This window comes from Rhinolophus sinicus, chromosome 17 (assembly GCF_057876585.1).
Source record: "Rhinolophus sinicus isolate RSI-liver-muscle chromosome 17, RSI-T2T, whole genome shotgun sequence".
Taxonomy (NCBI): domain Eukaryota; kingdom Metazoa; phylum Chordata; class Mammalia; order Chiroptera; family Rhinolophidae; genus Rhinolophus; species Rhinolophus sinicus.
This window is the reverse complement of record NC_142517.1, coordinates 58,847,437-58,919,525: the sequence shown is the minus strand read 5'-3', so window position 1 is coordinate 58,919,525 and position 72,089 is coordinate 58,847,437. Positions and strand designations below refer to the sequence as shown.

The 72,089-nt window shown below is 41.6% G+C and overlaps 2 protein-coding genes, 1 long non-coding RNA gene and 2 pseudogenes across 21 annotated transcripts in view; 1 reads left to right on the top strand and 4 right to left on the bottom strand.

Moving 5' to 3' along the window:
• Positions 1–20,532, bottom strand: part of TNK2 (tyrosine kinase non receptor 2) — a 39,564-nt gene extending 19,032 nt beyond the window's left edge. For 3 of the 17 annotated variants that reach the window (XM_019723637.3, XM_019723633.3, XM_088794422.1), the window contains exon 1: positions 3,057–3,440. In XM_019723637.3, coding sequence (XP_019579196.2) covers positions 3,057–3,134 — 78 coding nt within the window. In that variant the 5' untranslated portion in view covers positions 3,135–3,440. Of the gene's footprint in view, positions 1–3,056; positions 3,441–5,734; positions 5,895–6,793; positions 6,925–17,687; positions 17,779–19,217 lie in introns of those variants that run through there. The other 14 variants (XM_019723629.3, XM_019723639.3, XM_088794423.1 and 11 more) reach the window with 11 other exon arrangements.
• Positions 9,496–17,679, bottom strand: LOC141571108 (ubiquitin-ribosomal protein eS31 fusion protein pseudogene; annotated as a pseudogene).
• Positions 20,533–27,162: 6,630 nt separating the features above from the next.
• On the bottom strand, positions 27,163–27,340 carry LOC141568126 (U2 spliceosomal RNA; annotated as a pseudogene).
• Positions 27,341–38,740: 11,400 nt separating this feature from the next.
• TFRC (transferrin receptor) lies at positions 38,741–62,503 on the bottom strand. 3 transcript variants are annotated; one of them, XM_019723660.3, is made up of 19 exons: positions 62,356–62,503; positions 58,384–58,442; positions 57,619–57,829; positions 56,862–57,042; positions 55,477–55,623; positions 55,202–55,301; positions 53,498–53,611; positions 52,785–52,883; positions 51,834–51,973; positions 49,930–50,087; positions 49,069–49,188; positions 47,606–47,691; positions 47,323–47,386; positions 46,335–46,402; positions 45,378–45,436; positions 45,074–45,155; positions 43,344–43,565; positions 42,354–42,494; positions 38,741–41,743 (listed from the first exon to the last, which is right to left on the bottom strand). In XM_019723660.3, exons 2-19 carry the CDS (start codon positions 58,417–58,419, stop codon positions 41,501–41,503), a joined length of 2,271 nt encoding a protein of 756 aa, XP_019579219.2. In that variant the 5' UTR covers positions 58,420–58,442; positions 62,356–62,503; the 3' UTR covers positions 38,741–41,500. The 3 variants fall into 3 exon arrangements, with proteins under 3 accessions (XP_019579219.2, XP_074186239.1, XP_074186227.1); XM_074330138.2 differs by lacking the exon at positions 62,356–62,503 and adding an exon at positions 61,680–61,698; XM_074330126.2 differs by lacking the exon at positions 62,356–62,503 and adding an exon at positions 60,672–61,017.
• Positions 62,504–70,926: 8,423 nt separating this feature from the next.
• Positions 70,927–72,089, top strand: part of LOC141571096 (uncharacterized) — a 3,443-nt gene continuing 2,280 nt past the window's right edge. The window contains exon 1 of the long non-coding RNA XR_012495650.2: positions 70,927–71,709. This is a non-coding gene — a long non-coding RNA (uncharacterized LOC141571096). The remainder of the gene's footprint in view (positions 71,710–72,089) is intronic.

The following is a 72,089-nucleotide window of genomic DNA, read 5'->3' as shown; positions in this document are numbered from 1 at the left end:
GAATTAGGGCAGTTGGTTAACAGCCCAGGCTCTGGAGTCAGGGTCTTACTCCCAAAATCTGTGATCTGTGGCCAAGTGACCTGAGATCAACCTCTCTGTTCTCAGGTTCCCCATCGGCTCAAACTCTCTTGGGGTCACAAGCCGTTTGAGAATCTGATGAAAACTATCACCTGGTATCTCTAGGAGAACTACACGTTTTTAATCATAAAGTTTTAATAAAAAATACGAGGCGGGGGGGTAGTGTGTCCCTTGAGATGCATCCATGGGCTCCCCACACCTGAGGGACCCCACAGGAAGAGCTGGGACTAGATGGGCTCCAGCTAAGTTCCTCCCAACGCCTCACACTGCCAGAGCCTCTCCCTCCAAACCAAAGACCACTCCACAGGCGCCCACTCCAGTGCCCACAGGGGCACAGTGAGTAGCAGCTAAGAGGGAGGGCTTCCAGGTGCCAGCTCAGAGAGGCAGCACTGCTCAGCTCCTGTCCATGGTTGTCATAACAGGCTGTGGCCTCGTGTTGTCAAAGCTTTCAATTTTTTTCAAAAAACACCGGAAACCTGAATTTATATGTAAAATCCTGCCATTAAAATTTTTTTGAAAAGGTAATATACGCACATGGTAAAATATTCAAAAGGCACACAAGAGCCATACTCTCATCCCCTCCCGTGTTACACAGCACCTCGCCCCCCATCCCTAAAGCTAGATGCCATTAATGATTTTTACGTATCCTTCAGACTTTGTTTTTCCCACACACAAATATTCACTCATGACCCACACCATTCTGTTCCTCGATTTCACTTAAGATTGTATCTTTCTCCTGACTTTTTAACTATGTCACCTAATTCAAGTTTGAAACACACACACACACACACACACACACACACACACACACTGTACTGGCCAAACAAAACACATATACAGGTCACAATCAGCCCAAATGCCATCGGTGAGTGACCTGTGACCTACACTCTCCTCCGCCCACAGAGAGGCCAACAGCACCCTCACAACGAAGCAGGCTGACCCACTGGACACCCAGCCCATCCCTGTCGAAGTAAGACATCTCAGAGCCAAGGGCGTGCCCAGTTCAGCCCCGTACCTGTGTTCAATACCCACTGAGGAACCAGGCAAGAGGGAAAAGGCCAGCTGCCCATGACCCCTCCTCCCCACCTCTGGGGTACAGAGGTGGCCTTGTACACCAGCTGTCATCACAGGTCACCCAAAAGAGCAGGCACTCGTAGCCCAGGCCCAGCGTGAGCCTCCTGCCCCCACAGTTCCCAGAGGTGCTGCCAAGCCAGTGCCAGGAGTTCAGCCTTTCGCAGGCAGCGCAGGGTAGTATAGTGACAAATGGGAATAAGAGGCCCTCAGTTCACAACCTGGCTCTTCCACCAAGGCGGCTGGGCCAGAGAAGGTTTCCAAACTTTAAGCCATAACCCTTTATCCAGATGGTTCTCACGTAGACTATACAGCCCCCTAGGGGGGTGTTTTGGTTGTCTCAACGTTGGGGGGCCACTAGTGGTTGGGGGATAAGAACACGAATTATCCTCTACAGTCTACGTACTGTCCCAAATCCCATACAACTCAATTCATGCAGGTGAAAAATGTGTTTGTCATCATAGGAACTTAAAATTGAAATCCATTTTACATGAACAAGAAAGCATTTCTGCAGTATTAATACACACCGTGTTTTCTTTGAATGGAACTACTGTGTAAACTGAGGGGAAACTGGTCTTTGCTTTGCTCAGAACTTAGCAAAAGTTGTTCATTATTCAAAAATATGTCGATGAACGCAACCCATCCGTATTACTCCACAGCTCTCCTCTCAGTCAGCACTCGTGGGTGCTGCCCCCACAGTGGCCCCGAGGCTTCTGGGGGCCGGCCTCATATGTCACAGAGTCCCGATGTGTTAGAATATTAGAATACAGGGGATGGCATAAGTACTTCCCATTTATTTCTCCATTACATTACAGGTGGCATTATGTTGACCGACAAGACACACATACACAGTAAATAGGTTGTACTTCTATTAATTTTACTTAATAAAAATAACACTTCAACTACCTTTACGACGTGCTGGGCACAGTTCTAAGCACTGAGCTGTTTTAACTCACTTATCCTCCACAAAACCATCTGTTACAAACAAGGGGTATGTGGGCTTAAGACAGCAGGGCACCACTGCTTTCCAGAAGAAAACCTCAACGGTGCACTGCTGGGTGGGGCAGGGCCACCGTGACTACCCTACCCTGTCCCCTGTCCCCGGAGCAGTGATCCCACCCCGACTGGCTCAGCCCCCAGATGGGGCTTACCACCAGGGTAAGCAATGTGAAGGTTCCCCCCCTTCTTTCCCAGGCCCCAAGTTCAGGGCTCCAGGCTCCCCCTTCCTACCCTCCCCTGGGGCAGGAGGCAGCCACTCCTGAGAACAGCTCAAAGCCATGCCCTGGTTGTCAGGGCTGAGGAAGACCCTGAGGCCCCTCACCTGAAAAGCCTAGTCCAGCCTGTTCCTTTTCCCTGAAACACCAGCTAACCAATCTCTCCCCGCTGCTCCCCAACCAGAGGCAACAGGGCCGCTCTGCGTGGGGCGTGTGTGGGAAGACTGAGGAGAAGACTGGGGAGAAGCAGGCAGGTTCCCCCAAGTCCAGGATGACCCTGGGTAAGTCCCTGCGTCACCCCGCCCTCCCCCTCCAGCCCGTTTCTCTGGGAGCACAGAGCACGGCTGCAGCTTCCCCTGCTCAGTCACAAGTCCTGCGTGTGCCTGGGCCTGCACACCTGTCTGACACATGTCGCGCTCGTGGCTGCACTCCTGTGTCTGACACATGCAGCTCGTGGCTGCATGCACACTTCCTGCAGACGCTTCCCTACCAGGAGCCAACAAGAATGCAACAGCAGCACCAGCCCCAGGGAAGAGGCCCCTAGGCCCAGACCCCCCTCCCACTGTCACACCCTCACAGGAGGTGTCCCTCAGCCATTCCCATTCCTGCTCTCTGCCCCTCAGTGAAATACTGGCTCTGAGAGGCTGATCCAGTCCCCAGCCAGCCTGCCCCAGCCCCCAACCCCCCACTCACTGTGTAGAGTCTTCGCCGTAGTCTGGCCAGGAGAGGGAAGGACAGCTCGAGGCCAGGAAACCGACGAGCTGGTGGCATCTCCACGGAGCTGGACCCCCTGACTGGCTCACCGGGACTCTAGCCTGAGAAGTGGGGGAGCAGGGACCTCACCTCCTGAATTTCAGGTTCTGTCCAGAAGGGAAGTTGGCCAGAGGTCTGTCTGCCCCAGGAGTCCCCAAATCTCACACCAGGGGTGGGAAATGGGGCAGAAGAATAGGGTGCACCCTTTTCTCTGCTGCACAGCTGTTTCTACAGCTGGCCAGTCTGGCAGGGAGCAGGTTCGCTCCTCTCTCGGTGAGCTGCAGCCTGGGTCCTCTGTCCCGGTTCTCTGTCTTCTCTCCAGTGCAGTGGTCACAGCTCCAGCCCTACTCCCTGGCTCCCCCACCCAACTGCCCTCCCTCCTTCCCTCCTCCCTCCCTCTCCAGCTGAGCAGCTCTGACACTGGCTGAAAAAGGACCTTTCTGAATCACTGCCAAGAGGGCGGCGGGAATGGGGGGACTCTTCCTCCCAGCCACCCGTGCTGGCCCCCCTGCCTCCCCATACACAAGGCCCCCTGTCTCTGGCTTCCACCCCAGCCCCCATAGTTGCAGACAACTCTCGGGATTTTAGGGTGGGGGCTATGTGAATCAAACAGCAATATACAAAGAGTGGTTACGGCCCCCAGATGGCTTATCTGGGGCTTGGAGGTTAGTACACAGAGTGAGGTGGGGTCTAGGACCCCAGCATCATTCAGGACCTTGCAGGCAGACCCTTCAGAGACCCGCCCCCAGCTCCCAGGCCAGCCTTGGCTAGGCGGCTCCTGGCTCAGGCCCTAATGTGGCCCTGTTACCCTGGTGCCCGACGGAAATAGGAGGCCGGCAGCCTGCCAGAGTGGGGCAGTCCAGCCAAGAGAGTGAGAGGGGGTGGGGGGGATAAGGAATCTCCACCCCCTCCCCTGGGGTTGCCTTGTCTTCTGCCCACAATGCCCAGGGTGTCTCCTCCCCAGACCAGCCAGCCAAAAATCCCAAAGCCCCCTCAAAACAAATATGCCCCTAGACCCTGCTGGGAATGCCCTCACCCCAAAGCTGCAGGATTCCAGGCTGTAGGATGTCCCTTGTCCAGCACTCACACACACAGACAACAGCCCCAGTGAAAAACTGGAGACACTCCATCAAGCCCCCGTGGGCCCCCCACGTTCCTGGAGCTGACAAATGATCCCTCTGCCCCTCCTCAAGGGCACCAGCTGCACTTACACCCCCCTCACTACAGCCCCCAGACACACCTGACAGCTGCAGGAAGTTCTCTCAGGCTCCCTCAGCACCCCCCACCCCCCAGCCATGCCCAGGGAGCCCCTGTTTCTTGTACACTGTTCTCTTGTCCCTATCCAGCTGGCCACCAGCTCTGGGAGCCCCAGCTGGCTGGTGGGGCAGGCAGATGGGGTAAAAGAGTTTTGGGGAGTCAGCTCCTCGGGCTCTCTTTCCAGACTCTCTCTCAGTGCCTGACCTGCCTGACCTCCCTTACAAGGAGGTACCCAAAGGGTCAGCTATTTCTCGTGGGACCCCGGTGAGGGGAGGGAGGACACACTCCAGCAATCCATCCCTCTTCCCTGTCAGTCATCCACACCCAGTTTGTGTCATCCAGAGCCAGTCAGGTGCAGCCTCCCTTCGGTCCCAGGGAATCACCAGTCTGAAGCTGGGGTCACAGATAATGGACGTGATGAGGTCAGGCTGAGGTCACGCTGGAGCTAACTTCCCCCCTAAACTCTGGCAGACAATGCCCACATCTCAGACAGAAAAGACAGAGATAGCTCCCATCAGACACCACCCTGAAGACCCAGGGACCTGACCTCATGGGACAGTTTAAGCAGGAGTAATCCCTCTTCTGCAAGATGGGGGCTGCTGGATCAGAATGGCCCAATTAAAAATTCTAGCCACCTCCTGAAAGATATGCCCCAAATCCACCAGAACCCCCATGCCTGACTGTCCCTCCGATGCCGGGTAAGAACAAGCCTCCGCAGCTTGCTCAGGAATCCAGCTGTGGGAGGCGGTGAGGAAAAGGAAAGCATGGTCAGGGGTCGGTGCTCAGGCCAGCTCTTGGACCTCTTCTCCCAGCCCTGGAAAACAGCCGCCACCTTTCTGCCCTGCTATGTCCTGTCAGCTACTGCCCTCTGCCGGCCAAGAGAGAAAGTTCTTGATCTCCAAGGGGAAGGGAAGCGGCCCTGTCATAAATCCGGTGATCATATTTTCTAAAGAAAACATTTGGCTTGATATGCATATTTGAAAAGCCAGTAAAGTGGCAATGTCCAAGGCACAGGGACTCAGTGCCCATAAAAGACTAAACCCAAATCCTAGCAGTGCTTCCGGGGCTCTCATGGGGCACTAAAGAAAGCCCAAAGGGCAGTTTAGTTGGGACCCAGGGGACCCAGAAACACCAAGGCAAATGTCAGCATCAGTAATTCACCACCACTGACTCCCCCACCCTCTCAACCCCCCACCACACCCATTCTCCTTTACCCAGGATCCATCCTGGGGCCCAGGAGCATAGACACCCCTCACTCTTGAAAGGCTGCTGCAGAAAGCAGGGCTGGGCAGTTAGCTCACCAGCAAATGATGGGGGCTACGGCTCAGGTATCTCACTGTTCCCCTGGCGTCTCCCATTACCTGCTGTCCCTCCTCGCCCCCAGTCAGGCGCTGATATGCAGCTCTCTCCCCCATGGAACCCAAAATCCTCGCGTTAGGGCCCGGGAGGGGGGCAGAGGCCTCCCGCAGCCCCCGCCCCCACAGCGGCACCAGCAGCGTCACTGCCCTGCGTCCTGAGAGGCTGGGCCTCGGGCATCCTCTAGAGGAGGGCAGGGCTGTTAACGCCTCAGCCAGGGGAGGCTCCACTCCTTGCCCCCCCCCTCGCCTGTCCCCCCCACACCCCACAGCCTCCCTACCACCACCAGCTGCCCACAGCCCCAGCGGTGGCTGGCCCCTCCCCCAACCCTGCCCCCAGTCTCCACTAACGAGGCGTCACCTCTCCACCGAGCCACAGGCCGACCCCAGAAAGAGCGAAGTGCTGAGCCCCGCCTTCACTGATCACAGACCAGAGCTCCCCTCAGCCCCTCGGCCGCCTCCAGGACCCCAGAGCTCCACAGCCACCAGTTTGGTCCTGGGGATTCAAGGGTCCCCATATTCCATAAGGGGGGAGGGTGTCCATCCAAAAAGGTCACAGAAGAGAAGCGCTCCCGTCTTAATTAGACCTGAGACCCCTCCCTGTAGACATCGGGGCGGAAGCCTATCCCTGCTCCTGCCCAGCTTCCACTGGGTTCCAAGAATGAGCCCCGCCAGGCTCCCTGCTACTCCGCTGTGCGCTCACTGCACCGTGAACCTGCCCGGCCGTGTGAGCCACGCCTCCGACACCCACCCCAGCCGCAGGCCTCTACTCAGCCAGGCCTTGGTATCTGCCTCCCCCACCCCCAACACAGCACTGGCTACACGCGGGGAGCTCCGGGCAGGGCCGAGGACTGGGGCTGACATTTCTGCCTCAGAAGGGTGCCCACACTCCCCGCTGAAGGAGCTGCTCCAACACCAGCCCATGCAGAACTGTCACCACCACTCAGGTGAGGCCACTGCTGGCGGAGGAAGTCCCGCTGCAGGGTCCCTGCTCTCTCTCCAGCTCCGGAGGCCTAGAGGCCCCCTGCGCACTGGTGTCTGAAGCACCCACTGACTCCACAGTACCAGGTATTCAGCGCTGAGCTCCGTGCACCTTTACCCCTTCCGGAGTTGGGGCAAGGAGGAGGGAAATGCTGTCTGTCTGTCTGTCTCTCTCACTCTACCTCTAGACCGAAGAAAGAGTCCCCAGGAGGGTACTACGTGAGTTCCCATAGGCTCACACTCGCCTCACAAGCTTCTTTTCCACCCTGAAGCATGCTGGGATGGGGGGTGACCCTGCCAGGCAGCAGGTCTACTCTAGGCAGAAGCTCCCCTGCATCTTACTGCAGCTACCGCAGAACTAGTTTTGGGAGCAGCTGTTAGAACCCAAAGTCAGGAGGCTGTGGAGAAAGAGACTGAAAACGCCAGGTCCACTCCTTCCCATCGTCGTGTGAAGGGTCTGATCCAAACAGTTCCTCCTTCCTGCGTTCTCCCTTCCGCCTCCCTCCTAAGTCCCCTGCCTCCTAATGCCATCGTAGTGTAAGACAGCCACACGGTCCAAACTGCCTCTAGGATTTGGGGAATCCAGCGCACACACACACCTCCCTGCTCTGTAACGTGCCCCCTTATCTCTAAAGGAAGCCGGCAGCAGCCAGGTACCAGCCTGCCTCTGCTGCCAGCTCCCCTCCCACAGCCTCTCAAACAGCACTAGTGAAGTGACAAATCCACCCTGAGGAGCAGACGTGACATGTAATTTCCGGCCAAGAGGATTTTTCCAAAACAATCTACCGTATTCTCGGGAATACGTGCCAATCCCCCTTCCGAGCCAGCCCTCTCACCTCTGCCCTCCCTTTTCTCACAGCCCTAGAGGGAACACAACAATTGGGGGAAGGGAGGGTGCTAGAGCTCCTCTCCTGGCCAGAGGACTATCTTGCCTCCACATGTCAGCCCCACCGAGCCCAGTCGGCCTCAACTCACCTCTGTGAGCGTGGCCAAAGCTTCTGGACCAAGTCCAGACTGGCTCCCCTCAGTATCTCATCCCAGAGGGAGCTGCACCAGGCAACCCCACACCTTGGGGTCATCCAGGTCTGACAGAGCACTGGTCTGGTGAGCAGGCTAGTCAGGGGCCCAGGGAGAGAAGGGGATGATTCAGACACATACCATAACTGTCCACACCCTCTCCATCACCAGGACACGGGGGCCCCACTCCCTCCCAGGGGAGCTTGGCAGCTGAGGTCCTGAGGCCAGGCAAGGCTGAGGCATATTTGCCAGCAGTGCTGGGCCTACCGGCCCCGAGTCCAGCCCTAAAGGCTCTTCAGCCATCTCCTTAACTACTGTAACAGTACTTCCTAAGACTTCTGAACGTGCCCTTCCTTTCTCAGTGGGTGCCCCTGGAGGTCATCTCCTCTCAGGCCACGACTCCCATTACCTCCATGCGCTGTCTGTCTCCATTTCTAAGCCCCTGAAGCTCTAGACCCACTTTTCCAGACATTTACAGGACAGCCTCACCAGGAGGATGCACAAGGACCACACATTCTGCATATCCAAACTGAGCTCATCATCACGCACGGAAAGCTAGCCAATGGCTGCTCCTGTCCCCTGACTGAAAACATCCCAAGCCAACACCAGCCACCCAGGTTAAAAACCTCACCTCTGCCCCCTCCTACATCCATCATCCTACCTTCTCCACTGGCCAGGCCACAAAATCTTGTTGTTTCTGCCTCATTATTCCTCCCATCAATACCACTGGGATCAAAGCCTCAAGACAGGCCTGAGCTGAAATCCTGGCTCTGTCACTTTCTAGTTCGGCAATTTGGGGGCAAATGACTTAACCTCTAAGCCTCAATCTCCTCATCTGTAAAAGGGGATAAATATTACCTCCTTCATAGAGTGCAGACTGAGTAAGATAATAGCACACTCAGCACAGCACCTAGCACATAGTTGCCGATGGCTATTACTGTCATCTGAACACAGATCTGAAGTCCCTCCCCTGCGTCCAGCCTTCTGTGACTGCTCACTGCGCCAAACCCAAGGCCATTCAGGATCCACTCCTCGCCTATTTGTCCAACTCCGTCTCTCACCATTCCCTTCAAATGCCTCCATGTTCAAACCGTCCAATACTTGCCCTTCCCTTGACCCTCTCTTCTTTCATTTTAACATCTCTGTGCTGTTCTCTGTGTAATACTCCTTCTCTTTGTCCACATGAACTCCTACACACCCAAGGCCCAAATCAAATCATTTCCTTTGTAAATTCCCCTATCCTACCCCCAAATGGTTATTTCTGCCATGCTTCTCAAGTTACTGTATTAACATAATATTTGAAAACAATAGTGGTATAAACACATAATAGTACATGTGGAAAACAGCCAAAATAATTAAAAATTGTAAATTATTCATCATGCTCTGATCCTTCAAGGCTCACTGTTCCTGTAACACTGTTAATACACAATTCTACTGAGGGAGTCCTACGCACACAACTCTACTGTGGTCTGGACATTGTAAAATAACCATCTGTTTATATCTGTCACCTTGAAGGCAGAATCTGTCGTGGCATCTGATCAAGAGTTTGCTGAAAAGGATTTCCAGCCTTCACGATGGACCGAGGAAAGGACACTGAGTTCTCCAGGGAGCGGGTACCAGCTCACTCCCCGTGGACACCAGGAATTAGCCTGTTGCGCTGCCGGCCATGGCTTTACTCCTTGCACTACCCCCACCCTTCACCATTACTTCAAAGCCAGTAAAGCAAGTACCTTCATGAGAAGAGAGGCTGCAAATCTCATCATAGCCACTCCTGTCCCAGACCCACTAAGCTACCTTGCTCCCACAAAGCCATTTCAGCCCTAGGACAGCGCGCTCGGTCACTCGGGCAGCAGGAGCCATGAATCAGCCGTCACCACGAAGGCTGCCTTCTCCAACTCTGGAGGGAGGGCTGAGGTACAGGATACCACATGATTGACGGGAAGGAAGTCTGGTTCGTCAGGCATACCAGCCTTAAGGAGAGAAAGAGGGGGGCACAGGGGAGTGACAGAGTGGGAAGGCAGGGCACAGAAGCAGGAAAGACACACAGATATCGGGACCCTCCTATGCCTCATTTCCTTTGATTCCAAAGGAGACAGAGGTGTAACTTCAAACCTGAAAGGAAAGGATCTGACTAAACAGCATGACACAGAGTCCCACACTGAATTCCACCCCACCCCACTGTACCAGCTTGGGGGTGAGAGGATTCTGGAGCGATCTCATGCTCTACCAGCTAGCCACTGGCACGCCCACGCTGACACCCAGAGACAGGACACTGACGCCCTCACACATTCCTGGAGCACCCCTCTCCCCCGCGCACACACACACCAAGCGAGTGTGACAGAGAATAAATTCCTACAGCTGCCTGGGTCTTGTGCACAGGCGCACCACGCACGCTGCGCTGCGGTGCCAGGGCTGGGACGCAGGCTGCTGCAGGGCCCTTCCGCTCGCCACTCCTCTGGCCCAGGCAGCGTCACGCACCAAAGCTCAGGAAGGGAAAAGGATGTAGTCCCCGCAACCAGCCACTCCCAGGGCTGCCCAGCTAGTTACCCAGCCTGCTGGCTCGGGCCTCACCCCACCCCCACCCCCTCATCCACAGCCTAGAGCTGAAGGGGCCTATTGTTAGGCCCTGAAGGTGGGGTGGGGGAAAGAAGCCAGAGCTGTGAATTGTACAGCATTTACTCTGCAAGAAGGACTGCTCATCCCTTGGGGACCACAGCCACACCAGAACCCTGGAAGCTAGAAATGTCCAGTGTAGGGCAGGTTGCAGGGCCCAGGAGAGGAGTCTGAACCTGGAAGTAAGAGAAATGGCAGGCACTTTACGGTATTTCAGACACCTTACATTCTACAATATCCTGCCCACCCATTTTTGCGACAGAGAAACTGAGACCCTAAAAGAGGAAGAGACTTGCGTGGTCCACAGCATTAAGAACCTGTCATGAGGAATGGATCTCCAGGAGCTGGAGGCTGTCAACAGTCCAGAGTGGTGGCAATTCTCTTCTGGCCACGGAGGGGAGCCCTGCCAAAGTCAGGGCCTAGTAAAGGTCAGCTGCCCCAGCAGGAGACCCAGCAGACAGAGGACAGGCAGAGACAAGAAGCCAGTGTTCTCCACACCCGGCTGGCCCTTGGCTCCAGCACTCCCAGGATGTACAGCTGCTGCAGGGAGAGACCAGACCAAACCTTTCACCCATACCCCTCCTTAGTCGCTCACCATGGTCCTATGATGTGCTAGGGTTTGGGGGACATAAAGCAGGAGAAGTCATGGTGCAGGTTCTTTACTAAAAGCTTTGTCTTCATTGACCGATTAACCCCCGCCCCTTACTACCCTACACTAGCCCCGTTTTACAGATAAGGCAATTGTGGCTCTGGAGAAGTGAGCAGGGGCACCCAGAAAGGAAGAGATGAAGCCAGGATTCAGTCCATATACAACTGTGCACTGCATTGCTTGGCTCAAGGAAGCAGGACGATGGAGGGCAAAGCTGGAGTCTTATTTGTTAAATATGCCGATACTGAATGAATTCATGGATTTGGTGAGGAAGTTTAAAAGATGGGGCAGAGGTTCCAGGGAAAGACAGTAAATTGCAAACATGCACATAATTTTACTCCTTCCCAAAACCCCACCAATACTATAACTTAAAAAGAAAAATGTTTTGAATGGCAGAAGTCCCTAAGGATGGAAAGAACAGTAGAGACCATCACTACAAAACTTTGGAAGCTGGAAAACAGATAGACCAGTGACAACCGAGAGGATGTGGTCTCCGAAAACTAGAGCGTAAACCAACAAAGGCGAAGACACAGGATACAGGAAAGCAGGAGCTACAACCCAGAAGGGCTGTGAAGGAAATGCCCAGGCTGCTGACGGGAGATCCCAGGAGGACAGCTCAGCATCAGGGAAAGAAAGCAATCAGTCCATGCACGCTGCTTCGGGACACATGGCTCTGAGACTTTTTCCAAAAGGTGAATTTGATAGAATACCTGATTGAAATGACATCTTGAGAAATTTCAACAGCTACTGGAGAGTTTGACTAATTGAAAGGTACATAGAAAACTAAGCAAACAAGAAAAGCAACTCCAGAGAGAACAAAAAGTTATGTAGGAAAGGAAAACTGATCACAGTTTATTAGACCATAACAACGTAGACATGGAGAGTAGATTGATGGGAAAAAAATGAGATAAATCTAGAGTGGATGGACTGAAAAATGGGAAGGGTTAAAGGGTGGAAGGGTGGGAATGAGGGAATTAAAGTCAAATCCTCATCTGTGACCACGATGGAATAACAGATCAGATTGAACCTCCTAACTGAAATAACAACAAAAAGGACAACACATACAAAATGGTTTTCAAGACACCAGACATCATATCATGAAACAAAGGACAGTGATACCTGTGAGACAGAAAACAAAGGAGCTCAGCCCTACAGTTGGGTTTCCAAGCTACACTACAGAGAAGGAAACCAGTCAGATCCCAAAAGACTCCCTGAACTGAGGAGAAGGAACTGAGAGTCTGGGGAGACTCAGGTGGCCAGAGTCCACAGAACAGAGACTCAGAGAAGAGAGAGCACCACAGAGGTCTGTAAAGGGTCCCCTTGAATATTCAGCTGAGTACTGATCATCACATGAATGAAACTACCTAAGGTTGGGGGGAAAAAATAACCCCAACAGGATTACAAGTAACAGTGCCTGGTGCTCACAAGGCTGGAAAAAGTGCCTATTTCTAACAGCCAGACTGGAAAAGCTAGGCAATGGGTAGAACACACAAACGGGTCTTGCCTCAGCAGTGGGGAATCATTAACCCTAGACTGAGCACAGCTCTGGTCCCACCTAATGAATTTTAAAAACAAGACCCAAGAGGATCATACTGTTTCCAAGTAACTACATCCCAGAACAAAGCTTAAGAATATTTATAGGAATAGAAAAATGCACAGCAACCAACAAGGTAAAATTTACATTGTCTGGCATCCAATGAGAAATTACTAGACATGCAATGAAGCTTTATCTCCATAGTGAGGAGATAAAGCAATCAATCAAAACGAACCTAGAAGCGACACACATTAGACTTAGACAAAAACAAACAATTATAACTATATTTTTAAAGACTATAATTGAACTTCTAGTATAAAAACCATACTGTAGGAGATAGAAAAAATAAACTGAATGGAATTAAAGGTAGATTAGACACTGCTAAAGAAAAACTTGGTGAACTTGAAGACAGTATTAGAAATTATCCAAAATAAAACAGAGTAAAAAAGATTCTTTTTTAAACGAACAAAGCGTTGGTGAGCAGTGAAACAATTTCAAGTGGCCCAACACACACACACACACACACACACACACACACACACACACACGTGGAGTTCCTGAGGAAAAGAGAGAGGGGAACAAAAAAAAATATTTGAAGAAATAATGGCTGAAAAATTTCCAAATTTGTTGAAAACTTAAGCCCACAGACTCAAGAAGTTCAGTGAACTCCAAGCACATGAAGGAAACTACACCAACATACCTCATAATCAACTTGCTCAAAATTCGTGATAAAGAGAAAATCTTAAAGAGTAGCTGGGGAGGGCGAGGGAAGATGTTATATACAGACAAAGATAAAGATGACAGCAGATTGTTTTGCAGAAACAACAGAAATGAGAAGACAGTGTCACAACGTCATTAAAGTACTCACGGAGAAAACTAACGAGAATTCAATTCCAACGGAAATATCCTTTTTTATTGTTAGTTCATGTTTTTTATTAACCCATATTCAATTACTTGCCTTCCAGTTTGTTGAAGCAATAGGTCAGATGATATTTGCCACAAAAATGTCTGTCCAAATGGCTATCCATAAAAACTTCAGCACCACATTTATGTGAAGGGCACTCCCGACGAAGGCAACTGATTTTGCCATCCTCATCAACCTTGTAATATTAACCTCCTTTCTGTTTTGCTTATTCTTCCTGGGAGTAGTGTAAGACGTCTTCCTTTTCTTAGCACCGCCACAAAGTCTCAACACAAGATAAACAGTGGACTCCTCTGGAAAGCTGTAGACAAAGTACGTCCACCTTCCAGTTGCTTGCCAACAAAGATCAGTCTCATCAAGAGGAATTCCTTCCTTACCCTGGATCTTAGCCTTTACATTTTCTATTGTATCTAAGGGCTCAACCTCAAGAGTGATGATCTTCTCCATAAGGGTATGATGAAGCAGAAAGTGGAAACATCTTTTTAAAATAAAGGTGAAAGAAACTTTTTAAACATACAAAAGCTGAAAGAATTCACCATCAGCCGGTAGACCTACACTACAATAAATGTTAAAGAAGTCCTTCAGACAGAAGGAAAAACAAGACCATATAGAAATATCAGTCTATGCAAAGAAATTAGCAGCACTGGAAATGGCAACTACATGGCTAAATAGTTAAGATAGTTTTCTTATTATTTAAATTACTTTAAAAGGTAAATTGACTGTTTAAACAAAAATAATACCACTGTAGTGTGGGGTTTATAACACGTATACCATGTTTCCCTGAAAATAAGACCTAGCCGGACAGTCAGTTCTAATGTGTCTTTTGGAGCAAAAATTAACATAAGACCCGGTCTTATGTTATAGTAAAATAAGACCGGGTTTTATATTAATTTTTGCTCCAAAAGACGCATTAGAGCTGACTGTCCGGCTATGTCTTGTTTTCTGGGAAACACGGTAATTTTTTATACTAACAGCATAAAAGGAGGAGAGAAATGAAAATATCCTATTTTAAGGCTCTTATACTAATATCACTTGAAAATAGACTACAAGTTAAAGATGTATATTATGAATCCTGTAGACAATACAAAAAAGAAAACTATCCTCATAAACACGGATACAAAAATTCTTCACAAATTCTTTAACAAACAGAATCCAACAATATATATAAAGAATAGTATATCATGACCAAGTACCGTTTGTCTTAGGAATGTAAGGTTGTTTTAACATTTGAAAATCAATCAATGTAATTCAACATATTAAAAAAACTTTCAAAAAAGGAAATCCTACGATCATTTTGATAAACACAGAAAAAGCATTTGACAAAATCTAACATCCATTCCTATCAAAAATCTCAGTGAAGTAAGAATAGAAAGGAGCTTCTTCAACCTGATCAAGATCATATATGAAAAACCTCCGGCTAGTAGTATCACGCGTAAGTAAGGGTGAAAGACTGAATGCTTTCTCCTGAAGATCAGGAACAAGGAACCTAATGTTCTGTTCAACATCTAGAGGATACAGACAGTGCAATCAGGCAAGAAAAAGAAATAACAGGCATAAAGATCAGAAAAGAAGTAAAACTATCTTTACTAGCTGATGACATGACAGTTTATGTATAAAACCCAACGGAAGCTACAAAAAAGCTACTAGAATAAGTCAGTTTAGCAAGGCGGCAAGATTCAAGGTCAATATATAAAAACCATATTTTGTATTTATATATATAAACAAACAATCGGAAACTGAAATTTGAAAAAATAATACCATCTTATAGCAGCATTACCGACAATAGCCAAAAGGCAGGAGCAACCATCTACGGATAAATAATCAAAATGTGAAATATTCATACAATGGATTATTATTCAACCTTAAAAAAGAAAATTCTTACACAACATGGGTGAAAACTGAATACATTATGGTAAGTGAAAAAAGCCAGTTACAAAAGGACAAATACTGTATGATTCTACTCCTATGAGGTATTTAGAGTAATCAAATTCATAGAGACAGAAAGTAGAATGTGGTTGCCAGGGGCTGGGGTGGAGGGAGAAATGGAGTTATTGTTTCATAAGTATAGCGTTTCAGTTTTGCAAGATGAAAAAAGTTCTGAAAATGGATAGTGATGATTGTTGCACAACAATATGAATGTACCTACCACTACTGAACTGTACACTTAAAAATGGTTAAAATGGTAAATTTTATGTTATGTATATTTTATGACAATTAAGATGAAAAAAAATTTAAAATAAATAACTGAATTATCATTAAAAATACCATTTACAACAAGTACTAAAAATATGCAATACTTAAGGATCTATCTGACAAAAGATGTGAAAAATCTATACACTGTAAACTACACAACATTGGTAAAATTCTTTAAAATCTAAATAAATAAGAGATTTATATTGTTCATGGGTCAGAAGGTTTAATACTGTGAAGATATCAATTCTCCCCAAATTGATCTATAGATTCAATGCAATCTCAATCAAAATCCCAGGTTTTTTGTAGAAATTAACAAATTGCTTCTAAAATGCATACAGAAATGCAAAGAACCTAAAATAACTAAAGCAATTTTGAAACGGAAGAACAAATCAAATCTTACTCTGATTTCAAGACTTAACTATAAATCTACAATGATCAAGATAGTGTTGTACTATCTTGTAAAGATAAAGACAAATAGATCAATGGAACAAAACAGTCCAGAATTAGGTCTACATATATACAGACAACTGATTTTCGACAAAGGTGCAAAGGCAATTCCAGATAGAAGTCTTTTCAACAAATGGTGCTGGAACAACTGGATCTCCACATGCAAAAATACTGAACTGCAATTCATACCTTACACCATACACAAGAATTAACCCAAAATGGAGAACCCATAACTATAAAACTTCTAGAACAAACATAGGAGAAAACCACTGTACTTTGGGTTAGGCAAAGATGTCTTAGACATGACACCAAAAGCACAATCTATAAAAAAATAAGTTGGTAAATTGGAGTTCATTAAAATTGAAAACTTCTGCTCTTCAAAAGACACTCTTCAGAGAATTAAAATGCAAGCCAGAGCATGGAAGAAAATATCTGCAAATCATATATCCAACAAAAAGCTTATATCCAGAATATATAAAGAACTTTCAAAATTGTGAGAAAAAAACAAACCCATACAATTAAAAAATGGGTAAACAATTTGAATACACACGATTAAAGATATACAGATGATGAATAAGGACATGAAAAGATGCTCAACAACATTAGTCATTAGGGAAATGCAAATTAAAAGCACAATGCGATGCCACTACATACCTATTAGAATGTCTAAAATTAAAGAGACCAATCACACCAAGAGCTGACAAAGAAGTGAACAAACGAACTTTCATACACAGCTGGTGTATGTAAAATGGAACTACTTTGGAAAACAGCCTGGCAGTTTCTTAAAAGTTAAATGTACACCTACCATACATCCACTCTAGTCCTAAGGATTTACCCAAGAGAAATAAAAAGCCTTTGTTCATACCAAGACTTACACAAATATTCGTAGTTTTATTTGTAATAACCAAAAACTGAACATAACCCATCAACAGGTAAATGGATAAACAGACTATGATCTACAGATAATGGAATACTACTCAGAAATACAAAGGAATGAGCTATTGATATTCACAACATGGATCTCAAAATAATTATGATGAGTGAAAAAACCCAGGCAAAAAAAGAGCACATGCTGTATAATTCCATATACATAAAATTCTAGGTTATGTGAACTAATGAATAGTGACAGAAAGCAAACCAATCTATTATCTGTGGAACGGGGATGGCAACGGAGGGGTGGGAGTGAGGGATTACAAAGGGGCCCAAAAAACTTTTGAGGGTTTGGGAATAATGAATATGTTCATTATCTTGATTGTGGTGGTGGTTTCATGGATATATACATATGTTAAAACACTAAGTTATATTTTAAATATGTTCCATTTACCTTATGTCATTAGACCTCAATAAAACTATTATTAAAAACAAAAACAAAAAAAGCACTTCATCTTCCAGAATAAAGCACAAGGTAGGGGATAATCATGGGTTTAAGGGCCAGAGCAAAACATCTGGGAGTACAGGTCCCTCCTCCCCTACATCTGCCAGCCAGGGCTGCTGGGGAAGTGGGTACCAGGCTGGCAAAGAAGGGTCTGAGCCCTCTGCACTCGGGACACAGCAGGGAAAGGCACGGCCCACAGCACAGACAAGCCCAGACATGTTTGCTTGCCTCAAGACGTTACACAGCAGGTAAGCAGTCTAAATCCAGACCTGTCAGAGTCCTTCTCATCTTCATCCACCACAAGTTCAAAAAAGTCCACCTGAAATAGGGTGATGATATGTGCTGTGTGTGTATTTAAACAGGCAATTCAATTCTCTCTGCACGGAAGCCAGAGCGCCAGACCCAGTCTGGTCATCCCAGAAGAGCCAGGCGCCCTGGACACAGCACCTGAACTCCGGGTGCATGAGTGTTTGGGGTGGCAGTGAGACAGGCAAGCGTGGGATGAAGCTGACAAACGGGTTTGGGTTTGAGTCTGAGTGAGGGAGGAGCAGGCTAACCGGCTCCTCTAGCACCATCCCAGCAGCTGCCTGGCTGCCTGCCTAGAACGTCACCACCACTCGCTCTGTCTCTACAGGAGAGGACTATCTCCACCCAGTCTGCTTCACACAGGGGTTTGGGGACCATGTGACTCAGAGCCACACCTTGGGCTGGGGTAGAGATGGGGCCCATGTAAGGTCCTGAGGCAGGCAGCAATTCTGAACACCTTCCCCCTAGCCCCCAAGGGACAGTACCAGATAAGAGGGGAACAGCCCTAGTCGGAGGAGGCCCAGAAGCTGGCCAATCAAGCCCCTCGGGGCCAGGAATGTGTAGGCCTGGCACCCAGGCCACGAGGGAGTCAACAGGAAGCCAAATCTAGCCCGCACCCCTGTAAATACCACCTCTAGGCTGGGCGAGGAGCTGGCCCCAGCTGGTACAGAACCCATGATGCCACAGCTGCCCATCTGTCCACCTCGAGTGGGTGGGGCTGAGGTCTGGAACACAGAGGATGCCCAGAGTCCAGCGGTGCAAATACCTCCTTCTCTCCCATCCCTTTCAGGCCGGGGTCCTGAGAGCCCATAAGGAGACAGACTCACTCCCCAGTAGCGCTCCACCCTTCTGCCCACTAGTTATCCTTGGCTCTGGGCCCTCAGTATTAATCAACTGTGACAAGAAGGTGTGGCGGGAGCAGGTCAGGCTCGTGCCCAAGGCACTGACTGCCATACTCACACCTCAGCTCACGTGGCCAACAGGGCTACAAGATAAGGCCCTGTTAGCGCAATGCTGCCCTCTTCCCTTTTTTAGAATGTGGTTTTGAGGACTTAAGGCAACAACCTATGCTGATAGCACCATCCCAGCTATGGCACCGAGGCACCCCTAATTCCACAGATAAACAGGTGGAGGGGTGACTACTTCCTCTGCAACCTCAGGCTGGGGCTACCCCTCTCCTCCTTCTGCCCAGGCCTGGCAGCCACCCAGGCAGTCTCACCTCCAGTCTAGACTCTAAGGAAATGCCCCATCACTCTAGCTGGCATATACAGCACTGGAGGGAGGGTTCCTGCCTGGCTGTTGTGAAAACTGCACTGCTTCCTCCCTCCCCAGACTTAAACACAGGGCAACGAACAAAGGCAGTTTAGAGACCACTCTCTCCTGAGGTAACTGCAGCCCCCCTGCTTCCAAACATACCAATTCCAGCTGAGAACAGAAATAGGGCTTCCTTACCTGCTGCCTTCTGTTGCCTCCCTGTAGACACAGCTTCGATGATGTCCAGGCTGAGGTGGCAGAACACGATCCAGCAGGACACTGCCTGCACTCGGGCAGTGGCTCCCAACGCTCTCAGGTTCACAGCGCTCTTCTGCTCCCCACTCCCCAAACTCCTACATTTTGCCCTCGGTTTGGCCCTAGGGCGTTACTGGCTCGACATCCAGCCTGTAGGTTACCACCTCCTCCTCCGCCGGCGCCTCCGGATCCTGTGCCCCTCAGGGGCCGCCTCTCCCTCCTGGGACCTCTTCCCGTCCAGGTATGTTTCTTGGACAGCCAGCACCACCTGTCCCTCCTGCACCCCGGGCAGCCAATTTGCTTCCTGCACCCCTAGGCGTCCCTCCCCCTCAGGCCCCTGGGGCCCCACAGGCCGCGCCCTCCCCACCACCTCGAGTCTCCCTCGGCGAGTAGGGACCTCTCCTAGAACCACCGCCTCCCGTCTGTGGTGCCCGCAGCTCTCCCAATAGTGCTCACCCTGCTCCCCGGAACTTTCGAGCCCCTCCCCGCGCTCCCAGGAGCGGTCCCCGAACTCGGACAGCTGCAGTGGCCTGCGTGAGCTCCCCTCCCCCCGCTCCTGCACCCCGGCGCGGGCCTCCCCCCGCTCCTGCACTGCGGGGATGCCGCCTCCCTTCTCCTGGTACTGCTTGTGGGGCCCCAGCCCCTCCTCCTGCACCACAGGCCAGCTCGCGGAGCCCGTCCACAGCGGCGGGCGCCTCCAGTCCGCGCCGTCTGGCGGCCCCCACACCACCCCCAGGCTGGGCTCGTGGCCGCGGCCGCCCCGCTCCTGCACCCCCGGACCCACCCCGCCTTCCTCCTGCACGGCCGGACCCACGCCCCCCTGCTCCTCCACGCCGAGCTTCAGCCCGCGGAGGTGCTGCGGGCCCCAGCTGAGAACCCCGACCCGCTGCGGCTGCTGCTCTGGCAGCGCTGGGCTGAGCCCACCACGCTCCTCCTGCGCGCCCCGCCTGGGGTCCCCCGCCCGCACTGCCCAGCGCACTCGCTTGCCCCCCAGAGGCCGCGCGGTCCCGCCTCTCCAGATGGTGCTGCCCTCCGCGCTCGCTCACACCGTCCCCCGCCCGCTCCTTCCGCCCCGTCCCCCGGGGAAGGGGGCTGCGGGGTCGCGTCCCCTCCGCTCCGCTGTCAGCCCGACGTCCCCGTCACGCCTCCCCGCCCTCGCCTCCGGGCGTCGACGTCCGCCCACCGGGCGCCGCGCCCTGCGCCGGCCCCCGCAGGTGCTGCGGCCCCGCGCGCCGGCCCGCGAGCCAGGAGCGCCCGCCCTCCCGCCGGAGTTCCTGGAGCCCGCGTGCGCCTGCGCTGCCTCGAGGGGGCGGGGTCCGGCCCGCCCTCTTAAAGGGTCAGGTACCGCTTACTCCTCCCCCCGCCCCCTCTCTCCGGTCCCCCTATCTCTGGCAGTCTTCATTTCATCCTTCTCTCCACCCCAGGCCCAGCTTGCGCCTTCCTGTGATGCCAAAAAAGGAAGGAGAGGTGAAGTGGAAGGTAGAGAATTCACAATGTGAAGGTGCAGTCAACCACAGCCAATGGAGGAGCACTGAAATAGGAGTCTCGAATTCTAAGTAGCACTTCAGCTCCTGTTGATTTACCATGTGACAGTGTAAAAGGTCATTTCCATCTGACCTCAGTTGCTTCGTTTCTAAAATGAGGAGGTTGAATTGGAAAGTTTACAAGGTCACAATCCATGAGTGTTTGCAGAGAGGGCTTCTAGTCTTAATCCCTAAACCGCAGTCCAGTGGCATAGGAACCTGGGCCACACCCACCCTTTCCCTGAGGCCAGCTGAAGGCAGAGGGTACTGGAAGGATACTTGAAAGAGCTGGTCTGAGGCCTGTGACACGTCCTGCCAGGAGCACAGGCAGAAAGCATCCCAGGCAAGGGGTGGGGGTGGGGGAACCTTGCTTTGCCCTACACTGCTCCCTCTTAGGCCCTCATCTCCCCCAACCCTGAAGGAGAAAATTCAGAGCCCCTCTTCCTAGTGATAGGGCAGCCTGCAGACCCAGCTCCTAGCCCAATTGGAGGCAGTCTTGGCCTGTGAAGTTTAGAACCCAAAGGCTTAGGGCCAGTTGGCCCTGTTACTGACTGTATCTCATCTATTAAATGAGTGTAATAGTAAACAACTCCAGACAGAATTGTCCCAAAAATCAGACATCAGGGAACTGTGTTAAGGATGGCTCTGTCTGCACCCCCATTGTCTGAGATTGGGCCCAAGGGCCCTGGCCAGAGGACAGTAGGGCAATGAGAAGAGGATGTTTTCAGACACCAATGCGGGGGCTGGACTGGGTGGATTTGGATCGGGGCATCTTGCCCTGTGAGGTGGGCAGGGCAACTTTCTATTAAATCATTTGATAACAGTGTGTGTAACGGCAGCCCTTCCCCATGGAGCCAGCGCTGCTGAGCAGGAGATAAATGTACCCTACCAGGTCCAAGAGAGGGTTTAGGGCAGGCAGGACTCTAGGCTAAGGTCTTCCCTCTTGTTTCTCAGGGGAGAAAGTCAGGGGAAAGGAATCTGAGGGGCATCCTCTCCCCAACCTCCCTCAGTAATGACAATTGCTAAGGTTTTTGGAGACTTCCTATGGGTAAGGCCCTGCACATGGCATTTATTCTCATCCAACCCCCACCACAACCCAATGAAGTACACATTATCACCCCTATTTTACAGACGGCAGAACTGAGGCTCTACGTACATGGTTAAAGTACCTTGCTCAGGATCATACAGCTGGTGGTGAAGCCAGAATTCAAATTCAGTTTTCTGACTCCAAAGTCTGCTCTGAACCACTAAGGCACAACAAAGCAACGCCAAACCCAGGAGCCTTGCTTTCGGAGGCATTAGTTCTGAGTAGATTTGGGGGGGAATGGGGTGGCAGGGGGGAGGGTCAATCGATGCAAACAACTGATTTGAAGCAAGCTTCTCTGCTGGTAAATCAAGCTCCAAATCAAACAAAGCAAGGAATCAAAGCGCCTGTATCCTTAGTACTGATAGGTGATTCTTTTAGGGGGACCCAGCTCCCTATTTTCCTATTTCTCCTCCAGTTGCCCTCAAAAGCCAGATCCATGCCTCTTACATCCTTATAGTGCATGGTTATCTGGAGCTTTAGGCTCACAGAAAAGAGGCCTCCTGCTTCTTTCCCCCATCCACCTACCGTGTTTCCCCGAAAATAAGACCTAGCCAGAAAATAAGCCCTAGCATGATTTTTCAGGATGACATCCCCTGAGCATAAGCCCTGATGCGTCTTTTGGAGCAAACATTAATATAAGACCCGGTGTTATTTTCAGGGAAACACGGTAGTCCCAGCTCCTGGACTGTCCCCACAAACCACCTTGAGCACGGGCTGTACTGGGAGATGTCTTTGAGGCCATCTCCTTCTCTGCACTGTTTTGTGACTCCAGTACTAGTAGCCAGGGACACACAAGGAGACTGCTCTGCCCCCAGAGAGCTGACAGCGTAACAGAGGAAATGAGATACAGTCTAAAGCATAAGGCTCAGAAGATTCAGGAGGTAGCTGCAGGGATAACCCTAACCCTCTAACATGCCTGTGCCAATCTCTTCCTAGATCTGGAACTTGAGGAGAGTTGCCCACAGCAGAATGACTGCAGGGAGAAGGGCTTGTCAGGTCTATTTCTAAGTGGAGGTGGACCAAGCTGCCTGAGCGAGGCTTGTGGTGGTGCCCGTAAAGAATCTCCATTGTGAGATGGTTGCACTGTGGGGGAAGCAGGAGGGCAAGGAAGGCACCTGCGGGGTGGTGACAGATAGCCTAGCTTATACCTGCAAGCAGGTGTTCAGCCAAGAGTGGTGGATGCTGCCGAGTGATTGAGCTGAAGATATTTGGTTGTGTTCTGTTTTGTTTTCTAAAATAATGTTTATTAAACTACTGTCACAGCCTATTAGAGGAGGTGAACTGAATTTAGTGGGTTTTGACTGGCTTTTTTTTTTTTAATAAAAGAGGACAATAATAGAGTAGAAAATATCAGAATGTAATTTTTTTTAACCTTTTATTGTAGTATAACATACATCCGGAGAGGTGCAAAAGAAAATTGCCCTACTGTCCTCTGGCCAGGGCCCTTGGGTCCAATACCAGACAATGGGGGTGCAGAAAGAGCCATTCTTCCACAGTTCCCTGATGTCTGAATTTTAGGACAATTCTGTCTGGAGTTGTTTTGTTATTACACCCATTTTATAAATGAGATGCAGTCAGTAACAGGGCCAACTGACCCTCAGGCTCTAAGTCTTTGGGTTCTAAACTTCATAGCCCAAGGCTGCCTCCAATTGGGCTAGGATCGGGTCCGCAGGCTGCCCTATCACTGGGAGGAGGGGCTCTGAATTTTCTTAGCATGCCCTTCATACTCAGAATTTATTTTTAACTTTCTGACAACCCTCCCCCCCCAACCCCCCCCCCCCACACACACACACAGAATGTAAACTCCACAATCACAGGTATTTTTGTCTGGGAATAGACTGGCACCGGTACCTAGAACAATGCCTAGCACGCAGGAGGTGCCAACAATATTTACTGAATGAATGAGAGTGCAATCACAGGTAGTAAAGGTCTTATTTGGTGACATTTTTGTTTCATTATATATACACATATATATGTGCTCTACCTCTTGATAGGAAATCTATTTCTTTCTGTAGGTTACAGTCCAAAACTTTTGAAAGCCACTGCTCCAACTTGAGAAAGTTGTGGAGGCTGTGAGTCAGGCCAGGGCACTGAGCCTGAGTGAAGCAGAGTGATATACCTACTAGATCCCTGCTTCTCAAACTTCAGGGTGCAACAGAATAATCTCGGGATCTTGTTGAAATGCAGATTCTGATTCAGCAGCTTGGGAGTGGGGTACTGAGATTCTGCATTTCTATCTACACTTTGATAGAGCAAGGCCTTGGGCCCAGAGATTCTCAATAATGCTGCATATACTGTGTTTCCCCGAAAATAAGACCTAACCGGACCATCAGCTCTAATGCGTCTTTTGGAGCAAAAATTAATATAAGACCCAGACCGGGTATAATATAATATAATAATATAATATAATATAATATAATATAATACAATATAATATAGTATCTGGTCTTATATTAATTTTTGCTCCAAAAGACAGGTTAAAGCTGATTGTCCGGCTAGGTCTTATTTTCGGGGAAACACGGTAAGAATCATATGGGAGGTTTTTAAAAACACTGGTGCTCAGAACGATTAAATTGGAACTTCTGGGGAGTGGCTCAGCATCCATAGTTTGTAAAAGCTCTGCAGGGGATTCCAATGTGCAACCAGAAATGGTAGGTGCTTAGTTCCCTAGAGTCCCCGCAGTGCCTAGAAAATGCCTGAGCTGAGGCAGGAGTGAAGTGAGGTGTGGAATCAGGACTGGTATGTGAACAGACAATCTGATTCGATGAAGAGTTCTTAGCAAGGGACCATTTGCCTCGAGGTGAAGGGAGGGATATCCGAAAGAATTCTGAGGCATGGGGCTGTTTGCTAACCCAGGCCATGTGGTCCCAGGACCAAGAACAGACCGTGCCCTCTCCCTATGGAGCAAGTCAGAGTTCCCCGGAGGTGCTCAAGGGGCCGGGCTCACATGTACCCAAGCAATTCGATTTCAAAACCTTACTAGGGCATTGGAAGGAGGCGCCGCCAGCTGCTTCCGCTGCCCAGCTACAGAAAGGGCCAAATGAGCCAAGAGATACAAACCCTGGATCTACAGGGGCTATTCGGAAAGGAGAGCCATAGTCCTGGGTTCTACTGCCCCCTGGCGGACACCTAGAGTTGAAGTTAATAATCAATAAATGGACCAGTGGCTACAGGTACTTATCTATGTAAGTGCAGTCAGTGTTTGGCACAATCATATAAGACATGGCCCAATATGCATAATCAAGAAATTGCTATTAGGGAGACAAGACTAAACATATGAAGGACTGGCTCTTTTATTCTTGACCGACTCCTTTATGTCCATGAACCATGAAATCTGGCTTCCCCTGGAACTTAGTGTACTGACTTTAGAAATGAGGAGCAGTCAGGTCTTACACTTAAATGCTGAGGTATTTTTTCACGTCTATACCTTCTTGCTGTTTCTCTCTCCTTTGTTTAAATCTCCCCATTTGTAGTGTAGACACAGCACATCCTTAGCTGACTGTTTCTTCTTCCTTTTGCTCAGATGATGACCATCCCAGGAAAGCCCACAGTTTTCTAGGTATTTATTCTACAGATAAGCCTCTGCTTGTGCACAAAGATGACTAACAGATAGATAGATAGATAGATAGATAGATAGATAGATAGATAGATAGATAGATGATAGAAATGGATAGATGCTCAGTTAAATATAACATGCAGTAACAAAACGGAACTAGCTTAGATGTTCCTTAAAATGGGACTGCTAACACAAGGTTATGGCATATCTGAATAATGCATAATATACAGCATTTTTAAATGTACTTTAAAGCATAAAGTATATTTATTTGTATAGCTGTGACTCATTCGAGGTTTATAATTAATGTGAACAAAGCACGATACTGTAATGTATATGTGCATTTTTATTTTACTATTTTATTAAGGTATAACTGATGTACAATACGTTGCACAATTTAAATTTGTATAACTTGATGCGTTTGACTTAAGTATACATACTTGGTGAAACCATCCCCACAATCGCATTTCCAACATCCTCAAAAGTTTCTTTATGCCCCTTGGTACTCCCTCCCTGCCATTCCTCCCCACTTGCTCTAATCTCTCCCCCCCACACCCAGGCAACAAGTGATTTTCTTTCTGTCACTATAGGTTAGTTTGCCTTTTCTAGAATTTTATATAAATGGAATCCAGTTTCTTTTCAGAGCTAAGTAGATATCCATTGTATAACTATAATACATTTTAATAGCTATTTGGGTTGTTTCCATTTTGAGCTATTACAAGTAAAACTTCCATGAACCTTTGAGTACCAGCCTTTGTAGCTACATGTTCTCATTTCTCTTGGATGAGACCTAGAATGGCTGAGTCACATAGTGAGTGTATATTTTAACTTTTAAAGAAACTGCCAAGCTGTTTTCCAAAGTAGTAGTAATATTTTACATTCCCATTAGTAGAATATAAAAGTTCTAGTTGCTCAACACCATCACCAGCACATGGTATAGTCAGTCTTTTTAATTTTAGCCATTTTAATGAATGTGTAGATATCTCCCTGTTGGTTTTCATTTGCATTCCCCTGATGACTGGTGATGTTGAGCATCTTTTCACGTGCTCCTTCTTGTACACTTTATTTTGTGAAGACCTATTCAAATCTTTTGCCCACTCAAAAAATTTGGACTGTCTTATTATTGAGTTGTAAGAGTTCTTTATATCTTCTGGGTATAAGCCCTTTATCAAATATATAATATGATTTGCAAATACTTTCTTCCAGTATGTGGTTTGCCTTTTTATTTTTCAAATAGTTATCTTTTGAAAAGCAACATTTTTTAATTTAGATGAAGTCTAATTGATCAACCTTTCACTGTGTCAGGCTTTTTGAATTCTATCTCCATTGCCTACCCCAAAGATTTTCTCCTGTATGTGTTTTTCTAGAAATTTTATAATTTTAGATTTTTACATGTAAGTCTATGATCTATGAGTACGTTGAGTTGATTTTTGTTTATGCTGTGAGGTAAGAGTCAATGTTCATTTTTTCCTCCCTGTGGATATCCAGTTGATCAAGCACTGTTTGCTAGAAAGACTTGTCTGTCTCTTATTGAATTGCCTTGGCATTTTGTAAAAACTCAATCAACCATATATGGATGGGTTTTTATCTGAACTCAATTGTATTCTATATATCTACGCTTTTACCTGTACCAAACTGTCTTGATTCCTATAGGTGTATGGTAAGTCTTGAACTCAGGTAGGGTAATATCTCTGACTTTGTTCGTATTGTTCTTCTTATCCTCTTTCTCTGTGCATCATTCCTGGAAATACTACAATACCAAATCAAGGAGTGAAGCAGATGGAGCAAGCTCCTATTCTGTCTCCCTGTTCCAAAAACGCGTTTACTATATTATCCTCGGTAGAGGACATATTAGATAATAGCAGATACTATACTTGACCTTAGCCAAAGACCAAGAAGTGATTCTTCTTTTTAAAAGTTGCTTCACTGGGTCTTCTGCATCTCCATATAAATCTTATTATCAGCTTGTCAATTTCTGCAAAAAAAAAAAAAAAAGCCACTTAGAATTTTTTTTATTAGTTTCAGGTGTACAAAACAATGTAATAGTTAGATATTTATCATTTATATCCCTCACACAGTGATAACCCCCCTCCCCCATCTACTACCCCTCTGACATCGCACACAGCCATTACATTTCCACTGTCTCTATTCCTAAAGCTGTACTCCACTCTTGTAAATATATATATATATATATATATATATATATATATATATATATATATATATATATATATGTATATATATATATATATATATGTATATATGATTGTAGTTGACATTCATTATTGTTCAGCTTCAGCTTCAGGTGTACAGTGCAGTGATCAGGCATCTTCCCTGAAGTGGTCTCCCTAATGAGACGTGTCCATCAGATACCCCACAAAGTCTTTACAACATTATTGATTACATTCCCCAAATTGACTTTCATATCCCAGTGGCAATCTTGTGGTTACCGATTGTGCTTTCTAATCCCCTCGCCTTCCCCCTTATCACCACCCCCCCTCCCATGTAGCAACCCTGTTTTTCCTCTTTGTCTCTGAGACTGTTTCTGATCAGTTCATTCATTTATTATTTTCTTTAGATTCCACATATAAGTGAAAGCATATGGTATTTGTCTTTCTCTGTCTGACTTATTTCACTTAGCATAATGTTCTCTAGGTCCATCCATATTGTTGCAAATGGTAAGATTTCATTTTTTTTTAAGATTTATTTTTTTTATTGGGGAAGGGGAACAGGACTTTATTGGGGGACAGTGTGTACTTCCAGGATTTTTTCAAAGTCAAGTTGTTGTCCTTTCAATCTTAGTTGTGGAGGGCACAGCTCAATTCCAGGTCCAGTTGCCGTTGCTAGTTGCAGGGGGCACAGCCCACAATCCCTTGCGGGAGTCAAACCGGCACCTTGTGGTTGAGAGGACACGCTCCAACCAACTGAGCCATCCAGGAGCTCAGCGGCAGCTCAGCTCAAGGTGCCGTGTTCAATCTTAGTTGCAGGGGGCGGAGCCCACCATCCCTTGCGTGAGTCGAGGAATCCAACCAGCAGCCTTGTGGTTGAGAGCTCATTGGCCCATGTGGGAATCAAACCAGCAGCCTTCAGCATTAGGAGCATGGAGCTCCAACCGCCTGAGCCACCAGGCTGGCCCTCATTCTTCTTTATGGCTGTGTAATATTCCATTGTATAAATGTGCCACAGTTTCTTAATCCAGTTGTCTACCAATGGGCATTTCAGTTGTTTCCATGTGTTGGCTATTGTGTATAGTGCTGCCATAAACATCGGGATGCATAAATTTTTTCAAATTAGAGTTTTGGATTTCTCTGGATAGATACCTAGGAGTGGAATTGCTGGGTCATAAGGTAGTTAGTTCCATTTCAGTTTTTTAAGATACCTCCATACTGTTTTCCATAGTGGCTGCACCAATCTGCAATCCTACTAACAGTACATGAGGGTTCCCTTTTCTCCACATCCTCTCCAGCACTTGTTGTTTGTTGATTTATTGATGATAGCCATTTTGACTGGGGTGAAGTGGTATCTCATTGTGGTTATTTGCATTTCTCTAATGATTAGTGAGGTTGAGCACTTTTTGATATGGTCTGTTTGCCATCTGTATGTCCTCTTTAGAAAAATCTCTCTTCATGTCCTCTGCCCATTTTTTAATTGGGTTGTTTTTTTGGAGTTGAGTGAGTTTTTTTATAAATTTTGGATATTAACCCCTTATCGGATATATCATTGGCAGATATGTTCTTGTGACGGGCCAGCCGCCACGAGTCGATCAGTACCTGAATGGGGGAGTGGGAATGAAATAAAAGACACACACAAATGCTAATGCGGCCGGTCTTCAGTCATGCTGAAGCCCTGAGTTTATTATCTCTAACCAATATATACAGTTTGAGTACGTGCAGTTAAACGAAGAAGATATGCATTATCTCAGTGAAAGTAAATCTTTCCAGCCTCAACCTTACTTTGACATAGAAGATACAAGGTCACTGAAACTCACAAAAGTAAATATTTCAAGGAGACAGAACCTACCAATTGTCCAGAAAGCCCTTAGTTTTCTGTGTCTGGGAACTGGCCGTTTTCACCACATTCCTCAGCAGCCGTTAGGCGCCTCTCAGATAAGGCAGAGACAATGTTATGGGGGCAGAAACCGAGCCAGTCTGCAAGGTTCAGGGTTGCAAGAAACCATGGCTCCCCACATGTTCTCCCACTCAGTAGGATCCCTTTTTGTTTTATTGATGGTTTCCTTTGCTGTGAAAAAGCTTTTTAGTTTAATGTAACCCCGCATGATTATTTTTTCTCTTACTTCCCTTGCCCGAGGGGATATATCAGTAAAACTCTTATTCCAGGTACTGTCTATAAACTTTCTTCCTATATTTTCTTCTAGGAGTTTTATGGTTTCAGATCTTACATTTAAGTCTTTAATCCATTTTGAATTGATTCTTGTATATGGTGTAAGGAGGTGGTCCAGCTTCATTTTTTTGCATGTGTCTGTCCAGGTTTCCCAGCACCATTTATTGAATAGACTGTCTTTACCCCACTGTAAATTCTTGCTTCCATTGTCGTAGATTTAATGACCATATAGGCCTGGATTTATTTCTGGGCTCACTATTCTGTTCCATTGATCTATGTATCTATTTTTATGCCAGTACCATGCTGTTTTGATTACTGTAGCCTTGTAGTATGATTTGATGTCAGGTATCGTTATACCTCCCACTGTGTTATTTCTGAAGATTGCGGAGGCAATCTGGGTCTTTTATCGTTCCATATAAATTTTAGGACTATATGTTCTATTTCTGTGAAAAATATCCTTGGTAGCTTGATAGGAATTGCGTTGAATCTGTATATTGCCTTGTATAGGCAGTATGGACATTTTAACAATATTAATTCTTCCTATCTATGAACATGGTATGTGTTTCCATCTATTTGTATCTTCTTTAATTTCTCTCCTCAGTGTTTTATAATTTTCTGAGTACAAATCTTTCACTTCTTTGATTAAATTTATTCCTAGGTATTTTATAGTCTTTGAAGCAATTGTAAATGGGATTTTCTTAATTTCTCCTTCTGATATTTTATTATTGGTATATACAAATGCAACGCCCCTTAGAATTTTTATTGGGGTTGTGTTGACTCTATAGATCAATTTGGGGACAATTGACATCTTGACAATATTGAGTCTTCCAATCCATAAACATGGTATATTTCTGCATTAATTTAAATCTTTAATATCTCTCAGCAACATTTTGTAGTTTTAAGCATTGAAATTGTGGGTATCTTTTGTTAGATTTCTTTCCTAAGTATTCTGTTTTTTGGTGCTACTATAAATTGATTTTTTTTTTTACAATTGTTTGCTGCTAGTACATAAGAATGCAATTGATTTTAGTATATTGACCTTGTATCCTGTGACTTTGATAAATTCACTTATTAGTTCTAGAAGTTGTTTTGTAGACTATCTGGGATTTTCTATCTAAACAACCATATACTCTGCAAATAAGGGCAATTTTCTTTCTTTCTATTCTATATGCCTTTTCTTTTTTTTTTTTTTCTTTTTTTTTTGCCTTGTTGCACTGGCTAGGGTATCCAGTACAATGTTAAATAGAAGCAGTAAAAATGGACATCATTTCCTTATCCATAATCTTATAGGTGAGCAATTCAGTCTTTCACCATACAATATGAATATTTGCTGTAAGTTTTTCATAAATTCCCTTTTATTAGTGTGAGGAAGTTCCCTACTATTTCTAGTTTTCTGAGAATTTATGAATCATGAAATGGTGGGAATCTTTCCAGAAGCTTTTTTGCATCTGTGGTGTAATTATATGGGTTTTCTCCTTTATTCTGTTAATATTATGAATTCCCTGATTATTTTTAATAATTTTATTGATATATACTGTATATACTATAAAATTCACTCTTTAAAAGTGTACAATTCAATGATTTATAACATAGTCACATAGTTCTGCAACCATCACCCATACATAATTGTAGAACACTTTCATCACTGCAAGTAGAAACCCCATACCCATTAACAGTCACTTGGTATTCCCTCTTCACCTAGCCTCTGGCAATCACTAATCTATTTTCTGTCTCTATAGATTTACCTATCCTGAACATCTCATATAAATGGATTCATATCTTATGTGGTTTTTTTTGTGAATGACTTCTTTCACTTAGCATAGGGTTTTCAAGGTACCATGTATTAAAATTTAATTTTTTATGGCTAAAGAATAGTCTATTATATGTATATACCATATGTAGTTTATCCATTCATCTGTTGATGGATACTCAGGTTGTCTCCGCATTTGGACTCTTGTGAATAATGCTATAATTGGTATACCAGGAGTAGAATTATTGGATTATATCGTAATTCTATGTTTAACCTTCTGAAGAACCACCAAACTGTTTTCCACAGCTGTTGTGCCATCTTACATTTCTATTAGCAATGCATGAGGGTTTCAATTTCTCCACATCCTTGGCAACACTTCTTATTTTCCTTTAAAAAAAATAATAACCTTAATTTATGAAGTATAAAGTGTGTGAAGTGGTATCTCATGGTGGTTTTGATGCATTTCTTTAACGACTAAAGATGTTGAGCATCTTCTCATGTGATTATTGACCATTTGTATATCTCCTTTGGAAAAATGTCCATTCAAATCTTTTGCCCATTTTTAAATTGGGTTGTTTTTTGTTCTTTGTATATTCTACATATTATCAAATATATGATTTACAATTTTTTCTTCTATTGGTTGTCTTTTCACTCTCTTAATAATGTGCTATGATGCTTTTATTTTAAATGAAGTCCAATTTACTTTTTTTTCTTTTTACTTTGTTTTCTGTGCTTTTGGTGTCATATCCAAGAAATCATTGCCAAATCCAAAGTTATGAAGGTTTCCCCTGTTTTATTCTAGGAGTTTTATGGTTTGGGCTTTTAAGTTTAGGTATTTGATCTATTTTTTGGTTAATTTTTGTGTATTGTTGGACTATCTGCTGGATCTATTAGGTTATGGTGTTGTTAAAATTCTCTATTTACTTATTTATCTTTTGTCTGGTTGTTCTATCCATTATTGCGAGTGGAGTATTGAAGTCTGCAACTATTATTTTAGAAGTATCTATTTCTACTTTTAATTCTATCACTGTTGTCATATATTTTGGGGTCCTATTAAGTACATATATGTTTATAATTATTATATCTTCTTGCTGTATCAAATCTTTTATCAATATATAATGTCCTTCATCTTTGTAAACTATTTTGATTTAAAGTCTATTTTGTCTGATAATATAGCCACCCAGCTCTCTTTTGCTTACTATTTGCATGGACTATCTTTTTACTTTCAACCTCTCTCTGTCCTTATATCTAAAGTGAGTCTCTTGTAGACAGCATATATTAATAGATGGATCCTTTTTTTTTTTTTTTACATTTTTAGAGATCATCATAACAGATTTTAATATTTGCATAATGCCTTAAATATTTTCATAGAATTACATGCAATACAACAATGAGGCAGATATGATTATGGAGTTTTCTGGTCAGAAAATTAAGGTCCCATGAGGCTAAGCCCTTACAGAAGCTTACACAACCTGGGAGGTACCCTTTTTTTTTAATCCAATATGCCAATCTCTGCCTTTTGATGGGAGAGTTTAGTCCATTTACATTTAATGTGATTACTGGATTAATAAGATTTTATTCTGCCATACATGTTTGTTTTCTGTATGTCTTATTTTTTTTGTTCCTCAATTCCTCTATTCTTTGAGATCATTTATGATTTAATCTTTTGTCATATATTAACTCCCTTATTTTCTTTTCTGTATATTTAAAAATTATTTTCATAGTGGTTACCTTGGGGATTAAAATTAACATCTTAAACTTATAAAGACCTACTCTGAATAATACCAACTTAACTTCAATAGTATACACTCTGCTCCTGTACCTCCCTGTCCTTTCCTCTTTATATTCCATTTTCCCTGAAAATAAGACCTAGCCTGGCAATCAGCTCTAATGCGTCTTTTGGAGCAAATATTAATGTAAGATCTGGTCTTATTTTACTATAAGACCCGGTCTTATGTAAGACAGGGTCTTACATTAATTTTTGCTCAAAAAGACCCATTAGAGCTGATTGTCCAGCTAGGTCTTATTTTTGGGGAAACACGGTTGCTATTGTCACAGATTACATCTTTATACGTTGTATGTCCATTAACATAGGTTTATAATTATTGTCTTATGTATTTGTCTATTAAATAACATAGGAAAAAGAAAAACTACAAACCATACCAAAAGTACAATAATACTGGTTTTTATATTTACCTTTACCAATATGTAGTTACCTTTACCAATATTCTTCATTTTTTTCCTGTCTTTGAGTTATTGTCTAGTATCCTTTCATTTCAGCCTGAATGACTCTCTTTAGCCATTCTTGTAGAGCAGGTCTGCTAGTAATGAATTCCCTAAATTTTTGTTTGCTTGGAAATGTCTTAATTTCTCCTTCAATCTTGAAGGAAAGTTTTGCCAGATACAGAATTATTGGTTGAATTTTTTCTTTCAGGATTTAAAATATGTTGTCCCATTACCTTCTGACCTCCATGGTTTCCAAAGAGAAATTAGCTGTTAATGTTATTGAGGCTTTCTTATATGAGTCACTTCTTTTTTGATGCTTTCAAAATTCTCCATTTTTCTCTTTCAGTTTTGACAATTTGACTGTATGTGTCTTGGTGTAGATCTCTTTTGAGTTTATTGAACTTCTTGAATATGTATATTCATGTCTTTACTCAGATTTGGGAAACTTTAACCATCATTTCTTCAAATATTTTTTCTGCACCTTTATGGCTCTTTTCCCCTGGGACTCCTTTTTCTGAGACTCCTATAATCCCTATTTTTTATGGTCTCACAAGACTCTAAAGCTCTGTTCATTTCTCTTCATTCTTTTTTCTTTGTGTTCCTCAGACTGGATAATTTCAAGTCTTATCTTTAAGTTCATTGATCTTTTATGTGCTCAAATTTGATAGTGAATACCTGTACTGATGTTTTCATTTCACTTATTTTACTTTACAGCTCCAGAATTTGTTTGGTTCCTTTTTATAATTTATCTCTCTTTACTGACATTTGTTCTAGTTTTCCTGATTTCCTTTAGTTCTTTGTCCAGTTTCCTTTAGCCCATTAAACATATTTAAGACAATTGATTTAACTTCTTTAATAATTCCAAAGTCTTGGTTTCCATCAAATTATTTTTTTCCCTGTGGTTGGGCTATACTTTCCTGTTTCTGTTTCCTGTAATTTCTATATTGAGGACTAGACATATTGAGCGTTATGTTGTGGTAACTCCAGAACTCTAATTCTCCCACTCTTCAGGGATTGCTAAATCTTGCTTGTTGGGAGCTGGAGCCATATTTGTAACTTTCAAACTATTTTTGTAAAATGTATATTCTTTGTTGTGTGTTATCACTGAAGTTTCTGTTCTTTTATCTCTGTAAGTCAGCCAGTGATCTGACAAAGATTTCCTTAAATGTCTGGCTCGCAAAGGGAAATGGTGTCTCTCTAAATGTCATGTAAACCACTTCAGACCATGGGGGTTCAAACAATGGCCAGACTCTGTGCTGGTCCCTTACCAATCAATAGTAGTAATCATCAACACACAAACCTGATTATTTGGAACACAAGGTCCTTATTGCCCACTCTGGCTCCAGGAAGCTATACCAGCCAGGAGTGTGGGCCACTGTCTCTCCTCTCAGCTGCCTACTGTGGGGCTGGGAAGTAGGGGATGGTAGCCACCATTCGAAAGGCTAAAATTCACTCGAATTTACTGAAACTTACCAGCCTCTTCAAGCTCTACCTTGGTCATTCCAAGTGTTCAACTAGCAATACCTACAGAGGTGTGAAATTGATGGACACATTTATTTTTTAATATTAACGCTGCATTCCTGGAATAAACCCTACTTGGTTTAGTATTATCCTTTTATATATTATTGGATTCAATTTACTAGTATTTTGTTAAAGATTTTTGCATCTATATTCATGATATTGATCTGTAATTTTTTGTAATGTCTGTCAGGTTTTGATATGTTATAATGGCCTTAACAGTTTCCTCCTTCTCTATTTTCTGAAAAGGTTTGTGTAAGATCGGTGCTATTCTTTCCTTGAATGATTGATAGTGAAACTGACTCATTTTCTTTTTGGGAAATTTTGATAAATTCTATTCTTTGAATTCAGATTTCTTGATTTTTGTGTTAATTTTGGTTGAGTTCGTCAATAAATTTACTTCACATAAGTGGTCAAATTTGTTGGCATAAAGTTGTTTGTGGTACACCTTTATTATCCTTTAATGTCTGTAGGGTCTGTGGTGATAACTTCTTTTTTATTCCTGATTATTAGTGATTGTTTTCTGTCATTTTAAATAATTTTTTCCATTCCAAAGAATCAGATTTTGGCTTTAATTTTATCTATTGTCTGATTTCCATTTCATTGACTTTTGCTCTTTATATTTCTTTTATTTCATTTGGGCATACTTTGCTTTTCTTTCTCTAACTTGTTAAGGTGGAAACTGTAAGTTTCCCTCTAAGCCATGACTGTCCTGTAGATCTCTGCAGTGATGGCAATATTCTATTTTCTGCTGTCCAATACAATAGCTATGAACCACATGGCGACTGAGCATTTGAAACGTGGTGTGTCTGAGGAACTTTTTAATTAATTTAAATTTAACCATGTGGCTTGTGGCTACTGTATTGAGCAGTACATCTCTAAGTACTGCTTTACCTGCATCCACAAATTTTATTAATTTTCATTAAATTTAAAATATTTTCTAGTTTCCCTTGTGATTTCTTCTTTGACCCATAAATTTTTTACAAATGTGCTATTTAATTTCTGATGTTTGGGGGTTTTCTGGTTATCTTGTTACTGATTTCTAGCTTAATTCCTATGGTCAGAGAACTCACTGTGCATAACTTTAATACTTTTAAACTTATTGAGACTTGTTTTACACCCCAGCATATGGTCTATCTCAATGAATATACCTTGCATACCTGAAAAAACTTACTATTCAATACACACGCTTCTGCACTTGACCATTAGTATGTAAGTATTTTCAAAAAAGGCATTAACAACTAGTCAAAACAGCCCATTTGGGATAGAATAAGCATTAGGCAGTTTATAGGACAGATGTAGCAAATTGCAAAGGCTTTAACTCAAAAGCCTAAGATAAACCCATTGAAAGTCACAAGGAAGATATTAGTGTCTAAGGTGTTAACTTCCAAATAAAGGTATATCTTCCAGATAACCAGATTATCTTCAAATATTTGTTTAGGGCTGTCTCCTGGCCCATTACCTTCCACATAGGCACTTCCTTCTGTAGAATACAGCAAATTATTGTCTTGTTCCTCTTCAAGGCTACGCATGTGACTACTAAGTCTGACAGGAGAAAGCGTGGACATAGGTGAAGCAATTAAAAGGCTTCCCAATTGTAGTGGCTGCACTTCCTACAATTATACTGAATACTGGCTGGCATTTGAACCGACAAAATTAAATTGTATAATGGCTTTTTGGCAATTGCATAGTAGAAAGCCTGTAGAAGAAAACCTTTACCAATTATGCCTTTTGCTATAGAGCAGCAGTGTCCACTATCCACTAACCATAAGTATCTATGAAGCATTTGAAATGTGGGTAGCCCGAATTGGGATGCGCTATAAGCACAATAGATTTTGAAGACTTAGTATGAAAAAAAGTAATGTAAAATAACACAGCAATAATTTTTAATGTGTACATATTGAAATGATAAATGGGATTTATTGAATCAAAATATTTTAAAATTAACTTCACCTGTTTCTTTTGAGTTTCTTCATGTGCTACAAAGACATTTAAAATTACGTTGGTAGCTCACATATTTTTTGGGGGGATAGTCCTGCTAGAGTATTTTTTAACAAAAACCAATGACCAATTGGAATATCCACATGCAAAATAAATAAATCTAGACACAGACCATATACCATTTACAAAAATTAACTCAAAATGGTCCATAGACCTAAATGTAAAATGCATACCTATATAACTCTTAGAAGATAACATAGGAGAAAATCTAGGTCAGGGTCTGACAATAACTTTTTAGATACAACACCAAAGGCACAATTCATGAAATAAATAATTGATAAGTTGGACTAAGTTGGACTGCATTAAAATTAAAAGCTTATGCTCTGCAACGGATAATGCCAAGAAAATGAGTAGACAAGCCACAAATTGAGGGGAAAATATTTGTAAGACGCATTACCTGATAAAGGAGTTATCAAAAATACACAAAGAACTCTTGAAACTCAACAATAAGAAAACGAACAACCCAATTAAAATGGGGCAGATCTGAACAGACACCTCACCAAAGATACACTTAGTAAATGAGCCTAGAAAAAGATGCTCAATGTCACATCATCAGTGAGATGTATATTGAGATACCACTACAAAGCTACTAGAATGGCCAAAACCCAGAACACTGACTCCACCCAGTGCTGGCAAGGATGTGGAGTAACAATGACTCATTTATTGCTGGTGGGAATAAAAAATGGCACAACCACTTTAAAAGAGTCTGCCATTTTCTTACAAAACTAAACATACTCTTACCATATGATCCAGCAACTGCACCTTTGTATTTACCCAAATAAACTGAAAACATGCCTACATAAAAACCTGTGTGTGTATGTGTGTAAGCTTATAGCAACTTTATTCATATAACTGCCAAAATTTGGAAGCAACAAAGAAGTCCTTCAGTAGGTGAAGGGCAAATAAACTGCTACATCCAGATAATGGAATATTATTCAGCACTAAAAAGAAATGAGCTATCAAGCCATGAAAAGACATGGAGGAACCTTAAATGCATATTGCTGTGAAAGAAGCCAATCTGAAAAGGCCACATACTGTATGATTCCAACTACATGACGTTTTGGAAAAGCAAAACTATGAAGACAGTAATAAGAGTGGTTATCAGGGGTTAAGGAGGAGGACGGGATGAAGAGGCAGAGCACATAGGATTCTCAGGGCAGTAAAATAATTGTGTAATGTACTACAGTGGTGGACACATCATTATACGTTTGTCCGAAGCCATAGAACGTACACCACCAAGAGTGAACTTTATTGTAAATGATGGTCTTGGGGCAATAAGGATGTGTTAACGTAGGCTCACTGGCTGTAACAAATGTACCCTCTGGTGGGGAATGTTGACAGTGGGGGAAGATACGGGGTAGGGTGTGTAGGCAGGGAGTATATGGGAACTCCTTGTACTTTCTGCTCAATTTTCCTGTGAACGTAAAACTGCTCTAAAAAAATAAAATCTATTAAAAAAATGACAACTCAGTGTTCAAGCAGTTTATTAAATCAGATAAGGAATCTCCACATTGTTGCACATACCAGCTTGTATACAATTATCAGGACATTATCACTTGTTTACAAAGATAGAGCTGAGCAGTAGGTTGGTAAGTCTAATAAGCCATCTTCAGCCAAGTAAAATTTCAAGAACATTCAAAGAGGTAACACAGTAACGGTCAGCACACACATTTTATCCTTTACCTTCAAAATGCAGAAAAAATCTGAAGACCAGCAGGTCATCACTAGTCAGATATACACTTTATTCAGGAATATTAAACCTCTTACCACTTATCGGCTTGTTTGATTGGAAATCACTTGGAAGAGATTTACTGTTGTAAAATGTGTACCTATTATTCATATTATACCTTGAAGTCACTGAGCTTTTATTAAAGTATGATATTCAAACCAGGAATCCCAGCAATGACCTTTTTACTTAACTACACTAAAATATCAGTTCAAGATAAAACACTTCTGTGAAGACTAAATAGACTGAGTAGTGAAAAAATTCAGTGAGGCTGTAACCTAGATCTATTTTAACTTGAGTACATGACATTAAGTTTAAGAACCTTAAGAGACTCTAAGAATTTTTTCTTAGGTGACAGTATTGAATAGCCCTATAACAGCTGATTATCAGGTTTATAGTGATGGTTGAATAGGAAACAGTCTTTACTCATGTAGCCTCAAACTTAATTTTTCACATCTACATTTAACTTTTGACCACCATATACTATCAGGTAGGTAGTCAGACATAATCAAAGATCCTTTTGGAAGCTTTGGCTCCCCATAAACTTCCTTCCCCCTCCCCCCACAACGCCTATACAGGTTTCCCCTGCTTTAAGCTAAAAGGTCAGTTCTGGATTCAAATTTGTATAAACTAAGTTTAGAAGAGATAACATGCATATAGGGGATAAAGTTAAATTCATTTGTCAACAGCAAACATTATAAATGTATGCCACTATCCCGCTAAACAGAAGACCCAGCGGAATCACAAATATAACAAAACACCCCATCAGGTTTAAAAACAACCCTGAATCTATCTTTACGTTTAAATCATGAGATTTAAAAACCTTTGAATCAGCAAGAAGAATCTTGAAGGAAGTAATTTTATTTTACCGTGGTTGCATTTACCCACCAAATGTTTAATGACCACAAAATGTTTCTGCAACTAAAACTAAACGACAGAGAATTACAGGGAGCTGGAAATCCATGTTAGATACTAACGATCTTCAAGCTTTGAAGATGTCATTGCATGAAGAAAATTATGGGAAACACTGTTCCCGATAATTATGTACACCCTTAGTGTAACATATGGAGATCACTGTCTCCGATATAGACACTGTGGTAGGCAAAAACTACCTTGTTCTTTATACATTATGGAAGACACTGCTCCCGATAATGTGAGTTAGGTTTGTGACAAAGGTACTGGAAATTTTGCAAAATTCGAATTCAAGTTACACCTTGGATAAAATGAGCTGTAAAATTTTGCACATGAGCACGATCACAGCCTTTAAGTGACAGTAATTTATAACTCGGTCACAATTCACTGCATTTAGGGAAACTACCATTTTTACCTACTTGGCTAAATAGAAGTCTAACTTGATTAGAAACCCCTAATAAAATTTAATTCTTCTATAATACTTAGCTTTAAAATTTTATTTAGCTTGAGGCTGTTGTCTAAAATCCTCAAGTATTGACCATAAATGCAAAACTTCCAGTATCTGTTGGGTTTTATTAGCAGATGCTGCTTTTATTATTTAAAAAAAAACAAAAACGACAGTATAACTGTCATAATTATGGAAGGCACTGCTTCCGATAATTATCTTCTATAAAAAAAACACCATTTATAGTGAACTCTGTCACTGATAAATAAACAATAAATATCTCAGTGCCAAAATGATAGAAAGCTTTTCCAAAAAATTAACACTTTGGCCAAAATTTGGCAGTGTGTTATTTAAAGTCTGACAAACTGAGTTTGAAATTAAACACCTAAAACTGGTTCTCTTTCAAAATACCTTGGAAAACAACAACAAAACACTAAACAAAGGCTTATGGGGGAGGGGGCAGAGGAAAAGAAAATGTACTAGGTCTTTGGCTTCTGGTCTCCTCTTTTCATAAATGATCTGAGGGTAACTCCTGCAATAAACAGTTGAGCCTTATTTTACCCAGCTAAAGGACCTCTATTTCAGACCCCATTGGCAAAACAAGTCGTATCACTTCTGAAAGTTAACTGTTTCATTCAGGGATGTGGAAACCAGCAAAATCCTTAAAGAAGGCATATATCTCACTTGGAGGATAAGCTCTTACAACTTGGTATCTCTTATCTAGCATCAAATGAGGATGGAGGATCACACACTTAGCTAACACTTTTAACTTTCAGCAGATATCACCTTGCTCCTCCCACTCAAAAGATTACCAGTTCCTGTCCTAAGGATTTACAGCAATAGTTCACATAACTGGTTCTGACATTTTCATAACTGTAACAGGAAAGAGGCAGTTACCATTATAAAGCACTTAAAATTCTAGAGAAAATGTTCTATGATGAACATTTTTAAGTGGTTAGTCACTTTACCTTGAAGTGCAGGTACCTATCCTGTATTAAAAGCTGCTGCTTAGACATCTAGCAGTACCAAGAGGATTGGGTAGAATTTTAACAATACTAGGTTTTGTAGTCCTACTGAAAATTGAGCACAACCAGCACGAGTCTAGAAACCATACTACCCTGATTAAGTTATGGGTATAGCACATTTAAAACTCATTGTCAATGTCCCAGATGTCACCAGAGAGGGCATTTGCAGCTCCCTGAATGGTCCAAGTTGCTAGAGCCAACTGGTTTTTCAACAGCGTTTGGTTAAAAGCACCGCTATTTTTCTGACGCAGCTTCAAGTGCTCTAGTAAGGCTGACAGAGTGTGAGAGCCAGAGCCCCAGAAGATATGTCGGAAAGGAGAATCTCTTGGAGAGACATAGGGCGAGAGGAAATGATATTCCACCTACAAAAACAAAACATAAAAGAGAGCTTACAGTGTTATGACTTCTGTTGTGAGGAAAGTACCTGATATAGTAAAACCACTGTCATTCTCCCACTTGAAATGTTAAAATTTTCCTGAATTCAAGAATGTTGAGAACCAGGCTACTAATCTTCTAATGTTAAACATTGTAAAGCAAACTGTCAATTCCTTTGTGAAAGTAAACTCTAATGGTATTGGGTTTCTGGGTTTGGTTTTGGTTGGAGCACATATGTGAAGGTTTACGACAAGTTTCTATTGTAATAGTCTTCTAATTCTTCCAAGCAGACTAGGATAAAAGCAGGTAAGGGCCAAATTAGACAATAGAAATACAGAAAAAATGACAGCTAAAAACTAATGATCTCTTCTTCAAAATGTTTTTAAAGCCTAAAATAATTAATACTAGGTCAAATGTCTCCTGTATTAACAGTTTAGATATATTGGTTTTAGATTGTGTAAGAGTTAAAATTTCTGAATTCAAAAGCAGCAAAGGATTCTAGGCTCCTAAAGTTATTACTCTTCTTTTTAGAAATGCAAGATTTCCCAACTAAAAACGAACATGTTTTAGTTCCTCCTTTTCTAAGGGTTTACTTACTTTCATGATACGGTCATTGATTTCTTTCATGACAAATCTGTTTGTTCTCTCAGCATTCTTACAATCTGTTGTTAGTTTGGAAGTAGCACGAAAAAAGTCTCCACGAGCAGAATACAACCATTGTAGATTCAGACCCATCTCCTGAGCAGAAAGACATTACATTCACTGTTAGATGTTATACTTGCAAGGATGTTATTCTATATACCTTTCTAATTTAGGGGTAGCAACTAAGATTCTGATAAAAGGGGGTGAACTCACAGATAAGCCCAAGATCCAGAAAAGGCTAGACTTAAGCTCCCTGTAATTATCATTCTTAGTCTCATAAGAAAACCATCTTTGTCAAAAAGTTTAACAACCTACTTAATCAAAGTATATAATCCTGTACATTATATTGTTCCCAGTTCAATTTCCCTATTGGGAGAACATAAGGCATTTTGATTCAACGAACTTCAGAATCTAGTTATTTCCATCTGTTAGGTCCCATTTTCTGATCAGATAGTTTCAAGTTTCAAGAAAGCCATAATAATTAAGATTTGGTTATTAATTGGAAACCACTTTTGATTTTATCAAACATTTGAATATTAGACACACAGGATCAACACTAAATAAGACTGTAACTCCTGGCTATGTTCTCTCTCCATCCATGTCATCTCCAAAAGGCATATACAGCCAGACTCATAGGCTCATAATCATGGTTCTTTAGTCTCTGGGTCTTACACCTCTTTATGGGTTTGCTTGGATTATGTGAACAATAGAAAGCATAGTTCTAGGTTCTGAAATACTTGCTGTCGTCTATCCCAGATCTATAACACATAGTCTCCCTACTTCCTGGATTTCAAATGAGTTAATGGATTCTAAGCAAAATTATACCTCAGTTCACTTTAAAATGTACGTTGGTGACCAATCACATCTTTCCCAGAAACAGCTAAATATCATTCTTCAAACTGCTTAAACTTCAGCAGTAAGAAGCTGATTTTAATGAGTGCTCACCTTTATGTCTGATCTAAATTGGTTCATATCCCTCACAAATGAAAGTATCTTGTCGTTATACATCTCATAGTTCAGGTTCAATTCAACACCATAGGTAAGTTTAATCATGAGCTGACCAGCCACTTCTGCTGCTGCACGTGCCATTTTGTTCAAGTCAGGAATATTCTGAACCAGTACCTCATAGGTATCCATGGTAGTACCTAAATAGGGATAATCTGTGTCCTGGAAAACAAAGCAAGGTTAATGTACGCAGATGGGTTACAAGAGTAGGAGCCTCATATTCCAGTTTCACCGCAAAGGTCATAGTAACTGCAGTTCTTCCCTTGCTTCTAATATATTTCTAACCCCAATTTTATCTGTTATCCACCACTTGAAGACACCACTTTTGCCATTATCTCTGAACCTAACCTACGACAAAAATGACCACTTTCTTCTATCCCTGTTCTATCACATCAGATACTCTGAACAGATTTCTAGCCAAATTCCTTGAGGTTACACCCTTGTTCTCTCTCTAGGAAGTTTGGTCCGTATCAATAAGGAAGGAGAGCATGCATGAAATGTACTTTCAATATAGTGTTACTCTTAGACAAAAGTTTACCTTCTTAATCACGCAGCACTTGATCCTTTCATACAACGTTACCTTTCTAACAAGAATGTCTGATGCTCACAAGACTTCTTCCACCTCCATTAGACAACTTTAGTAACTGTCTTCCGCTCAATCCATGGTGACAATCACATTGACAACTCCTTGGTCTGATCTCAATTTTTTACTTTCAGACTATACATTTCTGTATTATCTGTACCTCTGAACTAGCACTGCCAGGTTTTTGACATCTAGGAAGTCATTATGATTTTGAAAAACATAACTTGTGAAGGTCAACAGAAATCATCCATAAATTTCCTCCACCCTAAGATATGACACACAGTTCTTCCCAATGTACTAAGTAGACACAATAACCAGTTATTTCAATACAATTCATACCGCTCCTCTAGCAGGTCGAGGGAATTCTAGCTACGTTAATCTCCAAATCCAGACCTTTCCCCTCAGACCTTTCAGTCCCAGGCTAAAACACCCAGTGATAAGAAGTCTAATAAGGACCTGGCCTCTACTTGATCAACAATTTGATTCCAAAGTCAACAGCCACCATGCTGATCCCAATACTAACTCTCGGATCTAGTCACCCCTTGGAAGAGCCCGCTACAGAGCTGGTTTTCCTACTCCAGCACTTTAGCACAGAAGCCTTCATCATTCTGTTCACTGCCTTCTAATTGGCTGTTGTACCAAGCTAATCTTGTTTTCCTACAACTCGGTCAGTTCAAAGTTATCTCATAACAGTCATACATCAGTTCGGGGTTTCCGCACTTTTACCTATAATCCCTGCATAAGAAACTAACATCTCTGGGACAAACATCTAGAACCGTATTTCAACAGGTATCAAGAACAGCATTGTCCAGTAGAACTTTCTGTTTGATGAAAATACTCTGTACCTACACTGTCCAATAGGTAGCCTTGTTATTAAAATTGATACTTAATTGAAGTTTTAGGAAATTAAATGCTAATTAAGCTAATTGAGACAACAATTCTATGTTAAGACTGATTATAAGGTGGTGTGCAATAACTGCATGTGTATAACTTCTTAAAATATTTTAAGCACTCTAGGACCCTTGGTCTCAAAATTGACAAAAAAAGACTTTTAAGATACAGCACTTTTAGAGTTCTTCAGACTTACCCCACAAAAAGAGAAAGAAATTGCTGGGATTCCGGAATATGCAAGGAAAGGGAAAGCAGCATTATCCAAAGAAAGTTTCTCGCTGTAAGAAAAGCAAGAATGTGTTTTTTAGAAAGTTTTCTAAAGAACAAAACTGTGTTACCATGCAATGTTACCCCTACCCCCAAATAAAGTCTTAAATTGAATCTCTCTAAGTATAGGTAAGCTCACTACAAGGTTATGTTTAAATCTCTACCTAACACAGTAGGTGCTACTAGGTGATTCTGCTTTTCTATTACCTGTTCATTCACTTTTCTCAACTTACACTTTGTTGATCCAATTGCTGTCCCGATAAAGAGACCTCCCAGTAACTGGATGTTTCACCTGTAAAATAAGAAATTAATTTATCATTGAAACAAACTTCTGAAACATGTTTCTCTCTATAAACATTTATAAAAATATTTAATTTGTATTATACCCTCTTGAAAAAATAAATTAAAACAATCTCAAGTTTCTGAAGTTATCCTACTAGGCTTCTGCTGTTAATTCCTTTAATCAAGGTGAAAAAAAAAGTGTTTCCTACTTAACATTTTAAAGGTGGTTTAACCACAATTTTAAAAGCCATCGCCAGCCTTCATAATATGCCTATCTCATTTCTCGTTTCTTCCTTCTAATACGTTTTATACTACTGCCAGTCTAACCTGCAAACACAGTACAGCCTTGTTGGAGACCCTGTAGTAATCCCTAGTTTCCCACAGGATCAAGGTCAAGTTCTTTGACCCTGGTTTCCTTCCAATTTTAATTACTCCAATATATATAGCCTCTAATTCCATTTAGGCAAATCTTGTTCCTTGCCCATTCAAAACTACGGTCATTCATGCATTTGTCTTTATTCAATGAAAATTGCATCTGGCCTTCTTATTTAAGTCTTAGGTATAGGTTCAAGTCCACTTAGACCTTCCTTAGCATCCTGACTCTACAGACAACCCTCTGTGGGCTCCTACAGTACAGCTTAGGCTTCATGGAATTCTGATATATATTCCTAAATAGACTACATCTTTTTTGAGATCAGAGTCCTTAATATATCACCTGCCTCACTTCACATGGTTCAATAGCTGGGGGCGAATAAGCCAAGAGCATGACTTAAATAATGCTGCTATAAAATTTATTCCAATTTCCCATTATTGGTTACTTATAATGGTTTAAATATTAATGTTTTTCACCTTATGTAAATTAGACAAAAAATTAAGTTACACATTTTCATAATTAGGAAGACACTCACATCTTTCATCACTTTCTCAATAAGTGAATACAGCAGTGGGCTGCCAGAAACCTTGAAGTTGCTGGTACCTGCAAAGAGATTATTTTAATATTACCCCTTCTACTAGTCAAGCAGTTTTCACACTGCTACTTCTACAACTAAAAGTACTTGGCAAAGAGGAAGACAGATCAGTGGCATATACAACAAGTACCCTCTTAATGAAGTAGACAAAAATGGGATTTAGGAGTCAAAGTTCTTCAGTGACTGTTAACCTTAATTTGACTCAACTGAAGCTCTTACTCCTTGAGTTTCCATACTTTAATATTTGTTTTTTGGCACCTTTTAGCTCATCCATGCTAAGGCAGTCATCTGCTATAGTAAGCTTGCTATATTCAATACATTCTGCAGCAGAGGTTAAAACAGCAATAATGACAACTCTAATAAAGTTTTCGTTTAATTATAACTCCTTCCTTTTCTTCCCAATGGAGACGTTTCACTATTCTCAGTTTATCCATTGGCTACACCTGTACTTTTAATAACATTCAAACTCTTTCAGAAGTTTGCTTATCTGGTATTTTTATCTAACAAGATGTGAAATCAGTCTCTGGAAGTACCATTCTATATGGTACGGTTTAGTTCCTTCTGCTGTAAAATATAGTCCAGACTAGTGGTTCTTGTCCAACTTTAGCGCATCAGAATCACTGGGAATGCTTGTTAGAACAGTTTGCTGGACCTACGCTCCAACTTGACTCAAAAGGGCTGGGACAGGGCCTGCAATGTTGCATTTCTAACAGTTCCCAGAGATCCTGCTGCTGCTGAACTGGTGCTCTAGACAAGGCAATCTGCACCCATTCTATAACTTAATCCGCTATGAAGAGACAGCTAAGTCCATCTGATTTGAGTTATGGGCAACGTAAAAAATAACAAGTGCTGCTTTAGAATGCTTTCTTCTGCTGTTCTATAAGTAGTTTACTTGAATTCATAGACAGCTAATGAAAAGGACACTTACCAAGAACTGCTTTATCCAGATTAATGTAAGTGAAAGCCTTTAAATGCAAGGAGGAAAGGTATCCCTAGAATAGAAGGAAAAAGACTAATGTATTAATGTGTATTAACCTAATTATTGTATCACATTGAGTAGCTATTGTTAGGGGTTTCTTTTTAAATTTGGATTCTATCGAGACTAAATATAGAAAAGCAAAAATGATATAATCCAATCTAAAAGAGCGTGGTTTCTGGAGGATAAATTAGGCCAACAGAAGTTTGGTTACCATTCTGGGTATAGATAATACCTCTAGCCATTCAGTGGCACCAACAGCTCCAAAGTCTCCAGCACTCCAGCTGGCAAAGACAATGCTTCTGCTGGGTTTAAACCCATCTAAAATACAACAAAAAGTTAGTTTTATCTTGGGAAAGTTATAGTTAGACAACTGACAAGATAAAATCAGAAACTTCTAATCAAGACAGCAGATTCAAAAATATTTCTTTCCCTTTTGTTTTGAGGCCCCAGGTAAACACAAAAATAGGAATAAATTTTAAAAGTAATCTACATGATCACATAGTAAGGAAATAAACGTCAAATCACTATGTTGCACACCTGAAACTAATGTATTATTATATATCAACTATACTTAATAAAAATTAATTTAAAAAATGTTTTAAAGTAATCTAGAAAGAACAGGGGAGGACATCATTTGCAAAGAAAATTTCAAGTTCATAGCAAGGACCAGCTTACTGGAAGTCTCTTATTTTCATCTCCATTCTTTGGGTCCCTTAACTTCTGGACCAAGAGTTACATGAAATCACAGTGTATCTTGTTTGAGAACATATTTGCTTAGAAGTCACTTAAAACACTGGATTACTTTAAAAACAATTGTTACGAAATAGAATAAAAATTCACAAATTTAAGTTATAGGAAAGAATTTTCAGAAAAATTACATTAGTGACAGCTCCTTTGGAGGATATATGCGCCACTGCCCTCCATCCTTCCCCTTGCCAAAGCTACATATTTTTCTGCATTGATGTATTTTTATATAACATTAAGCACTGCAATTACCCTATGAACCAAAGATTCAAGAATATGATGCGGGTTTGCATGTGTGGGTGGGTTGGTGTAAAGGAGTGGCAAATATCATGAGAGAAAGGCTTGAAAGTAAGCCTTTACATATTTATAATATATAAATATATCAAATTATACATTATAAATTTATAACAAAACTGTAGAACATTATTAATACAGAGGTATGCCACTGCTTACTTTCAAAGAGATTCCTTAGGGACCATGTTAGATATGCCATATCATTCTGGGTATGTCAAACTAAGAATTGGGGCCCAATATAACACTTCCCAGTGTCTCAAAAGAAATTGATGATTCCCAGTGCAATAAAGACACTGCATGGAAAACTGTTTCGAAGTCAAAGGCGGGATATAACGTACAATATAGGGAATATAGTCAATAATACCGTAATAACTTTGTATGGTGACAGATGGTTACTAGACTTATCATGGTAATTACTTCATAAGGTATATAAATATCGAATCACCATGTTGTACATCTGAAACTAATATAATATTGTATGTTAACTATACTTTAATAAAAAAGTTAAAGGCAGATATAACAAAAGACAATCTGATTTATACTTAAGAACTCAGGGTTTAGCACGAGTGACATAGGCAAAAGTGAGCAAAGCACATTATAACATTTAGAACTACATGTAGCACATAGATATTTAAGTTCTCAAATTTTGCACTCTACCTTTCAAGACCATGTCGGAGAATATCTGGGCAAGTTCCAATAGCAGAGCTGTTCCCACACTGGACTTTGCAGCTCCAGGCCCCCAGGCATCTCTCTGGGCCCCTACTACAACATAGTGCTCTTAAAACAAATAAAAAAAAGAAAGAAAAAAGATACATTATTACAATCAGCTCTTAAACTGTTTTCTAATATCAAAATCTAGAATAAGCACATTAGTAAAAGGGTAAAAATATAGTATATGTATTAAGAATAAGAGAGCCTTACTTCAGATCTGACTTAGGACTTTGGGGATACAAACTTTTATATAACAATACGAATCTTTTTCTTTATTAGTATTGCTACCCCTTTTCTACATTACTCACTACGTTTTCTCATTGACTGTGGAGTCCAAGGGCTTTCCATACTAAATGATATGACTATTTGATTGCACTTAAACACACACATGACCTATTCCAGGGATCAGCAAACTACAGCCCACATGCCCATTCATTATGTATCGTCCATGGCTGATTTCATGCTACACCAGAGTTCAATAATCGCAACAGAGACTGCATGGCCTGCAAAATGTTTATTATCTGCCCCCTTAAGGAGAAATTTGCTTAGCGCTGGCTTACTCAATAATTAAAAGCAACTTACTAATCATAATGGTTAGTTTCCTAGGACCTTATTACCTCCCAATGAAACTGACACCTAAACAGTTTGCTAAACAGCAGAAAAGATTTAGCATTTCACAAAACCAAGGCAAGCCAGCCTTCCTGCACTCCCTTCTCTGGCCACATCATTCAGAGTGAAGAAAACAGAAATAGAGATAGACAGACAGATAAAAACTTTAAAAAAACAAGCAAACACAAGGGCCTTTACCTGGTTCTTCAAAGCCTTTAATAACACCAAAGACATTTAAAATTCTTATCTCTTTCAGCACATTTTTCACAGTGAGTTTCACCGTCGTATTCTGTAAGGTTACCATCCTACATGAATAATCTGTTTTCCAAGTACGAGGACAGTCTTTTTCCATATTTCTAGAAGTAAAGAACAGAGGCCAGCATTCCGAGTGGTTACTTTCCCCAGGTTTACAAAATCAGTCCTTAACTGTCCAGTAAAGTTCTATGTTAAGAGGACATAAGAGAACATACAAAATTTACTCCCTACAGACTAAACATTCGTGTCTTTCTCTGGTCTGTAGGCAGTCATCTGAAAACAATGAGTTACTTCCTTGCTTAACCAATGTTTTAAAAGTTCTCTACCTTCCTCTGCTGACGTGTACCTTTCTGCCAGAGACATAGCTATGGTTTATATTTGAACTAGATACTAGGAGGACTCAGAATGAAATTCTTATATAAAAGTCCATTAATATAATATATTCTCATAGCTCCTCTCTCCACTAACAAGGGTAGTATACAGGCTTATCTCAGTTATAAAAGAATAGTCTCAAGCTCTTAATAGTTAGGTATCTCCCCCTACATAGTTCCTCAAATGTTATCCAAACAATGACTGCTCTAAAGGGGCTTGCTTACATAAATACGGTTGATGCTTGTGCAACATGGGTTTGAGCTGCATGGGTCCACTTATAAACAGATCTTTTTCAATCAATATGTACATTACTGTAAGTGTATTTTCTCTTCCTTATGATTTGCGTAATATTTCTTTTCTCTAGTTTTGTTGTAAGAATATAGTATATAATATATATAATACATATACATATAACATACAAAGTATGTGTTAATCAACTGTTTATGTTATCGGTAAGGCTTCCGGTCAACAGTAGGTTCTTAGTAGTTAAATTTTGGGGGAGTCAAGTTATACACGGATTTCAACTGTGCAGGGGTGTCAGCATAGCATCCCTAACCCATGTTGTTTGAAGATCAATTGTATGTAAAAACATTATTACCCCCCATTACACAAGTATAAGATAGGGGGCTGGCTGCACAGATTAGGTGGTGTGAAGAATTACCTGATTCTAAGTTTGGTATGAGTCAGTAAGAATCACCTATTACAAATACCTCCTAGATTTAAACAGTATTATTAATAGTCACATAGTATTTTATAAAGTCCTTACATGTAGATGCTCCTTATTTGAGACCAATCACCCTATTAGGTAGAATATATTTTAGCTACCCAATTAAGTCAAAGAAACATGATCAGTTGCTCTATGTCACAGCAAATAAATGGTCACCCAAGTGTCTGAAACTAGATCTACATCCTATGCTAAGACCAGGTGGGAAATAGGTCCAGATGAAGATAAAAATTAATGACGTTTATTCCAATCAGACTGGGTTCTGTTTTTAAAGCGGGATATTAAACATTAGGGATATCCAGGAGGACTAATCATGGCTATATAGCATCTGGAATTGTAATGAAAACTGAGAATATTCAATCTATAGATAAAACTTGAATCGTTCTACAGCTAAAAAGAAAATCCAGAACTAATGGGTGTTACAGGAAATAAAATTTCAGTTCAACATGAATTCTAATAGATCTTCTCCAATAACTGAATGGATTGCCCAGGCAACAAAGTGCTTTACTACAGGAAGTATTCAAGCAGAAGCTATGCCAGGAATATTACTCAAGGACTCCTTGAGTTTATAAATCCAATGTCTATTATTAATATTACTTTATGGAGGAAAAATTTCATTAACAGCTATCCATCCCCTAAATGTTTCAAATGTGGAAATTATAGCCAATTAAAGTTAAATCAACTTAAACAGATTATTTCTCCCTAATCTTAAAACCTCACCCTGCAAAACAGTTTTCAGGTAAGAACTTACCGAAACAGCTCTTCTGCACCAGCTCTGGAAATTGTTTGGACAGGTATATTAGGCAATCCTGATGACTGGGATGGGGGAAACTGAGTGTGATTGAAAGAAGGGAACCCAGGTGTATAAGGGTCACCTGTTCCTAGATGAGCCTAGTAAAACAAAAGAGTAATTAGCCCTATCCGGTATTTATTCAATAAATTTCCCTGTAAGATTCAGATTCAGTACGAGGCTATAGCCCAAGCTTAGCACCTTCAAGTCTGAAAGTCTGAGTGGCTCTACTGTTATGTGACTCTCATTTTTAATATGGCATATGCCAAATTCTCAATATGTTCTAAGATCCCGGTGGATTCCTGAAACCGTGGATAGTACGAAACCCTATATATATTATGTTTTTTCCTATACATACATACACTTCACAGCTTCCTTTTTGGCATATCTGAATTGCCAGTATCCGCATTCTTGCATTTTGGGGCCATTATTAAGTAAAATATGGCTTACTGGAACACAAGCACTGTGATACCATGATAGTCAATCTGATAACTGAGATGGCTACTAAGTGGCTAATGGATGGGTAGTGTATACAAGGTTGATAGACTAAAGAATTAATCATGCCTAGACAGAGTGGGATGATATGAAATTTCATCACACATTAGTCAGAACTAATGAATTGTTTATTTCTAGAATTTTCCATTTAATAGTTTTAGGACCGCAGTTGACCATGGATAACTGAAAACAAAATTACAGATAAGGGGGGGACGACTATACTGATAAAGTACTTTTAGCCATAAGTAATATAACTAGGTCTCAAAGTCATATAATCCATCTTCTTGTTTACTGCTAAAACTCTCAGGAAAAAAGAGTACTTAAGGAGGGCACAGGTCTAGTTCTACTAATGTATATGAAATCTAGCAATAATTTGGAGAACCCGAAAACCCATTTACTCAAGAAATAAGAACTCACATGTCCAAAGACTGCAACATCTGCACTGACAATGGGAAATTTATTGTTGTCCATGTAGATCAAGACACCAATTGCATTTACACTTTCAGCATTTGCAACCTAAAGAAAAAGGCATAAAGCTCAGAAAATGAAGATCTAATAATATAAAATCAGAATAATACGTACTGGACTTTATGCTAAAGGACAAAGGGTCACCGAGGACTACACTGATACTCTCAAATGTTTCAAATAGCTTTCATATTTAGAAAAAATATAAGCCTTAAAACTCATTAAGGAGACTTTAAAAGAGAAATAATAAAAACCCATTCAAGACAACCACTGTCTTTTGATATGTTCCACACTAGTACCTTGTTTAGGTTTGACTTTTAATTTTCTTTTTCATAAGACATAGTTATAACTGGATTCTATATATACATAAAACTTGGTTACATAGACACAATTTAAATTGCTTTCATGTAAGTATTTGTGATTAGTTCATTTTCACTGAAAGACAATGGCTACAAAATACTCCAGTGGATATGCCACAGTTTTGAAGTATCCTATAACTTTAGATAATTGCAACTCATTTGATTTGTTAAGCACTTTAATACATTAAATTATATTATTAGATATGAGAGTTTAAGACTGCTGGTTTTCAGAATGAAAGAAAATTAACAATACCATTTTAACAGAAAAATGATAGGATACCAATGTATTTAATAACTCATACTCACCTTCTCAGCAAAAGTGATTTCCCCTGCTCTAACTATCACTAAAGATCCATTCACAAGAGAGCTTAAATCCTCAAAGTCTTTTTTAGTGCCAAAATTAGCATGGACCAGTGTACCCTAGAATAAAGACATTAGATTTAGTGAACATTATGATATTAGAACAGCCATAGAATCTAAGACAGAACGGTTTTACAGATCAAGCTCAAAAAAGGGGGATAAAAAGAGTCCAAGGCCTACAAAGGATATATTACAGTTCTAAAGTCCAAAGTGGTCAGGGTTATCAGGAGTAAAGTCAAGACTTCTGGCCTCCTGTATTCATGTCTTTCATTATCTCATGCTGTCTTTAATCTACATTGACCTATTTACATTAATTACTTTACATTTAATCTATTTTACATTGCTTCATATATCTTGGGGAAAGAGAAAGGGTAACAGGATGTTGAACAGAGGTATATACCAATATAAATATTGTAGGCTAGCCATGGCAGCACCAATGACATGTTCCCACACTTGAACCCCAGACAAGTGAGGACATAAAAGAATAGGTGTCAACTGAAAGTTCTGATAATTTGCCCACAAATTGTCTATTACAACAAAGTGACTTATATAAATTTTTAGATGTTTATATAAGCTGTCATCATAATGTTTCTAAATTCCATAGAGTTCAGTTGTACAATTATAAGCTGACATGAACAACCAAATATCTAAATATAGAATATTTGCTGGAGAACTAACACCCTCAATGTTCTTTAACAGAACAATCCACCCACCTCCAAACCCTTGGCTTGTAGGTAGCCAGGGAAAGTGATATAGCACAGGTAAACCAAGTAGACACAGAATAACCATAAAACTTCATCTGGCTCGGAAGTCATCCACTAGATAGCCCTGACATACAAATATGCAGTTTCTAACCTGAAAAACCTAGACGGAGCTATTCTATCTAGCTGTTTTTTTTAATTTCTGTAGTAGTTTGGCCACATTTGCCTAAATTTTATAAGCTCAAGAATTAAAGAACCAAGCTAAGACTAGACTCCAGCCAAGATGGTTAGTTCTATCATCTGTCCCCACATAAGCAGGGATCTGATATATGCATTGATTCAACAAATACTACCAAGTGTCAAACACTGTCCAAGGCTCTGGGACATAGCAGTAAATGAAACCGACCCCTAGCCCTTTGTGTAGCTTACATTCCAGTTGTGGAATCAAATGAATAATGTCAGATGCCATAAGCACTACAAAGAAAAATAAAGCAGGATAAGGGGAAGTGATTAGAGAAAGGACATTTTGATAAGATTATCAAAGAAGAATTCCCTAGGGGGGTAATGTTAGAGAAGAGACTTATACAAAGTGAGGAAAAAAAAAACATGTTGATATTTAGGGAAGAGTGGTCCAGGCAAAGGGAAAGGCAAGTTTTATAAAGGCCTTGAGGTGAGTGTATGCTTGAATTTGAGTGTTGGAAGAATGACAGGGAGGTTAGAGGGGCCAGAGCAGCGAGAGGAGAGCAGTAGGAGACTTAGGGCCTTGCCAACCAACACGAAGACGGGATTTTATTTTAACGTGGGCACAGGAGGGTTGGGAACAAGAATAGCTCACGATCAGTAACATTTTACAAGTAACTTTATACCGTAACACTTAAGAACAATAAAGACAGTGAGTTTTTGAGCTATTCAACTGAGAAAAAAGTCGTGCACTTTGTGCCCCACTTACATTAACTGTGGCGACCTTACTATAGGACACGTAACCCTCAGGATTCTCCACCAGGTATACCATGCCATTCGCACTCATTATGGTCACCGAGTTTTGAACACTGTTAGAAAAGATTAAGTTAAAATGAAGCTAAGACCACAACTGGACAAAAAAATTAAATGGCTTCAATACAGTTAGAATTTGACTAGCATTATTTACTTTGAAAGTCTTTGCTATTTTCATCATACCTAAAAATAACTATCTCTATAAAACAAGTTTACCATCTTTCAACATACCTGTTTTTGACCTGAATCTTAACAAAATGTTCATCATGCCAGACTTTGCTGAGTTTAAGTTTACGGAATTGATCTTCAAGGTAAAAAGCAAGGCTTTCATCTTTTTGAGATCCAGCCTCACGAGGGACATAATTTTCATTCAGCCGCCTGGAGGAAAAAAAAAGTCACTGTTAAATGAACTAAAGTTTAATTTAAAATAAATATTAAACTCAAATATCAAGCAAAATTTTTCTTTTTACTTGAGGTAGCACTGGTTAATAACATTACGTTAAGTTTCAAGTGTACACTATTATAATTGGGTAAGTATATGCACTACAGTGTCGTACATACAGAATAATTTTCAATAAGCAAATTGTTTTAAAAGTATAACTCAATACCACACATCAGATTTAAATAACTGTGACCCCAAACTTCAATTTATAACTTCAAACTCATTAAAACCTCTATAAAACACCCCATCCCAATACAATATATCTGCTTAGGGTAGTTTTCAGGGAAATGAGCAGTTTCCAGGAGATTCGCTATAAGCAAAATGAGAGAGCATTACTGTTAGTGAACTCAAGATTACAGCTTCAATTTTCACCTACTTTGAAGCATTGTGAATCCCCTGAAAGCAATTTTGATCTTCCATGGCTCTTTACAAATATACACAGCATATTAGTTTTTTGATCTTTTGAGGGGAAGGGTAGACTATACTCTCACTTTATCCATAACGCCTGGTGTACGGTATACACAGAAGTATTCACGAGATAGAGTAAAAAATGTCAAGATTTCTAATTTAAGACTAAAATAATTATTGTTCCATTGAAACTACAGGGAGCTAGCAAAAGGTAAAAGATGAATTTGCTCTTTACAGTTAGATTAAGTGTCTAAGGAAGATCTTAAAAATCTAAGTCTAGAAACCTTAAGGACACTTCTTAGGGCATGGATTAATGAGGGAGAACCAGAAGAAATCCAGGAATAATAGAGACATATCAAGTTGGGCAATCAAGTTAGTCCTGACCTAGAGGATTAAGAAGGCTACTGATGCCCTTGTGGAGTAGCAGAGCTCAGCATTACTTACAAGGAGTTAAGATGGAAAATCTGAGCAGAAGAAAATCTGACAGCAAGCAACAAGCTACAAAGAACCAGGTGACAGAAAGATCAAGGACCTATGAAATATTTTTAAGAAAAAGGAGAGTCCTCACAAAAGTTCTAAATTTCCCCCCTATCAACATCATTTGCATTCTTTACTGACTCCTTACCTTCTAACCAAACAAGGGAAATCTCCCCTACGTTTAAAAGCCTTTCTTCCAGACTGTCACCTTCGTTTTATTCCACTGCACCTAATAATCAGTATTTGTTTAGGTGGTGAGGTTGAACTTGTGAAGCAGCTTCAAGCTTACCTGATGGTACTGAGGAAGTCTACGTTATTCAGTTTCTCTGACAACATTGCTTTGAGGTCTGGCCAAGATAAGCGGGAAGGTATTTCAGGGAAGTACTCCTCCGTTTCGAAAGACTCTGTTTCCCCACATTCAACTTTTGGTTCTACACGTCTACAATAGCCCAGGTAGCCAATCATAAACCCTAAAGGGTAAAAAAGTTTCAGAACTGAATTCACAGAATTTCATTTATAATCTATTCCTACAGGAATTATTAACATTTTTCAGCTAAGTTTTGAAAATACTGGTTTTAATCCAACTTTAAGCCGTTTGAAAGTAAATAATGCATCTCAGTTTTATGTATTTCAAAATATTCAATGTAATAAATTATATAGTAACTTTATTGTAAGCAGTTACCTTTTCAAATTGGGAATCCCCTGAAAGAAAAACTGCTTATTTTGATCTTCTATGGTTCTTTATAAATATACACAGCATCTTTTCTTCCCAGAAGCCTTCCTTGAATCCTTAGGCCAAGCTTCTATGCTACAAATATCCTGCGCATATTTCTAGTATGACATCTGCATGTTACGCTGAAATGGTTTATGTCTCTCTTCTCCCACCAGACTACACTCAAAAACAGGTATAGAATCTTAATCACTAGATTCCCAGTGCCTAGCTCAATGGCACACAACAAAGTACAGTATAAATGTTTGCTGAGCTGAATTAACAAACTTTGTACAGTTGGTGACAAGGAACATTTAAGTTTTGAATGGCCACTTACCAATCAAGAAAAAGATGATTACAACAATAGCCGCATAGCAGAAATATCGATTAAACTTTTTTGGTTTTGCAACCTTGGCATGATTACCCCTCATGTTATTGTCCATGTTTTCTTCTTCGTCTACAGCTAGTTTCATCTCCACATGACTATTATCTCCATCTACTTGCCGAGCCAGACTAAACCGGGTATATGACAATGGTTCTCCACCAAACTGAGATTTTAACAAAAGAGAGACAGAAAAAGAAGGTAGTAGAAACACTTACAAAAACTTTGGTCAGGTACTATACTTATTATTGGGCCATTACCATGACTTTCTACGTATTCTTAAGGAAAAAGAGGTTCCCCTTTCAAATCAACATTCTTCCCTGTGCCCAGTTCTGTCAATGGCAGGTGAGGGCTAGATCACACACTGGCCTTCTTCACCTCATTCAGCCTTTTCTTTCAGGGTTTCAGTTATGTATGTTTACTCAGATACATTTTGATCTGTGCTTTCTTTGAATTCATCTTACCTTCTTGGCAGTCCCCCTCCACCACACCCCACATACCCTGAAACTTCTTACAAGCCTTTCCATAATGAACTCTACTCAAGACTACACATATTCTTCTTTTGTGGGATCAGTTCCAACTCGAGACCACCACTTCAAATGGAAATGCATACCTGATGACAGCTTTGGGTATTATTTCATGCTTACTTGGTGAAAGTCATGCTTGTAGATTTCATATGCTTGCAAACTGGTGACAGAAATATAACTTAAAATATCTCACCAAGTTGGAGAATGCTGATCTGGCTTGATCCATCATTCTGGGCTGCCACACAGAAGAGCCTAGTAAAAACATAAGAGAATTTTATGAGATAGATGCCACTGTATCAGATTAGTGAAGGCTTTTCATTATCCCACTAGATTATTGTATATCAAATTTACTTCTATTCTTAAATATATTATCGCCTTTCTAGAAAGGGTCTTTAACCAAGATATTTAGTTTACATGACAACTAAATGTAGTGTAATCCTTGATTAGATCCTGAACTGAGGCAAGGTGGGGTGGGTGTAAGGACAAGTTCAAGGACATTATTGGGAGAAATAAGAAATTTGAACATAGATTATATACTGGATAACAGTATTGTATCAATGTTAGATTTGGGGAATGTGATAATGGTATTGTGTTTTTGATGAATGCCCTTGTTCTTAGATTAATGGTTAAGAATTTAAGGATGAAGTATCATGATGTCTGTAGCTTACTTTCAAATAATTCAGCTTAAAATAATATATAAGAAATAAAGTGAATGTGGCAAACTGTTAACAATTGGTGAATCTAGGTAAAGGATTCATGGATATATACATTACTATTATTTCAATTTTTCTTGTAGGTTTGAAGTTTTTCAAAATCAAAACTGTGGGGAAAACTAGTTAGGATGTCATCCATAGTAAGCAGATTTAAGTAACTGAATTTAGTAGTCAAAGAAAAGGAACAAATACAAACAACAATAATGACACTGGAAGAAAAAACCCAAACCAAAGGAGAATTAAGTCAAGACTGGTCATGCCATATATATATATATATATATATATATATATATATATATATATATATATATATATATATCAGTAACAAAGCATCTCCAACAAAAAAGGAGAGAAAAATCTGATCCTTCTGATTAAACGAACAGTTCCTACAAATGACTTGCTAGAGCTCTGAGGCAAAAAGAATAACAGAGTACGCTATTTTACAGATGAAGAGGTGAATTATCTGAGATAGGTTAAGTGACTTGTTCAAGGCTGAAAACCTGATTATCTAAAAATGCAGTTCAATGAGTTACCGGATTATAGAAATTGTCTGCTCATCTCCAGAAATATTAAGAAATTAATCTTAACTTTTTTCAAAGCAAAACACACCTCTGTAACCAACAGAGAGTGCCATTCAAGTTAAAGCACAGGTATTAACTGAAATCTGGATTTTTCTAATTAATTTGGTCTGAATGTATCTAGATGCTTGAAAGTGATATTATGTTGAGCTGTATAACATAGACATTTCATATTATTTACTTTAAGGCTTTTCCTATACGAGTACACTTAACAGCACATTTAACACCCACGTGGCACAAAGCAAGCTGTGAGCGATATACAGTTTGTAAAACAACCCATTACATAAACTGAAATTAGAAAAGTCTATGAAAACCTATTAACAAAAAAAATTTTTTTTTAATTCCCAAGTTTTAAAGACCAGAGCCAATAACCAATAAATAGATCATATTCTTAGAAGCACAATCTCTTGCCCCATGTGGTACAAAACGCTTATCACTACCACGGCACCTGAACCATACAAACCCAATCACTAGAGCCAGAACTAGAAGGCCCCACCCTGAACCAGTTTTAATCACCCTTTTCTAGGAAAAAGCAGTTTACTAGTTTAATTCTCATCTCAATCAGCCATTCCTCAAGGTTTCTAGTTTTAAATTAATTTTAACACTAAAGTGGTAACATTTGAATAAATGATCTAAATAAAGATTTAAATAAATGATGAGATTAAATAACTGCAAGTCTACAGAAACAGATATGTATTAATACAATATGTAATCAGGATTTTGTATAATTAAAATCTAAGTACATTTTTTACTAAGAAAAATAGCTATGTTATTTCTATAATATTTCAACCCTCAGACACAAAGTTGACTATAATATAAAAGAAATCAAGTTAGAGGAAAAAAAGTGTGACCTGGGCAATTCCTATTTTAACCTTGGATCTGTGAAGAACACAATGATTCTATGATATCCACACAAGTTATTTCCTAAGTTTTATACATAACAAAGAAAACAAACAGCTTTCTGAAAAAAGATTGCCCAACTGGAAGGTCCGGACCACTTGAAGTCATTGCAATCTATTTGTGCAGTGCTCGTCTGCAAGAGCATACAGAAGGCACACGCACAGAAGAGTTCCAAAAGTCCTCAGAGGATCATTTGTAACTAGCTTTCACTGTTGTCGGATTCAAATTTAGCTGGGAACCTGGCTCCATTATAGATTAAATACATTATCAGAGGCAAATAACTGCCTCACCTTAGGGCAGTTAGCCAAGGTGGTCTTCCGTATCCAACGATCTTCCGCACAGGCTAGAAGCACACCATTACTTAACAAGAACAGTCCATCAAAAACAAGTTAAAGGGTGCTATGCTACGTGCGCATAGAGACTTTGAAAGTATTTTATATCTATGACAAAAAAATTTTAATTCTGGATTTTCTTGTGAAATATACTGAGTTTATTATAATCCAAAACTAAGAAAAAAACAGCAGGGCCAACAAGTCCTTAGCCTAAACTTAATTTTCACCGTAAAAAAACAACTGAAAATCACATTAAATGTCTTTGTCAATAAGGTCAAACTCCCCAGCTCAGTGACAAATGAATCAGCATCTAGTATTCCAAATTCATTATTTAAGACTAGAATAAAGGTATCAGGTATCCAAATACCTCTGTTCCAGGACAACTATTTCCAACTTCAATCCTGTAAACCGCCGCCCCCCCACACACACACACCAAAAAACAAAAAACAAAAAAAAAAAACGAACAAGAAAAAGTAGCAGCAATCAAGTTCTCTGATACCGGTATACCCAAGGTCGTTACAAGCAGGGAGCAAAGGGAAAATGCTAACCGAAAAGAGTTCAGTCACAAAATACTATTTTCTTAGCCACTCTCCCTACTACCACCTTAGCGAGCTGTCCACCAGCGAGTGACACAATAGGCCTCGAAGGCGTTTGTCAGTACAGCACAGCCCTTTGACCAAATCGCTAATGTCCTGAAGGTACAAGCCGATTCCAATCCAAATAGCCTTTACTTAGCCTTTAGACCAGAGCTTTCACAAAGTGTCTTATTCCATGGTCTCCCATCTTATTGTGAGGAGAGCCTAGCAAGCCTAAAACCTTAACGTGCTCACTGTCGGCTTCTGTCTCGGGGAAACTGAGAATCCATATACAGAGCCCAGAGGCAGCATGCGGCAAGAAAGATCAGGTTATACCCAAGAGTTCCAATACACAGCTTACAGAAACCCCATCTAAATACCCAGGACACACTTGTAATCGAATCCAGGACAGCTTTCTCTCTTTCAGCACTGAGAACAGGGCCCGGGGCGAGCCCCGAGGAAGTGAAAGGCTACGAGCTCAAGGTCACCCACGCACCCCGACAGCCATTCCCTGGGGACACTTCCTAGAGCAGCCACGTGCTCGCAGCAGAGCTGGCCGGTGCTGCGGCAGCGACGCGTGCCCCGCGCTGGGCGGACAAGTGGCTTCAGAGCCAACAGCCTAGGGCTGTCCCAAGAGGACCAGCATCTTTTAGGGGCGAGACACTGAGGACGAGGGATCGGGGTGGCCCGAGGAGCCGGAAGCAGAATGGCGGGGCGCAGAGCGACAGTTGGTAACCCCTCATCGAGCCCTCACAGGAAAACCACTCGCCGCTCAGGGACCGAGACCAGCAGGGCACAGAAAGGAAGAGAAGGGAAGGACGGCTCCACTCTACACGGCCGCTCCACCCCGCGGCACCTGCAGCCCGCTCCGGGCCCCCTTTCCCACCCGCACGCGGGCCCCGCTCCGTCCCTCCCGCCACACCCGGAGGCGCAGCAGCCTCCTTGCGGTTCCCCAAGCTGCTGAACAGCACCGAGTGGGGTTGCACCGCAGACCATCGGGACCCGCCCCGCAGGATGAGGGGAGGCCAGGAGGGTCGGCGGTGTCCTAGCAGCGGCATATCACTCACGCGGGCGCCTCCTCAGTCCACCGTTACCCAAGCCTCCACCGGCCGATGCTAACACCCTTTCAAGGTACAGCCTTCCCCCGCCAGCTGTTTATAGCCTGGCCGCTGCTTCTTTCGACCCTCCCCCGCGGGCTTACGTCACATCCGGCGTCACGTACACCTAAAAGGTGCTCAGGAATTGGATCGCTCCCGGCAAAGGGTGCGCACGCACCCGGACGAGGGACCGCCTCAAAAAGGAGGGCAGGACAAGGGGAAAGGCGCCAAGACTGCAGGTGCGGGGGGTGTGGGAGTGGGGGTGGGCGGAACGCGTGATTGGCACACAGTTTTTCGCCTCGCTGCTACCGGCTGGGGTGCGGTCCGCGGCCCTGCAACACGGAGCCTTCAGTCTAACTTTAACCGTTCACCAGGCTTTGCAGCGAAAGGTCAATGGTGTTATCGTTTACTTCTAAATGTTGGATTCTTACACTATAATAATTCCTTAAAGCGTGTGTCCTTGATGGAATATTACGTAACCATTAAAGGCATATTGTGCACATATATTTTGCAGTCTCAGAAATTCTTAGGATAAGCAAAAGGAAAAAGAGTTAAAAACAAAATGCAAATTTGTGTTTAGGATGTGGAAAAGCTGCACATGAACCAAGACTGGCACAGTGCTTCGCCTAATGTTTAATGCATGAGGAAATGGAAGGAAAAATAGAAGAAGTGATTTATTTAGAACGATAGAATTGTAGATGAACTTTCATGTTCATTGCCATTATTACTATATAGCATTGTGCAATACGTAATAAATAAAATTGAGTTCTTGTCACTTTTTAAACCCTTTCCAAACATTCACACCCTCTCCCTGCCTCTGGTCTGTAACCTACGGTCCAGTAGGAGATTAGACAAGTTTACAAATAGCTACAAAGGGAGGAAACAACCCGGGCCATAAAAGGGTTACAGATAAAGAGCTTTCAAGGTCAGAGCCTGGAGGGATGCAGAACAGTACTTTAAAATGCAAATCCTTTCGCTCTTTGCCTTATTCTGCGTTCAAATAGAGGAAATACGTAGGGTCTACCCACTCCCTTCGTTTACCCCCATTGCTTAAAATCTCTTCCTAAGGAGAACTATTATAAAAATTTATAAGCAGGAGCATCTCTGCACCTTAGTGGGTCTGCACAGGAAAAAGTTAAAGGGAGGAATGTGATGGATATGGATTAGTTCTTGAGGGGCTGCCTTGAAATTCAGACAATAGGCCTCCTGAGGCTCCTCTCCCTTTCCTTGACTGCTGGGATCTTAAAAAACAAACAATGCTAGTATCGAGGTGAAAATCTTACAAGCAAGTGGAAAAGACGTGTTTAGAAGATGGAGGTCAGGATACAACCTATGAAAACCCAAATAAAAAAATTTACATTCACTGAAGTGAAACAATAAAGAAGACACTGCCTTAAACAGTGTGTCAAGTCTATTTTTATTTTCATGCTTTTAGTAGTAATAACGGACACTATGCAATTAAATTCCTCTACTATCCGTTTCTCCCCAGAAGTTTTGCAGGATCTCCCTCCTTTGCAATTTCAAGTAGATTAAAACAAATTTGTCTTGCTTTGTTGAAGAATCTGTACATTCTAAGAGGCAATTTTGCTTTGTCTGGAATTCCATACAAATGTTATATTGAACAGAAAAAACAGGCCCAAAATGTTGTCACTCATGCTAAAGGCCCATGATACCAAAGCCAGATTTAATACCTGATCTAACTGCAGTTTCAACCTCTCCCAGAAATGTAATCCTAATCAACAGTATGGAGTAATCTGTCACATGGGCCCTCTGTATTTCCTCCCACATAAAGAAGAAGCAACCTGCATGGTAAAACCCTTCTGGTCTCATACCCCACCCCCACAAAAAAAAGATGTCCCATCCCAAAATATTTTTTTCTTTTAATAGCTCTCTTGCCCACACTTCTTCCTACAAAAACTTTCCATTTTGCACAACCCCTCAGGATACCCTTCTAGTTCCTAGCTGGGATACTGCCCAATTCAGGAATTGCTTTAAAAAGCCAATTAGATTTTCGAATTTACTCTGTTGAATTTTGTTTTTTAACAGTTCAAAGATTTTATTTTTTTTAACTTGATTTTCATTGTCATTGTTGCATTATTACATAACATTCGCTCCCACTTCTGGCTGACTCCCCTTACTGTAGTTGTCATCATGCTTGCAGTGAAATAAGTTTTTGGTAACCTTTATTTAAACTACAACTAAAATGGATATTCAAATTCCAACCTTCCACAGACTGTTACATAAGACTTCAATTACATTGGAACCAAAATTCTTGCAGTTCTTCCAAAAGGTACACAGAAATTTTTTTAAATGTTAAAGTCATGTACACTAAAATTTTGCCTAAAAAAAACTGGAGGTTGGAGAGGAATGAACAAAAGGAAAAAAGAAGAAGAAAAAAGTAAAAACCAGAAACCTTGAGGTCTGGGGAAAGAGCACAAAGTCTGCAGTCTAGAAACTGAAATTCTCAACTTGCTTGAGCCTGGGTTATATCTGCTCTAAAATGGGAATAAAAATACCTGCCTTGCAGAATTTCTGTGAGTTCAAATGAGATAAGGCGAGTGCAACCTCCTAAAAAACACACAGTAAACTGGCACATAGTAGACTCTTGGTGAGCTTGGTTGAGTCAGTCTAGGTAGATGGTGCAGGGTCAGTCAGGAAAGTAACATGGAAGACGTCTATAGGCCAGTGCAGGTATTCCCCAATTTTAGAAAGTTTGCCTTCTGCCGCTTTGCTTTTACGGAAGACATACATTAGTGTCTATTTTTGAAGGAAATCCGAAGATGATTTTTGCTTTTACAAACAAAGGTGGAAAGGCAGGTGGGGAGTTGGGGGGGATGTGATCAGCATTACTTTGCAGCAACAAGCCAATACAGAGGCAGCGTGCACCCCAGCAGCAAGAGTGGCCCCAACAAGCTCCTGCCCTAGGAACTACACTCAGCATCTCAGCATCAAGCCGCTATGGCTTTGAACTGTGTCTTTTTTTGTGCTTTATCTCAACTTATTTTGTGCCTCGTTAGCAAGATGTGTCCTAAGGCATCAGAAAAGCCTAAGAGAGCTCATAAGGGCACTATACTTCGTGTAAATCTGGACGTTTGGTAGGTTATTTTTTGGGTCTGGGAACACCCCCAAATTTTTCCATACAAATTAAAAGTAATTTTTTTCTTTCTTTCTTTTTTTTTTTTTTTTACACTATTTCAGTTTTTGAAAGGTTTCATAGGAACGCTCTACTTTTGGATAGTGGGGGAAAGCTGTGCAGGGATTTAGGCAGATGAAGAGGAAGAAAGAAGACATTCAGCTATAAGAGAAAGGCTTACTTGAAGACTGAAGTGAGAATGAGCCGGTGGCATGTTAATTCTACTATCCTGAAATACCTGACAGCTACTTCAGGGGAATTACTGGTGGAGGAGAGGGTGTGGGAGTCATCAACTGCAAAATTCTCCTTTCCTCTCTTTTTTCTTCACCTGGAGATGAAAGCAGGAGTCTGGCTATTTGATGAGGGAGGGATAGCAAGAAAAAGCAAACCAGAGAAGCCACTGATGTAGTGAAAGCAGCCTAGAAGTCCGCACTGGTTCCAGTGCTGTTACTAACTATGCCGCAGAACCATGAGCGGAATAGCTCTGGGCTTCAGTTACCCATTGGCCACATGGAGGTAACATCCCTTCATTTCCTTCACCAGTGAATTAAAAGTAGAGAAGCTGCTTTAACTACACGGTTATACAAATATAAGGTGCTGCTAGTTCAGAGCCCAAGCCAAGTGAGTAAATGAGGGGGAGAAGCCTGAAAACTGAAAAGTTCTAAGCAATTAACAATGTGGTTATTGCTCATGAAAAGGAATGTTATCTTCATTGGCTTTTGAACGACCTGATTCCAGAAAAAAATAACTCAGTCATTGATAATGGCTGAGAAGAAAAGATGATTAATTACCATCATTACTGACATTTATTGAGTAGTGTTGTTTGTGGGGCAAAGACATATACAGAGAAATGAAACATGTCTATACCCCTGAAAAAGGAAACTGTCACTGGGGAAACAACTTAAAGGACAAACAACAAGGATGCAAATGTTAAATACAAGCAAAAATAAAAGCGAGTGCAGGTCTGTGACAGCCAAATGCCCAGATCTGAAAAACAGATGTGAGGCTTTGGTAATGCTCACCTAGACACACTTGGAGTTCTCTAAATCTTGTTCCAAGTTATATGCCCATCTAGATTCTAGTTCATCTTTATGCTTACCTGTATTTTTTTAAATAACCTATTTCTGATGAAAAAAGACAATTGAGTGTAAATCGTGTTCTTCTAACTCAGTAACAAGTACAAGAAGGAACTTCTGCTCCTTGCCCCATAAGATCAAAGCCAAAACATACACCTCTTACCTTTAGTTACAGGCCAAGAACCCAGGAGGAAAAATCGGGAGTGGCAGGGGAAGCATTGTAAACCCAAACCTACAAGATGATGCAAGTTGGGAGTGGGAGATTTTCGTTTTTAGACAAAGGTATTTAGTATTTTGTCCCTTACATTTAAAACATGAATATGTTTAGGCTATATATATTTTATCAGAATTTTAAAAAAATATGTTAGCTCAATAATAGCGGATCCAAAACCATTTGCTCTTTCTGTGTCCCAATCTATGGCGTGAATGCTAAATGGGGTCTCTTAAGTCAGCATTTCCCAAACATTTTTTACTGCGTTCCATGGTTTAACATCCATTTTACTTCACAACTCAGTAGACACATGAAACAAAAGTTTCATGGAATAATACCCTTGCTGTGTGCAAAGCAGTCTGGAATTCTGTATTTAATTTTTAAAATGCTGATTTTAACCTATTCAACTGATTTCTCAATGGGCTGTGACCTGTATTTGAAAACCACAGTCCTAGGTCATCTTCTTTCTCAGAGCACAAGTCTTTTTAATGAACAGGACAAATGACTTGCTCAAAGTTAAATTTCAACTTCCAAGGTTTCTCCCTGTTACTTTGCCCACTGTTTTAACTTTCTACCACCCTACAACTTCAATATTGATTGAGGTTTTATGAGTTGGGAGGCAGAGTTAGAAAACATAGATAAAGTTTTTTCAAATGCTTTCAAATGCTGGCATACACTTTGGTCAATCCTGGCATAACGCTGCCTGTCGTACAGTAGAGACTCATAGCAACCTCTACAGAAGCCACTCGAACCTACATTCAGCTCTGACCACAGCTCCAATGAACAAGCTGTATCCATTTTCTTTACCTTGGAATCCTAAGCCTCGGGCATCACTTTAGGACCAGAATCATAAAATAAAAATGTGGAGCTCTGCATATTGGAACAGGATGCCCTTCAGAGAATGGAGGTGGACTCTCAGCTCATATTTTTGGGGTTGGTACTATTTTCCGTTTAATTTTGCATTTTTCCCCCTTAAAAAATGTACTTGGAAACCTTCAGTATCCTGTCCTAATACTGCTGACTAAATTATTTTTTGTTTCTCCTGTGCTAAAAGGAAGCTCACATGGAGAACATGGAATAGGAGCAATATCCAGGTTAATATGGAGGAGTTTGCCCCTACTCTATAGCAAGTGACAAAGGTGACTGAGGGCAAGGAAAGAAGAATAATTTATTTTAAAATTAATTACAGTAATATTTATGGCAACGAGTATAGTGGTCTAGTTAGAGTTTTAAGCAGGATATCAGATTCTATTTAGTCCTATCTGGGTGAAATAGAACTAGTTTCATAACAGAATTTCAAGTTTGGGAGGAACCTTAACTCACGTACTATTAATATCGCTGGCCTACAATAGATGTTCAATAAATGTATGTTGAGTTCATTGAACAAAATCTCACTACTTCACTCCATCAAACGGTTATCCAGCGTCTCCTTAACCTTTACAATGAGAGCAAATCTATCACTTCCGAAAGGAGAGAGCCTTGGATAGTTCAGACTATTAGAAAGTTTTTGCCTGCATTAAATTGAATTATCTCTCTTTCTACTTTCTATAAATTGGTTATTGCTTGAAGAATCCTTTCACGTCCACAGCTATTTTCTCTTCTTCAGACTAAATATCCCAACCCCTTCCAAGGACCATCACAGGGCACGATTCCATGTGTCCCACCCACTGATCACTCTTTGAGGCATAGTTTGACCAGTCCAGATGGAGCAGAGCCACCATTCCTCTGTTTTAGAGGCTATGGCTTTTACGAATCCCATCTATCTGCCGCCACATTCACTACTTTAACAACCACCGAACACTGTCAGCTCATGTTGAGCTTTTAGCAGGGTTGAATGGGAACAGATTGGCCTTGGAGCAGAGACATCTGGGTTCAAAACCTAGTTTCGCCACGTACAGGCTAATTGTAGTAGTATTCCATATTTCTCTCTTTTCCATGGATACTGTGATAGCCACATATTCTTGCAGTTTAATTCACTATATGTAGACTGTCTGTCCCAGTTCATCACCAGTCTAGTCAGCTAATGATGGAAAAGAGCTTAGTCTATTTGGCTGGGAATATCTTTGCTATTAGAGCTGAATGACAACAGCTAAGATTTATTGAGCAACTATTGTATGCCGGGAACAATTCTAACTCTTTATAGTATTGGCTCATATAATCCTCATCACAATCCTTAAAAATAAAAATTAATATTATCCCCATTTTCCAGGTGTGAAAACTGGCATTATAAGAAGTTAAGGAACTTGCCCCAGGTTGCGTAGCTAATAAGTGGTGACAACCACAAACCTAGGCAATCTAGCTTCTGAGCCCAGCCCTAAACAATGCCACTATACTGCCTCTTTACAACTCTAACTATGACACGGACTGACTGCGTAGACAGCTCCACAGACTTCTCCCCAAGGCAGAAATCTTATTAAAGAGGTCCAGGGGCCATCCAAGTGGGACAAGTTGAGAAGATTCAGTATTTGGGGAATCCATTTATTTTTCATTTCAGATTTAATTTCATTTCAAAATTTGGATTGATACTTATGTTGAGGATGAACTCTTAGATACTTCTAAAAATAAAACTAATATAACGGATACTTCAGAAATGTAAGTACATGTTTGACCGAATTGCAGCACGTTCATGGTGTCCCTATAAAAGAGCTGAGTTCCTTAAATTCTCAGAATGTGTACCTACCTTTGATAAGGAGAGTTACTGAATTAAAAGAATTATATTAACTTTGTTTCCAAAATATCAGTGAGTCACTTTGGTTTTCCTTATTTTTGTCTTCCTTCTTTCAACATCTGTAGCTGGCAACTCTTTTGCTTATATCTGAGTTTCCCTTCCTCTATGGTATAAATCTGGCATCTTAAAATCTAATGAACTGTGTGCCACATGGCCAAACACTGCCTAAGTTGAAGACTTAAAAAAGAAAAAAAAGGAAAGGCTAAAAAAGAAGACTTCAAAAGAACATTGTGAAGTGCTGGGTGGCTGCGGATGTAAATGGGGAAAATGACCAAAATGTGTAAAGAACAAACTTGCAAACAGATAATTAAATCTAAATCCCAAGTCAGCAAATCTAGGGTTCAGGAAAAATACCCTATCATCAGAAAACTTTTGGTTTCTTCAGCTTAATATACGCAAGTAGACACATTTCCCTTGGTTTGGAAAATGACACTGCCAAAAGTTTTATTTCTCAGCCATGGAAATGTGATCAAGGGGGCAACTGTTTGGTGGTTACATCTGTGAGGGCTGGCCTGGCTCCCCCTGATTCATCTCAGATAGTTCCTAAATGGCAGGGAAAGCCACAAGGTTTCCAGGTGTCAGACTACCAACATTCTCTGAGCCCCGACCCTGTAGAATTACTGAGCGCTTGTACTGTGTCATCTTATATTCACCTCCCAACAGTTCTGTGAAATAGGTACCAGGCCCATCTTATAGATGAATGAGTGGCAGTGCAACAAATACAAAATAATTGGCTCCAAGTGGCAGAATTTTTAAATGGCATAGCCTAGCTTCATATCTTTGAGATCTTTTATCTTAAAACCACCTTTCTCTACATCTCAGGTGTTGAAATATTGAAACACTGTCCAGCAGGCAGATGCTTGAAATTCTGTGCCCAAAGAAAAATGACTTACTGCCAGGCTACAGCCTGGACCTTCTAGTCATGACCATCTTAGGAAGGTTTGAGTCCATTTTATAATTGAATCTGATGCCACAGACACAAAATAAAAGACCCCAAACTATAAAAATAAGGTCACTAGATGTAGTGTGTCTGGGATAACTATCTCCCAGAAATGCTTCCTAGAAGTAACCTGTGCTAAAGTGAGATTTGGAATTTACTTAACTGATGAGATAAAGGTCCACAGCCCCCGACCGGGTAATTGGAAAACAGCCAACCTAAAATGGAATCATGATAAATCACCTGTAAACATCATAAGATTGATTACTGCTTCTGAGATTGGGTTCAAACAAGGAAGCATTTGAAGAGACCCACTGGCTTTTGTCACCAAGTGAAACACAGGACTTAGGGTTGGCAATGGCAGCAGAGCTCCAAAGGGAAAGAGAATCCGGAAACAGGAGGCAGTCCTGTTGAGCCCTGTTGAGCCTCTCTGTCCCCAACTCATTTCAGGCTGGAGGGTCAAGTCCCACGTTGACTTTATTAAAGGACAGGCAGGGTTTCCTGCAGGCGTTGAGATGATTCAAGTTTAAGTGGATTTTGAGATCCACATCGAGCCTAGACTCCAGCCCAGAGCTTCTTAAATTTTAATGTGCACTGAGAATAGTACCCTGAGGATGTGCTCAAATACAGATTCTGACTCAGAAGATCTGGGTGGGGGCCCATGACTCTGCATTTCTAATAAGATCCCTGGCGATACCAGGGCTGCTGGTCTTTAGAGCACACGTGAGTCCTTTTTAGAAGAAGTTTTTACTAGCTGTTTTCTCAGCACTCCCCACAGAGAAGGTCACTGTGGCCAGCTGGCGTGAAAGTGGTTTCTGCCTGGCAGCTATTTTTATGCAGCTGTAGTGGCCTATTATTCTACAAAGCTTTTCAGCAGACAAAAGCAATTCATGACCCATCACAGCTTAAGTAAAACAGCGCTTATGGCCATCCAGCTTCTTTGCCAAATAAACCACTTATCCTAATTCTTGAGAAGATTTTCCCTCCTGAGAAGACACTAGGTTTGGCCTAGACAGCAATTCTCTGGCTCCACATAAATTAATAAACAGGCTTTATGAATCAGTGTTTTGTGCCTTTGGGTAGCAGATTACCTGATGACCCCGGATGAACTGATAAAATTAAGTTTCTGAAACTGAAGCAGAGGAACAACCTAGACCTGCTGTGAACTTCACCAAGTACCTGGGAAGACCAGCTGGACAGCCAGTCCCTGCAGACTCTACGCTGGAACCTCTCCTGCAGGTGGGGCCAGAGCAGGAGCAAGGGTAGGATTTTTTGAAAACAATCAACCACTACCAACAACCACCCACAAACAAACAAGCAGACAAAATTTCTTACTGAGGAACCAAATACTAAATCACCACCCCTCGCCACCCACTCACTCTCTCACAAGACATGAAACAAACAGATCACAGGGTGTGCATTTGGGAATCTAATTTTGCAGTCTCACGAAAGGTCAGCTTGAGTGGGTCACCAGCTTTGACGTGCTCTCTCTTCTCTACCTCTCTGAGTTTGATCAGAGAAGTAGATTCCGGGCAAAGACACTCATCCTTGGGACTGGAGGGTCAGTGCCGACACAGGGCAGGCGAGAGTGTTGATCCTTGCCTGGGAATGGTCTATCA

Bases quoted from the DNA above. Each gene is read 5' to 3' on its own strand.
- TFRC (XM_019723660.3), bottom strand. From the start codon at position 58,419: ATGATGGATCAAGCCAGATCAGCATTCTCCAACTTG. The intron at 49,189-49,929 runs GTAAAGGCCCTT...ATTTGTTTTAAG, and splicing joins TAAAGGCTTTGAAGAACCAG to AGCACTATGTTGTAGTAGGG. The intron at 43,566-45,073 runs GTAAGTCTGAAG...TTTGTTTTCCAG, and splicing joins TTTCTTTCTCTTTTTGTGGG to GACACAGATTATCCCTATTT.